Genomic DNA, 72,089 nt, shown 5'->3' with positions numbered 1-72,089 from the left:
TACTCGATACCCTCGTTGTAGGGGAGCAGCACAGTAGTGGGGGTGGGAATGTTCTGAGTACAAGCTCTAGAATCAGACTGAGTTTCACATTTGGGTTCTTCTGCTTCCAAGATGAGTAACCTTGGGCAAGCCATTGAACCTCTCTGCACCTTCGTTTCCCAACGTGTGAAGCAGGAATAAGATAGAACTAACCCCAGAGAGTTGCTGAGAGCATTAGATACAGCAGTGCACACTAAGGGCCTGGCACGGGGTGAGAGTGCCAGGAGAAGGCCCTGCACTGGGGCGGCTCTTCTCTAAGCCCTCTCATAACCCAGACCAGTGACGGAGGGACAGAATTGTCCTGCCTCTTCTCTGAAGTAAAAACAAGGAGAGTGAAAAAAAACAACAACAACAACCCTGAGATCATCGCCTTTGCAACTGAAGAGATTCTGACCCAGTCCTCAGGAAAATGAATAAATAAATAATAAGATTCTTAAAAAGTCCCTTTGAAAATATAGACTTGGGTAAGGATTACCTAAAGGTGTGTGTGCATGAAACTTTACTCAAATAAACCATAATGGAAAAGAATATGAAAAGGGATATATATACATATATATATATATATATGTATACTGAATCGATTTCTATACACCAGAAACTAACACAACATTGTAAATCAACTGTTTCACTAAAAAATAAAAATGAAACTCCACAGAAGGATTTCAAGTGGTTCTCAAGCTCAGAGGTGTCAACCTCATATAGAGAGGTTGCAGAAAGAATTCACAAACCACGTGAACCTTCCTGAAGGCAGGGCTGGCACTGTGGGGGTTCAGGGGACTCTTAACCTGTAAATGGCAGCCCACTCTAGTATTCTTGCCTGGAAAATCCCAGGGACAGAGGAGCCTGTTGGGCTGCCGTCTATGGGGTCACACAGAGTCGGACACGACTGACGCGACTTAGCAGCAGCAGCAACCTGTATCACTGTGGATCTCTACATCGCCCTCCATCAGTCTCTTATTTAACGCCTAAGTGTCAGTACTGAAGTGCCATACAAATTTTTTGGAAACTTTTACTCTAAAAAGGAGAACAAAAGACTGCCCAAAGCTCCTAAGCATTTTCAAGGGAAATTTGAACTGATGCAAAAAAAGAAAAAAATTCATCAAATACAAATGCATTTCTGTTACAGATTAGAATCAGCATTGTTGAAAAGATTCTTTTGGAAGTATTTTTCAAAAAGCTTTTGGCTACAGGAACAGTTATTTGTTCAAAAACTATTTCCAAATGGGTTATTTGGCACTGCCTGGCAGGGGTGTGTAGGTTAGGAAGTGATCCTCAGGCTGTGTCCTCTTGAGAAGTGCTTGACCCACTGGGAAATGTGTTTCTCACTCAGCAAGTGCTTATTCTGCAGCCTGAGAGGCAGAGAGAGGTGATAAGGGCCAGATATCAGGAGCAGTCTTTCTTCTTTGAAGGTTGCCTACGTTTATAGGAGCAACTATCTATGAGCCTTTAACAAAATTTTGTAGGATTCAGTTAAATTCAGATAAAAACTTGCTATAAAATTAATCATTTTTACAGCTAAAATCCTTTTTTTTTCTGCTGTGTTTTGGGGGCACAAGTAGAAAACAGTTCACACAAATTATTGTGATCTGTCTTGTTCATATACAAGCCCATTAAATCTTTCTTTCTTATTTTTTTCTTTTTAGTTTGCTGATGTCTCCACATTGTGACAACTTCAAATGATGCCTGTTTTGCCACCTGCTGACAGAGCAGAGCTAGAGTCTCTAGGCTGAAGTTCAGGAAAGCACATTTTGCCTTAATACACAGAGGTAATTACTCACACTGAGAGCTGTCTATTCCCTGAATTTGTTTGGCTTTGCCCAACAGTGAATTCCCATCACAGAGAGCAGGAGAAGTCATCATGAGAAATGCTGCAGGACGGTTTCTGAGTTGGCTGTGGGATTAAAACACAAGATCCTAGGCCTTTTCTAAGCTTAAGATTCTATGATCTCATCTTCTAAAAATAATATTTGCATAGGACTTCAAAGTGTTTAATAAACCTCACATGATCTCACTGATTTAGTTTTATTTTATTTTTATTTTTTGGTACAAAACTGTTTCAGTCTTTCGGCTGAGAGGCATGTGGGCTCCTGGTTCCCAGACCAGGATGGAACCTGCACCCCCTGCCCTGGAAGGTGAAATCTCAGCCACTGGACTGCCAGGGAAGCCCCATCATTGATTTATTTTTAAGCAATGGAGATCACTTCTTTCTGACTTTATAATAAGTGTCAGTAAATAGAAATAATACAAACTTCTGAAGAAAGAAGGCAGAATGAAGACAAAATATTCTCCTCCCTTAATATATAGTATATGAACAAAAATAATAAAAACCAGTAAGAAAAGGAAATCAGCAAGGGCAAGCAAACAAGGAAATGGGTACAAACAAGGAAGTGAAGTAATGTCAAGTGAAATGAAGTGAAGTACTTAAAAAAGAGGAGGACAAGGGAAGACATGGGAACTTTTAGAAGAGTGTAGATTCCAACCCTGTGCTCTGCCTAGAGGCTTTGAATTATCAAAAATCTTGAGCATTTTCATCAAAAGCTCCACATCTGGGAAGAAGAGAACTAGCTGAGTATATGAGGTTATAAAACAGGTTAATAATAATATGAATTCAACATACTGAGGCCCAAAGGGAAAAATAATAAGAGAATGATCTTTTTTTTAAATGGAGATTTAAGGTCTATTGAAAGAAATTAAAGACCAAAACATTATCATGAAACTAATAAATAAAATAGCAAAAAGCTGAATAGACACAGCTCAAAATAAAATTACAGACAGAAAAAAATGCTTGAGATAAACAGTAAATATGAAAAGCGCAAAGCAATTTAAACCTGTTTGTTATTCTTAAAATAGCGAATCCACAAATAGGACAGACTAAATATGCAAAGATATAAAATAAGAAAATTGCCCTGACACCTGATGAAATGAAGCAAAGACTGAAAGAGCACAGCAGGATCCAGGAAAGGAAAAACTGAATGCTCAGCACTGAGACACAGCCTCTTTAACTTATTGAACATCAAGGACTTGAAGGGAAAACAAAAAAAAAATCCTTTGGCGTACTGACATTAAAAGTGAGGGAATTTAATTAGGTCTGCACTTAACTGTGATAATCAGTACTCAATGCCAGAATAGAATGGAGCACCGTCTAGAACTTCTACGGGAGAGTGTGACTCAAGAATTGTTTACTCACCCAAGATGATTTCTAGCATAAAAATCTCAGACAAATATTGGGACATAGGAAGGGACTCACAGAAGACACACCTATAATCTTTCTTGAAAAAATTATTCAGTGATTAAACTTAGTCAATTTAGAGATGAAGCAAAACAAAGTATCTGGAAAGGGACAGGATGGGGAAAAAAGGATGGGTCATGAACATAACATTTTCTTGAATACCGAACTGATGATATGAAACCATTATGGGAGTCATGTTTCCACAACAGAATGTGAATGTTACAAATGATGATACTGTAAAAAACAGTAACAGAGTCAGCACAGGGAGGTGAGGGGTGGGGAGATGGGAGGAAGTGCAAGACAAAAGGTTTACTCATCTTTCATATCCTGAGTCATTCAATACTCTCTAAAATTGAAACCAATTCTTAAAAAGTAATGATTCCAACATCTTAAAATCTTTCATAATTTCTTTTCTTAACCTTATTTCCCCAATAGGGAATTTTAAGGAAATAATAGCCTTTGTGGTGAAGATACATTTAACAGAAGGGCAGCAATTCCTTCAGTTTTAATTTAGTTTTGCTTTTCCATTAAATTCAAGTCATATTAAATCTATTATTTTATTAAAAATAGCATGTGTAGTATTCTCACATTTCTGTAAAAAGATTTCTTCCTCTCTAGGTCTGTGTCATCTTGTCTCTTTTAAGCATACCTTCTTCTCTCCTGTCTTCTCCCCTCTAAACAGTGCCCTGATTTTCATTTAGCTATCTCCACCAGATAATATATGTCGTACATGCGTGTGTGCTAAGTCGCTTCAGTCACGTCTGACTCTCTGCGACCCTATGTACTGTAGCCTGCCAGGCTCATCTGTCCATGAAATTCTCCAGGTAAGAATACTGGAGTGGGTTGCCATTTCCTCCTCCAGGGGATCTTCCTGACCCAGGGACTGAACCCGCACAGGGGACTCTGAACCCAGCTCTATCTCTGCAGTGTAGTGACTCATCCCAGGATAATCCCATTTCTCCTTAACCCAGGGAACTCAGGCAAAGCCAACCAGAGTGTGGTATAGTCCTGCCTCAGGATCTAGGCTTGTGACCCAGCTGAGTAAGGCCAGCATAGCTTGAGGGAAGGTTTGCTGGGGACTTCTGGGAAAAGAGGTATTCTAGCTTTTACAATACACACACCACACTCACCAGGGGAGGCTCCTTCTCTCCCTCTGGACTTGGTATGGAAAAGTGCAAAGCCCAGAGTGGCTACAGCCATTTTTACCACAAATGAAGCCAGCCTGAGGCCCCCACACACAGAGGGTAGAGCCACAGAAAAATGAAGTGGATCAGACTGCTGTCTTTGAACATCAATTATGGCAATCAACACATTTCCATATGAGTTAAACCCATTTGAATCAGATTTTATACACATCTTTTTGGAGCTAAAAACATTGTAATTGATTCATCTGCTTAGAAAGATGTGAAATATCATTCACTTAATGATAATCATTTGGGGTTATTATAAAGCATGGACATTTCTCCATTGCTTAAATACTTTACAATGAGAATGTTTCATTTTTACAAACACAGAATAGTCATCCTTCTTCAATATTAAATTGTTAAACATAAAAGTCATATATATTCATTACCAAAAAAAAATCTAAACATTTTCTCTACCAAGTGCCCCAAATAGAATTAGGGGAAAAAAACAAAGAATATTCTTTGGTCAGAAAATATAATAAATATCATTTTTAAAGCTATTAAATCTTTATTATGCTAAGCACTTTATATGTATTACCTCATTTAATTTTCACAACACATCTATGAAGCAGGTAACAATATTGTATCCATTTTATAGAGAAATATCTTTTTCACCTTTCTGTGACTTCCTGAAATTCCTTGGAAAAGAAAGTCTTTAACAGCATGATTAAACATCAAAGGTTTATAATATCCATGGGATGGAGAAAAGTAATATATACACATGAATAATGCTACTCAAAATGCAAATAGAGGTAATAGATCTTTTCCTGGTTTGGTAGACACAGGGTAGATTGGCAGTCTCTAGGCTTTTGGAAGTTGAAGGTGGCAGGGTTTTCTCAATCTTGTAAAAAGGAAGTCCCAGAACTCAGAGAGCTGCTACCTCCTAAAACTGGACCTCTGGCATTTTTAATACTCTACCTTATTCAATGTTGTCTCTCTAGTACCCATCACAGTAGCTGGTACATAGTGGGTCCTCAGTGAATCCTTGGAGGAAAGTCGAGAATGGGAAGAAGGGAGAGGGCGAAGGAGGGAAAGTAGAAGGAGGGAAGAAGGAAAGGAAGGAAGGAAGGGAGAAAGAAAAGCAGGAGGAAGGGAAGTGGGGAGAGAGGAAGGAAGAAAAAAGCAGAGAAGGAAAAAAGGAGGGAGGAATTATCTTCAATTTCACTTCTGATCCACCCACCTATACCTTTCTCCAAGTCCACCGTGCCAAGGGATGAACAGGTTTTGCACTTTCTCCTTTTACTCTTTCCGCTGGTGGCAAGACGCATGATGGTAGGAGCTCAAACAGCCATCTCAGACCATGAGAGCATGAAAGGAAAGCTACATTTTGAGGATGGCAAAGTAACAAAATAGAATACTAGCTAAGCCACTGTTCCAGCTTGGATTGCTTCCCAGATTTCAGTATGGGGGAATAAAAAAGTTATCTTGTTTAAGTTGTTGCATCTTGGTGTCTGTTAGAAATAGCAGCCTGATTCTTGACTACTATGAGTCAAGTATGGACACATTCTAATAGAAACCATGGTTACCAGAATGGTGAAATCTCTGACATTTCCAATGGTTCTTTATTTTTAAAAATATTAGATTTCTAGAAACCAGTTTGAGGGAATTTATTGGGTCATATGATTAAAAACTCCAGGGCATTTTGGGGCCCAGATATAGTTAGATTCAAGGATTAAACAATGACTGTAGAACTTAATCCTTTTCTCCCTCTCTTGGCTCTGCATTTCTCTGTATTAAATTGATTCCTAGGGAGGGCTTTTCTATGAGGTGAAGGCTGAAACTCCTGGCTCACAGTATCCTTAGAGATCGCAGTTATGGTGGGGGAAAACAAAACAAAAACTCTTATCCCCAGAGTTCCCATAAAATCCTCAAGGCTCACTCTCATTGAACTCACGTAGATCATGTGCCCATCTCTGAACCAATCACTGTGGGTCATGGTTCAGGCCTGGGACATGTGCCCACCCCCGGAGCGGGGGATAATTCACCTTTATAGTTCACACTCAGGCACACTGGGAATGAGAAAGATGAGGTTTCCCAGAAAAGCTCCAGGTGCTCTTACCAGGAAGAAAGGAAAGAGTGCAGGCAGGCAATAACCGCAGATGTCTACTGTAATTTATTCCTTGATTTTAATAAATAGTTATTGAGCACCAAGAATGTACCTGACCTTGTCTTAGGCAATGGGCATGCAGACTGAATAAAGCAGACAAAAATCCCTTCTCTCCCAGAAAGGTCCACACATTCAAGAATGATGAAGCAATTTCTTGCGACCTCTTAAAAAGCTTATGTGTACCTTCTTCTGGGAATATTACCAAACACACCAGGGGCTAGAGAATAATCTTTAGGTCCACAAAGAAGCAAGTGGGGCTTTTAAATCATAGAGAAGGGATATGCAAAGGCTGCATGGAGTTTTCCTGGTGAAGATGAGAGAGGCTAAGAGAAGAGCCATGAAACAATCAAGGAACTATCCCAACAGTTTATAGGTGAAATCTGGGCATTTTTCAGGTGATGTCATCTCATTCCAAGGAGAACTCAATTATTCTTTTTCCCCCATTCTAATCTTGCGGCAGAGTTTAAAGGGCTGGAAAAAATATTAGTCTCATATATGGGCACCAATTAGGCTTTTACAGGACTGGGGAATAAAGTACTAACTTCTATAAGTTGTTTTGAGTGAAAATTACAAAGCAATTTGTCTCCTGGAGAAGTACGGCAGCACTTGCCGTGGTTTCCTGTTTTGCACACTGTCTCTCTCCATGCCAGCTTGTTGTCTCGACAAATTTATTTTCAATGGCGGTAGGACATATGCTTATAATTTCAGGAGTGGAGCCACTTGAGATAAGGTGGAACTTGTCACTGGAAAATGAGCTCCAGGGAAGTTGTTTCCTGGCCCCGTATTTCAAGATAGGCTTGTTATTCTGCTAAAAGCGCCCGAATCAACAAAATTGATTCAGAGCGTTGTGCAAATGTCTGACACAGGCACAGACCATATTTCAAATGACACATAAGCATTTGCTCTGTACCCTGTCTGCTCAGTGCTGGTCCTCTTCTCCCCCACCCAGCCGCCAAAACTTGGCAGATACTGCTAACCATAAGGTTTTTATTTCTTTGAACAAATATCTGGTGAAGAAAGAAAATGGAAATAATCAAATGTTGGTGGCGGTTGAGGAGTGGGGGTGGGGGAAGAGTCGAGAAAAGATCAGTAATGAATTTCGTTCTCCTCCAGTAGTTACTGGGGTGTTTTGGATGACTTGTTATGTACTTGCCAAAAGCAAAAGAAAGGGGCAGCCTTGACTAAGGTGAGTCAAGTTTTGTGGCTACTCTTTAACTCAACTTCTTAAAACTAAAGGATCTCTTATAGATGAACTTACTCGCTCTCTCTAAGTCTCAGGTTTCCTCATCTGTGAAATGTGCTTAATAACACATAGCCCCTAGGTTATGGTCCCATGTAAAGCACCAAGGAGGCTGGCGGGCACAGAGGGAGTGCTTAGTACCAGGTAGTCACACACACACACACACACTCACACAATGTCATGTTTATGGAGTCATTTATGTCACATTTAGAGAGCTGGCAGTAAAGCCTGGGGCTACAGTCTTCATATACAGGTGACTCAACCAACAATGTCTCTAGATGCAACTCAGGAGCCACCAGGGCATTTGAGTGACAGGCTCACTCAGAGAAACCAACTTCAAACCTGGACAAAAGCAGCTCTCCTTGAGGCCTGAAGCATCCGCTTCTCCTCCCCCAAGGGGCCTTTTAGATAACAGAGGCAAGTCTGAGATGAGAAATGGCTGATGGCAGCCCCGAAATAGAACAGACCTGAGGTGGGATAAAGCGCTCTGTTACCCATCAGTGTCAGCAGCACCTCAGTGTGAAAGGTGCTGCAAGCTTCCCATATAAGGCGGGAGATGGTCTCCAGGAGACAAGGGCAGGGTCTGGAAAACTACTGACCTGCAGTAGGTCACTCCTGGGGCCATCAATATGACACAAACCCTGGGAAAACCTTCCCGGTGGTCACATTTCCCAACTGAGGCTCCCAGAGGTCGAGTAAACTACCCGAGATCATTTCTTTAGAGGGAGGCAAAGCTGCCTCTCAACCTGCCAGTGCCTTCTCCATGTCTCCTGGGGTCCTCTTACCCAGGTGGAGCTGGAGAGGGATCCCTCTGGGAAACATCCAGGCTGGAGGAGAGGAAAGTCTCTCTGAGGCAGGGAGCACTAAAGAAGAAAGAGAAAGGAAAGTTCTTTTTTTTTTTTTTGGAAAGTTCTTTAAAAAAAAAAAAAAAAGAGAGTGAGAAAAAGAGAAAGGAATGCATTTTAAAATATAAAATTGATATATGCTCACAAAAATGACAACTGTATAACATAAAAAGTAAAAATCTCACACTGCTTATCAAGTACAACCTCCCCCATCCCGCCCCCCCCCCCCGAGGTAAAAACTATAAAGTTCTAGTGTGTCCTTCAGACTTTTTCTATGTATTAGTCCAGTCACTCAATCATCTCTGACTCTTTGTGACGCCACGAACTGCAGCATGTCAGGCCTCCCTGTCCATCACCAACTCCCGGAGTTTACTCAAACTCATGTCCATTGAGTCAGTGATGCCATCCAACCATCTCATCCTCTGTCAACCCCTTCTCCTCCCGCCTTCAATCTTTCCCAGCATCAGGGTCTTTTCAAATAAGTCAGTACTTCGCATCAGGTGGCCAAAGTACTGGAGTTTCAGCTTCAACATCAGTCCTTCCAATGAATATTCAGGACTGATTTCCTTTAGGATGGACTGGTTGGATCTCCTTGCAGTCCAAGGGACTCTCAAGAGTCTCCTCCAACACCACAGTTATAAAGCATCAATTCTTCAATGCTCAGCTTTCTTTATAGTCCAACTCTCACATCCATACATAACTACTGGAAAAACCAAAGCTTTCACTAGATGGACCTTTGCTGGCAAAGTAATGTCTCTGCTTTTTAATATGCTGTCTGCTGCTCCTGCTGTTGCTGCTAAGTTGCTTCAGTCATGTCCGACTCTGTGTGACCCCATAGACGACAGCTCCCCAGGCTCCCCCGTCCCTGGGATTCTCTAGGCAAGAATACTGGAGTGGGTTGCCATTTCCTTCTCCAGTGCATGAAATTGAAAAGTGAAAGTGAAGTCGCTTATTTGTGTCCGACTCCTAGCGACCCCATAGACTGTAGCCTACCAGGCTCCTCCATCCATGGGATTTTCCAGGTAAGAGTACTGGAGTGGGGTGCCATTGCCTTATCCTAATATGCTGTCTAGGGTGGTTACAACTTCTCTTGCAAGGAGCAAGTGTCTTTTAATTTCATGCAGTCACCATCTGCAGTGATTTTGGAGCCCCCCAGAATAGTCTGTCACTGTTTCCATTGTATCCCCATCTATTTGCCATGAAGTGATGGGACCAGATGCCATGATCTTAGTTTTCTGAATGTTGAATTTTAAGCCAACTTTTTCACTCTCCTCTTTTACTTTCATCAAGAGGCTCTTTAGTTCTTCTTCGCTTTCTGCCATAAGTGTAGTGTCATCTGCCTATCCGAGTTTATTGATGTTTCTCCCGGCAATCTTGATTCCCGCTTGTGCTTCATCCAGCCCAGTGTTTCTCATGATGTACTTTGAATATAAGTTGAATGAGCAGGATGACAATATACAGCCTTGACGTACTCCTTTTCCTACTTGGAACCAGTCTGTTGTTCCATGTCCAGTTCTAACTGTTGCTTCTTGACCTGCATACAGATTTCTCAAGAGGCAGATCAGGTGGTCTGGTACTCCCATCTCTTTCAGAATTTTCCACAGTTTATTATGATCCACACAGTCAAAGGCTTTGGCATAGTCAAGAAAGCTGAAGTAGATGTATTTCTGGAACTCTCTTGCTTTTTGGATGATTCGACGGATGCTGGCAATTTGATCTCTGGTTCCTCTACCTTGCTTGACATCTGGAAGTTCATAGTTCACATACTGTTGAAGCCTGGCTTGGAGAATTTTGAGCATTACTTTACTGGTGTGTGAGGTGAGTGCAATTATGCAGTAGTTTGAGCATTCTTTGGCATTGCCTTTCTTTGGGATTGGAATGAAAACTGACCTTTTCCAGTCCTGTGGCCACTGCTGAGTTTTCCAAATTTGCTGGCATATTGAGTGCAGCACTTTCACAGCATCATCTTTTAGGATTTGAAATAGCTCAACTGGAATTCTATCACCTCCACTAGCCTTGTTTGTAGTGATGCTTCTTAGGCCCACTTGACTTTGCATTCCAGGATGTCTGGCTCTAGGTGAGTGATCACACTATCATAATTATCTGGGTTGTGAAGAACTTTTTTGTATAGTTCTTCTGTGTATTCTTGCCACCTCTTCTTAATATCTTCTGCTTCTGTAGGTCCATACCATTTCTTTCCTTTATTGTGCCCATCTTTGCATGAAAATTTCCCTTTGTATCTCTAATTTTCTTGAAGAGATCTCTAGTCTTTTCCATTCTATTGTTTTCCTCTATTTCTTTGCACTGACCAATGAGGAAGTGTGTTATCTCTCCTTGCTATTCTTTGGAACTCTGTATTCAGATGGGTATATCTTTCCTTTCCTCCTTTGTCTTTCACTTCTCTTCTTTTCACAGCTATTTGTAAGGCCTCTTCAGACAACTATTTTGCCTTTTTGCATTTCTTTTTCTTGGGGATGGTCTTAATTACTGCCTCATGTACAATGTCATGAACCTCTGTCCATAGTTCATCAGGCACTCTGTCTATCAAATCTAATCCCTTGAATCTTTTTGTCACTTCCATTGTATAATCATAAGGGATTTGATTTAGGTCATAGCTGAATGGTCTAGTGGTTTTCCTTACTTTATTCAGTTTAAGTCTGAATTTGGCAATAAGGAGTTCATGATCTGAGCCACAGTCAGGTCTTGGTCTTGTTTTTGCTGACTGTATAGAGCTTCTCTGTCTTTGGCTGCAAAGAATATAATCAATCTGATTTCAGTATTGACCATCTGGTGGTGTCCATGTGTAGAGTCTTCTCTTGTGTTGTTGGAAGAAGGTGTTTGCTATGATGAGTGTGTTCTCTTGGCAAAACTCTGATAGCCTGTGCCCTGCTTCATTCTGTACTCCAAGGCCAAATTTGCCTGTTACTCCAGGTATTTCTTGACTTCCTACTTGTGCATTCCAGTCCCCTATAATGAAAAGGACATCTTTTTTGGGTGTTAGTTCTAGAAGATCTTGTAATTCTTCATAGAAGCATTCAACTTCAGCTTCTTCAGCCTTACTGGTTGGGGCTTAGACTTGGATTACTGTGATATTGAATGGTTTGCCTTGGAAACGAACAGAGATCATTCTGTCGTTTTTGAGATTGCATCCAAGATTGCATTTTGGATTCTATTGTTGACTATGATGGCTACTCCATTTCTTCTAAGGCATTCTTGCTCACAGAGGTAGATACAATGGTCATCTGAGTTAAATTCACCCATTCCAGTACATTTTAGTTTGCTGATTCCTAGAATGTTGACGTTCACTCTTGCCATCTCCTGTTTGACCACTTCCAGTTTGCCTTGATTCATGGACCTAACATTCCAGGTTCCTATGCAATAATATTCCTTACAACATCGGACTTTGCTTTCACCACCAGTCACATCCACAACTGGGTGTTGTTTATGCTTTGGCTCTATCTCTTCCTTCTTTCTGGAGTTATTTTTCCACTCTTCTCCAGAAGCATATTGGGCACCTACTGGCCTGGGGAGTTCATCTTTCAGTGTCCTATCTTTTTGTTTTTTCATACTGTTCATGGGGTTCTCAAGGCAAGAATACTGATGTGGTTTACATTCCCTTCTCTAGTGTTTCTACATATTAATATGTATATTTTTGGTTGACCATAGATGAGATTATAAAATAAATACCATTCAGGAAATTTACTTTTTGACATAATAATATATTCAATTCCATGTTGTTACTTCTATTGAATGGATCTACCTCATTGCTTTATGGAGAAGGAAATGGCAACCCACTCCAGTATTCTTGCCTAGGAAATCCCATGGATAAAATCTGACCCTGGTGGGCTATAGTCTATGGGGTCACAAAGAGTTGGACACTAGCTGCTCAGCACATAGTTTTTTGTTTGTTTTTTTTTTAGTTTTCTTTTTTTTTTAACTTTTATTTTATTTTTAAACTTTACAATATTGTATTAGTTTTGCCAAATATCGAAATGAATCTGCCACAGGTATACCCGCGTTCCCCATCCTGAACCCTCCTCCCTCCTCCCTCCCCTACCCTCCCTCTGGGTCGTCCCAGTGCACCAGCCCCCAGCATCCAGTACCGTGCATCGAACCTGGACTGGCGACTCGTTTCATACATGATATTATACATGTTTCAATGCTATTCTCCCAAATCTCCCCACAGTGTCATATTATTGGTGTAAGGTGATTTACTTAATGAGCTCTCTAATAATGGGCATTCTAATTGCATCCAACATTTTTCTCACTAATACAAACAAGCCAGCAATGAGCATCTTCTTCAAATACCCCATCCACCTGTGTGAGCATATCTCTCAGAAATATTTTAGAACTGGATCAAACAACATACTCATTTTGAATTTTGATAGATTTGCCTAACTGTGCTTTCAAAGACTGAATCAATTTGTATATCCATCAAGTGTGCTGCATGCTAGGTCACTTTAGTCATGTCCATTTTTTTGCAGTCCTATGGATTGTAGGCTGCCAGGCTGCTCTGTCCATGGGATTCGCCAGGCAAACTCACTGGAGTGAGCTGTCATGCCTTCTTCCAGGGGATCTTCCCGACCCAGGGATTGAACCCATGCCTCTTTTGTCTCCAGCCTAGGCAGGCTGGTTCTTTATCACTAGCACCACCTGCGAAGCCCCAATTCCATCAAGAGTATAGGCCAATTCCCCTTTTTCTCACCTAGACTTCCCTGATGTCTCAGACAGTAAAGAATCTGCCTGCAATGTGGGAGATCTGGGTCAATTCCTGGGTTGGGAAGATCCCCTGGAAAAGGACGTGGCAAACCACTCCAGTATACTTGCCTGGAGAAGCCCCATGGACAGAGGAGCCTGGCCGGCTGCAGTCCACGGGGTCACAAAGAACTGGACACTACCAAGCACAGCACATCTTTCTGCTGTTTTCCTTGTGCTGTTTTAATGCATATTCTTGACTCAGCAAAATTGAACATCCATTTGTAAGGTGAATAGCTTTTTAAAATTATTTTTGTGTGATCTGCTTGTTTTTGTCTCCCCACCCCCATTTTTCCATTTGTTTTTCACCCTTTTCTTATTGGATTATAGCATTTTGTTGTAAATTAAATAAATGAATCTTTGGTATATGGGTGGTAGCTATATTTTCCCATTTGTTGTTTGCCTCTTGGCTATGTGTATTTGTTTTCCTATTTAAAACATTTGTATGGTCAACTTTACAAATCTGTTCTTTATACCTCCTGCGTCTTATTTCATGCTTTGAGAGATTTTCACTGTTCCAGAGAATAAAATTCGATCTCTATTCTAAATCTTTTATGGATTTTCTCTCTGTTGCAAATAACAGACAAAAAATGGAATTTATTTTAGGCAAGCAATAATGTAGGCCTCAGTTTCCTCTTTCCCCCTTTTTCTCTCTTTCTGTCTCTTTTTTTCTCTTCCTTTTTCCCCCCCAGATCACTAGCTAATTGTCTCAATGCTATTGATTGATTGATTGGCTTGCTCTTTGATCAGTTATATGAAATGTCATTGTTTCCATAAATCAAGTTACTTTTCATACTTAGGCATTTCACTGGGTTCTATTTTATTTCACTGATCATTCTGTTCATTTATATACTAGTATCATTCTTTTTCAAGTACTATAGCTTTATAATGTATTCTATAAACATTAATCTCCCCATAACTCTTCCATAAAATGAAGTTTGTTTTTCTTTAAAAAAAAAAAAAAAAGACTCTTGATTATGTCCCAAAGAAAAGACATAGCATTTTATTTTAAAAATCCACTACCATACATGTTCTTCAGGTTTAGGTATCAGTGAAATCTTATAGTGTGTATATGTTCTTTCCTCCTCCTAGGTTCTGGACCCCTGGGTATACCGAAATTTGATCCTAGTTACTGTTTTAATAACCTCAGATATGCAGATGACAGCACCCTTATGGAAGAAATCAAAGAAGAACTAAAGAGCCTCTTGATGAGAGTGAAAGAGGAGAGTGAAAAAGTTGGCTTAAAACTGAACATTCAGAAAACTAAGATAATGGCATCTGGTCCCATTACTTCATGGCAAATAGATGGGGAAACAATGGAAACAGTGACAGACTTTATTTTTTTGGCTCCAAAATCACTGCAGATGGTGACTGCATCTATGAATTAAAAGATACTTGCTCCTTGGACAGAGAGTTATGACCAACCTAGATAGCATATTAAAAAGCAGAGACATTACTTTGCCAACAAAGGTCCATCTAGTCAAGGCTATGGTTTTTCCAATGGTCATGTATGGATGTAAGAGTTGGACTATAAAGAAAGCTGAGCACTGAAGAATTGATGCTTTTGAAGCATGGTGTTGGAGAAGACTCTTGAGAGTCCCTTGGACTGCAAGGAGATCAAATCAGTCAATCCTAAAGGATATCAGTCCTGAATATTCATTGGAAGGACTGATGTGGAAGCTGAAACTCCAATACTTTGGCCATTTGATGTGAAGAACTGACTCATTGGAAAAGACCCTGATGCTGGAAAAGATTGAAGGGGACAACAGAGGATGAGATGGTTGGATGGCATCACTGACTCAATGGACATGAGTTTGAGTATGCTCCAGGAGTTGGTGATGGACAGGGAAGCTGCAGTCCATGGGGTCACAAGGAGTCGGACATGACTGAGCAATTGAACTGAACTGAACTGTTTTAATGACATCAAGGGGTAACTGGTGGGTCTTTAGGAGAATGAAACACCCGTTGCAAGGTTTCTGTCCTGAGTGAGGTCAGGACAGAAACCTTGAGAGAAAGAGAAATTGATTATGAGGAATTGGCTCATGGGATTATAGAGGCAGAGAAGTCCCAAGATTGTCCATAAGCTGGAGACCCAGGAAAGCAATAAGATAGGGAAAAGGGAACAGAATCCGTCTTCCTCCACCTTTTGTTCTATGCAGGTCCTCAGTGGATTGGATGATGCCTACCCACATTAGGAAGGGCAATCTACTTCACTGAGTCCAACTGTTCAAATGCTAACTCAACCAGAAACAACTTCACAGACACACCCAGAAATAATGTAGAATCAGGGCACTCACTGTGGCCCAGTCAAGATGACATATAAAAGTAACCATCACCCCTTCAACCTGGTGCTTGATTTTCTTCACATTTTGGCATTTGAAATCTACAACATCAGCATCTCTGATGCTCAGATTCATGGCTCCTTTGCAAGGAAAGCTTCTGAAATAAATGGCCTCTTTGTAGAAAAAGAAAGAATAAAAGAATATAAATCTAAACCAGAGCATGAGATGTAGGTGATAGCACTGCTAACACAAAACTACTAGCTTGTAAATGAGACTGAAGTCAGAAGGTCTCTGGAACATCATGAGTGGAATGATGAACATATGTTCCCCTTTGTTCCTATGATGAGAAATAGCTCTTAGTTAAGAGTCTATAGCAAAACTCAAGATATCAACCAAAGGGTTATGCCTATTCAAAGAATAAAGCAATGCCTACCACTAATAAAATAGATCTCAAAATACGGCTCCAGATCATCCATCAGTTTCAGCATCACCTGGGAACTTATTAGAAATGCAAAGTCTTAGGCCCCATCCTAGACTTATTAAACCAGAGACTCTGGGTATGGGGCCCAGCAATATATGTTTTAACAAGCCCCCAGGGGATCTAGAGGTTTTCTGGTAGCTCAGACAGTATAATGAATCTGCCTGCAATGCAGGAGACCTGAGTCAGGACAATCCCCTGGAGAACCCACTCCAGTGTTCCTGCCTGGAGAATTCCATGGACAGAGGATCCTGGCGGGTTATAGTCCATGAGGTTGCAGAGAGTTGGACATGACTGAGTGACTAACCAACTGATGATCAGATGCATATTAATGTTTGAGAATTCCAAGTTTACACAGACCTGAATTCAAACCCTGGCTTTTCCACTTATAATCAGTGTGACATCGGCAAGATTTTTAATTTAAGCCTCAGTTTTGCCATCTGTGTCAGCTGGACCTTGACAGTAGCTACTTGATAGGATTGTTATGAAAATTAAATGATAAAATAAGTGTACAGAGCTTAGCAAAGAGTCAGTCACAGAGGATTCAGAAACTGTGGGGTGTGGGGAACCATCTGTGAGGGCTGTTATGAAGATTAAAAGGGACCATGTTTTTGAAGTTTAATATAGTAAACACTGAGCACACAATACACAGTATATGTTCAATAATGCTGGCTAGTAGTAGTATTAATGATGGTAGTAGTAGCAATAATGCCGAACACCTATATTGCATTTATTAGGTGTGTTTGGCATTTTTGTTAGGTGTGTTTGTAAACCCTGTGCATACTGCATTTTAATACTTAAAATGACCCTAAGAAGCATAATTATCACCACTTTCTAAATGAGGACATCACAGTACAGAGGGTTAACTTTCTTCATCCAGATGACAGTAGAGCTATGAAGTTATGGAACAAGGATCCACAACCAGGTTTTCTCATTCCAGAGTCTATGCACTGAAGTACTAATCTAGGAAAGATATGGAAGAAATGCTGGGGATGGGAGGGAGTGAATGAGAGGGGACAGATGTAAGAAAGGAGCGGGATGGGGAGGAGAGAGAAGATGCCATTTTCTGTTTATTCCATTTTCTTTTTTTGAAAATGGAATGCATCTTCTTGCACAATTTGCAGCCAAAGAAATGATGAATAGTGTTGCCTCCAGCCTGAGGTTCCAAGGAAGGAAGGGAAGAAAAATGTTGAGCAGGACCCCCAGGGGCCAGGGGTTGGCCAGCTCCGGGTTTACATCTTTTTCATTGGTAATGATCTGGGAAACAGAAAAAACATTACCTGTCAGTGTCATTGGGGTTGTGCTATTACGAAGAGTCCCACAGGACACACGGAAGGATCTAATAGAGGGAATTCAGAAATCCTGGCCAACTTGAGCCAAGACAGCTGTAAAAAAATAATCCTGGTCAGGACTTGAGGGAGGAGGCAGGGAGAGGCAGGTGAAGGCACAGGGCTTTCAGTCCACTGTTCTGCTGGGACGGAAAAGCCACACTCCCCCAAAGAGCCAAGACCACAGTTGGAGAAATTGAAGAGGTGGTGCCCCAAACATGGAGAATGGGGAACCCCCCTCTCCTCCTTCCCTTGCAGCCTGCAAGGGCACCCCTGGAAGATGATCTTTTGTAGTCCAGGGAGACCTCAAAAATAACTCCAGTTTCTAAAGATACTCAAGAGCAACCACAAAATACTGAGGAATAGAAGAAAGGAATTCTCAGATATGAAAAATTTAATTAAGTTGTAATGACTAGGGGCAGTGAGATTCTCATTTGTTAGTGCATGAAAAGGAGAGTTTGAATTCAGTTGTTCTGGCATTTATTACATCCCTACTATTTTTTACTTACTGTCTATGTTCTGGTGAAGTGGAGACCAATGAAACCCAGTCCTGCCCTGGGGAGCTCCCAGTTCAATCAATTCAGGAGAGAATTGTAAATAGATAATTACATGCGATGTTTTTTTTTTTAAAGGACCATTAAAAGGATATCCCGAGAACACAGAGTAGGGGTATATAACTCAGCCCAGGCGTAGAAGGGAGCAGGTATCAGAGAAGACTTCCTGGAAGAGGTAGTGCTTGAGTTGAGTCTTTAAAGATAAGGAATATGTTAGCTGGGTTGCCTTTGGCTGCATGTAACAACAAATCTAAACTCAATTGCCTCACATGATAGGGGAACTCATTATACCACATAATATAGAGTCTGGAGACTGTGAAGGACTCAGATTCTTTCCATGTCTCCCTTTTGCCCTCCTCAACATGTTAGCTGTGTTCTCAAACACCAAGGATCCCTCATGGTCACAAGATGGCTACAGAAATTCCAGATATTTCATGTGGATATACCCATGCCAGGAAGAAAGAGGGGTCCTCCTCTTTCGGTCTTTCTCTGAAGGAGGTAAATCCTTCACAGAACCTTACCCTACACAGCATTGTTCATTGTTCAGCTGCCCAGTCGTGTCCGACTCTTTTAACCCCATGGACTGCAGGACACCAGTCCTCCTGCCCTCACCATCTCCTGAAGTTTGCCCAAGTTCATGTCCATTGCATCAGCGATGCTATCCAGATAGCTCATCCTCTGACACCCTCTTCTCTTTCTGCACTACACTTTCCCTTGTCCCTTGTATTTCATTGTGCAGAATGGCTATTTATTCCCACACCTAATTCAATCCCTTTGAGGGACAAAGGGATTTAAAAAAACACCGTAATAAACCTAGACCACTAGGGATCCACCACACAAGAGAAGTTTCCTAAACAAAGGCAATTAAGGCCCAGGTTGTGGAGGATGCTGTATGGGCTGCATTTAATAGGGCAGATGTTGACAACAACCCCAGTTTTTCTCTAAAAGCTGTATTTTGGTATAACTGACATATTTACATTTTCACATATTTGAAGTATAACAATTTGATATGGTTTGACATATGTATGCACTTTTGAAAGGGCAACATAGCGAACATAACTAGTCCTCTTACAAATTTTCTCCCTCAGGGCCCTTCCTACCCACCCTTTGCCCCTAGGCACCATTAATTGATTTTCTATCCCTGTAGATTAGCTCCTATTTTCTAGAATTTTCTATAGTTTTCAATAATCATACAAAGTATACTCTTTTTTCCTGGTTGCTTCCAATCAGCAAAATTATTTTGAAATTTGCCCATGATTTTTGTGTGTATCGTGTTCATTCCTTTTATTGTTTAGTAGTATTCCATTGTGTGGATATACTGAAATTTGTTTATCCATTCATCTGTTGATGGATATTTGGTTGGATTATTTCTAGTTTGGACTATGCAAGTAAAACTGCTATGAACATTTGTGTAGAAGTCTTCTTATGAACAAATGCTTTTACTTCTTTTGAGGAAATCTCTAGGAAGATAATGACTGATCATATGGTAGGTGCATGTTTAACTTTTTAAGAAACTAACATACTGTTTCCCACAATGGCTGTATCATTTTATATTCTTACTAGTGCTGTTTGAGAATCCCAACTATCCACATCTTCACCAGCACTCAATATGGTCAGTCTTTCTGATGTCACAGAAGTCAACAACTCCTTTCTATAATGAATACATTGTAACACCCCTTCTATTATTCAGAAATAAAATTTGTTATTATACCTACCCATATTGGGGGCTTCCCTGGTGGCTCAGATGGTAAAGAATCTGCTTGCAGTGAAGGAGACTCAGGTTCAATCCCTGGGTCGGGAAGATTCCCTGAAGAAGGGAATGGCTACGCACTCCAGTATTCTTGCCCAGGAAATCCCATGGACATAGGAGACTTGTGGGCTACAGTCCATGCGGTCCCAAAGAGTCAGACATGACTGAGACATTAACATTATTCATAATGAATAATTACAGAAAGTCAACACAATGCCCTAACTGTAAGTGAAAGAGAAATAGAAAATTTCTAATAAAATAATGTGTATTTCAGTATGTAAATAAGTGGGCATCATAAACTGGAAGCCATAGTTAAGTGGTCAAATGCTCACACTTGCGTGTGGAGTCCCTGTGAGGCCTCCTATGACAAATACAGATCAATAGAGGTGGGTCATTTTGGCAATCCAAACCCCACAAGTGGCATGCCATCAGTGATGTGATTTATCAAAATGGCAGACAACTTTACCTAAACTTTCAGGCAAAACAAAGTGTATTCTTTGTTTTGTTACCCAGGAAATGCATTTGTATAAAATTTAATATTTATTAAAACTATGGAAAAATTTTTTATGCTTATTTATAAAGTTAGATTCTGGGCTCAGAAACAAAGAGATTTAATTTGTTATGTACCTAAATGTCCAGTGGGTATTAGGAAGCCCTGTTGAGAAAATTTTTGATTATATTATGGATTTTTTAAAACATCTAGAGAGAATATTTTTGGTACAACTTGGGAAATTTATAAATATGGGCTATTTATAAACTATTAATGTGACATGGAATTGTATAAGTGTTAGATTGCCTGAGTATATAATCTGTAGTTATGTAAGAGAATGTCCTTGTAATTAGAAAAAACAAGGTGAATTATTTAGGGGTAAAGTATCAGGATGTCTGAAAGTAAAGTCTGATGCTATAAAGAACAATATTGCATGGGAACCTGGAATGTTAGGTCCATGAATCAAGGTAAATTGGACGTGGTCAAACAGAAGACAGCAAGAGTGAACATCGACATTCCAGGAATCAGTGAACTAAAATGGATGGGAGTGGGCGAATTTAATTCAGATAACCATTATATCTACTACTGTGGGCAAGAATCCCTTAGAAGAAATGGAGTAGGCCTCACAGTCAATAACAGAGTCTGAAATGCAATACTTGGGTGAAATCTCAAAATTGACAGAATGATCTCGGTTTGTTTCCAAGGCAAAACATTCAGTAAACAGAGTAATCCAAGTCTATGCCCTGACCAGTAAGGCTGAAGAAGCTGAATTTGAACGGTTCTATGAAAACCTACAAGATATTCTAGAACTAACACCAAAAAAAGATGTCCTTTTCATCATAGGGGACTGGAATGCAAAAGTAGGAAGTCAAGAGATACCTGGAGACAAGGCAAGTTTGGCCTGAGAGTGCAAAATAAAGCAGGACAAAGGCTAATAGTTTTGACAAGAGAACGCACTGATCACAGCAAACACCCTCTTCCAACAACACAAGAAATGACTCTACACATGGACATCACAAGACGGTCAATACTGAAATCAGATTGATTATATTCTTTGCAGCCAAAGATAGAAAAGCTCTATACAGTCAGCAAAAACAAGACTGGGACCTCACTGTGGCTCAGAGCATGAACTCCTTATTGCCAAATTCAGACTTAAATTGCAGAAAGTAGTGAAAACCACTAGGCCACTCAGGTATGACCTAAATTAAAACCCTTACAATTATACAGTGGAAGTGACAAATAGATTCAAGGGATTAGATCTGATAGAGTGCCTGAAGATCTATGGACAGATGTTCATAACACTGTACAGAAGACAGTAATGAAAACCATCCCCAAGTAAAAGAAATGCAAAAAGGTAAAATGGTTGTCTGAGGACGCCTTACAAATAGCTGAGAAAAGAAGAGAAGCAAAAGGCAAAGGAAAAAAGGAAAGGTAAACCCATTTGAATGCAGAGTTCCAAAGAATAGCAAGGAGAGATAAGAAAGCCTTCCTCAGTGATCAGTGCAAAGAAATAGAGGAGGACAATAGAATGGGAAAGATTAGAGATCTCTTCAAGAAAATTAGAGATACCAAGGGACAATTTCATGCAAAAATAGGCACAATAAAGGACAGAAATTGTATGGACCTAACAGAGCAGAAGATATTAAGAAGAGGTGGCAAGAACACACGGAAGAACTATGCAAAAAAGATCCTAATGACTCAGATAACCATGATAGCGTGATCACTCACCTAAAGTCAGACATCCTGGAGTGCGAAGTCAAGTGGGCCTTAGGAAGCATCACTCCAAACAAAGTTATTGGAGGTGATAGAATTCCAGCTGAGCTATTTCAAATCCTAAAATATGATGCCATGAAAGTGCTGCACTCACTATGTCAGCAAGTTTGTAAAACTCAGCAGTGACCATAGGACTGGAAAAGGTCAGTTTTCATTCCAATCCCAAAGAGGACAATGCCAAAGACTGTTCAGACTTCCACACAAATTCACTCATTTGTCACGCTAGCAAAGACAGAAAGAAAAAAAGAAAGTGAAGTCGCTCAGTCGTGTCTGACTCTTTGCGACCCCGTGGACTGTAGCCCACCAGGCTCCTCCATCCATGGGATTCTCCAGGCAAGAATACTGGAGTGCGTTGCCATTTCCTTCTCCAGGGGATCTTCCCAACCCAGGGATCGAACCCAGGTCTCCTGAATTGCAGGCAGACGCTTTAACCTCTGAGCCACCAGGGAAGCCCTTAACACGCTAGCAAGGTCATGCTCAAAATCCAAGCTAGGCTTCAACAGCATGTGAACCAAGAACTTGCAAATGTACAAGCTGGATTTAGAAAAGGCAGAGGAACCAGAGATCAAATTGCCAACATTCGTTTGATCATAGAAAAAGCTAGCAAATTCCAGAAAAACATCTGCTTCACTCACTATGCTTGCTAAAGCCTTTGACTGTGTGGATCACAACAAACAGGAACATTCTTAAAGAGATGAGAATACCAGACCACCTTATCTGCCTTCTGAGAAACCTGTATGCAGATCAAGAAGCAACAGTTAGAACTGGACATTGAACAACTGACTGGTTCCAAATTGGAAAAGGAATATATCAAGGCTATATATTGTCACCCTGCTTATTTAACTTATATGTAGAGCACATCCTGAAAAGTGTTGGGCTGGATGAAGCACAAGCTGAATCAAGATTGCAGGGAGAAATATCAATAACCTCAGATATACAAATGACACCACACTTATGGCAGAAAGTGAAGAGAAACTAAAGAGCCTGTTAATGAACATGAAAAAGAAGAGTGAAAAAGCTGGCTTAAAACTCAACATTCAAAAAACTAAGATAATAGTATCCAGTCCCATCACATCATGGCAAATAGATGAGGAAACAATGGAAACGGTGACATACTTTATTTTCTTGGGCTCCAAAATTACTGCAGATGGTGACTGCGGTCATGAAATCAAAAGATGCTTGCTCCTTGGAAGAAAAGCTATAACAAATCTAGACAACATATTGAAAAGCAGAGACATTAGTTTACAAACAAAGGTTCATCTAGTCAAAGCTATGGTTTTTTCCAGTAGTCATGTACAGATGTGAGAGTTGGACCATAAAGAAGGCTGAGCACCAGAGAATTAAGCCCTTTGAACTGTGGTGTTGGAGAAGACTCTTGAGAGTCCCTTGGACTGCAAGAAGATCAAACTAGTCAATCCTAAAGGAAATCAACCCTGAATATCCATTGGAAGGGCTGATGCTGAAGTTGAAGCCCCTATACTTTGGCCATCTGATGGGAAGAGCCAACTCATTGGAAAAGACCCTGATGCTGGGAAAGATTGAAAGCAAAAGCAGAAGGAGGCGACAGAGAATGAAATGGTTGGATGGCATCACTATCAACGGACATGAGTTTGAACAAGCTCTGGGACATGGTGAATGTCAGGGAAGCCTGGTGTGCTGCTGTCCCTGGGATCACAAAGAATTGGACACAACTGAGAAACTGAATGACAACATTAGGATATCTGCAATGAAATGTCACATGATTCAGACAAGGAGACAGGAAGAGATTTTCTTATATACATACAGTAACAATAATAAAGCAAATGTGCCAAAATATTACCAGTTGTAGAATATAAGTGGAAGGCACCCAAGTGTTTTTTGAGCTACTCCTGCACCTTTTCTGTAGGTGTGCATACAGTTGTGTGTGTGTGCCTGCTCAATCATGCCCAACTGTTTGCAACCCTGGACTGTAGCCCAGCAGGCTCCTCTGTCCATGGGATTTCCCAGGCAAGAGTACTGGAGTGGGTTGCCATTTCCTCCTCCAAGGGAACTTCCCAACCCAGGGATCAAACTGCTTCTCTTGCATCTCCTGCACTGTCAGGCAGATTCTTTACCACTAGCGCCATCTGGGAAGCCTGTGAGTACAGTCAGCCCACGGGTTCCACACCCGTGAACTCAACAAACCATGGATCAAAATTATTGGGGAAAAAATTCTAAAAATTTCCAAAAAAGTAACACTTGAATTTTCATAGCCCTAGTGACTGTTTACCTAGGATTTATATTGTATCAGGTATTACATTATAGAAAATTTAAAGTATACTGGAGGATTGTGTAGATTGTATGCAAATACTACATGATTTTATATAAGGGACTTGAGCAATCATGGATTTTGGTATCCATGGGGTTCCTACAATCAGTGCCCCATGGATACTGAGGGACATCTGTATTTTCCAAAATAAAAAGTTGAATGTGGGAGAAAACTTTTTGCTGGCTACGCATTCACGCTGCCGCTTCAGTCATGTCCAACTCTGTGACCCCATGGACGGTAGCCCACCAGGCTTCTCTGTCCATCAGATTCTTCAGGCAAGAATACAGGAGTGGGTTGCCATACCCTCTTCCAGGGGCTCTTTCTGACCCAGAGATTGAATCTGTGTCTTGGGTTCTTTACTGTTAGTGCCACCTGGGAAGTGGCTATTGAGTTTAAGAAAGGGAAATTATGCAGGATATGGGATAACTCTTTGCCACTTGAGGCAGTTCTGTGCTTTGCAGAGCATCTAGCTTTGCCTGAGCTTGAAACTACTAAACGCTGATATCTCCCTTGAAGGCGTCCAAAAGTGCTCCCACGCATTTCCATTAAGAGTGAAAGAGACAGAGACAGAGAGCCAGTGCTTGGCACCTCCCATCACTGTTGGGGACCCTGGGTAGTGATGGGTCCTGAGCTGGGGGTCAGAAGACTTCATAGGCTTTTAGAATTAAACAAAGATGATCTCATTTCTCAAAGTGGGGTCCATGGACCAGCAGTATCAGCTTACCCTGGCAGGGGTGGGGGTGGGGGGTTGATTGAAATGCAGAATCTCAACTCTGATCCCACGTCTCCCTCTCCACCCTCGAAGTGATGAGTCAGAATCTGTTTGAACAAGAGCTAGGTGATAACGCAGGTTGAAATTTGAGGAGCACTGCTTTAAACTTTGGATTTAAGCCATGGTCTCAGCACATCCCTGAGGTGGGGTGGGCATGAGGAAGGAGGGGTCACCTTCATTTCTGTTGCAACCACAGGCTCAGTTCCTTTGGCTTCTACTTAAACTTTGGGTTGAAGAAAATGGTAGAGAGCTAAAAAAAATTTGAAAATCATCGTCTAACTTGTATTTTACCAATGAAGAAACACAGGCCACAAGAGGCGATGGGACTAGCTAACACTCACAGGATACATTTATGAGAGTCAGGACTAAGATCCAGCCTCCCTGACCCTGAACACAGCACTCTTCCCACAGTGCTCTGAACCTGTTTGCCTCAAATAAGTCCAGTAAGAGGCTGAACTGGGTGACTGTGGCTGTCAGAGAGCGCTGCAGACCACAGCCCAGCCCACTCCCTGCTGGAGGCTGGGCCACAGACCCCTGCCGCCAAACCCACCCCCTGGCTTAACGGACTGATCACATTTATTTTTCCCAGTGCCCACTTATAGACGTCTGGGCCATCAGCAAATACTAGGCATGTTGACCCAGATCACTAAGGTGTCTTTTGGAGATCCTCTGATACCACCACCAAATAGCCCCCCATCCCTGCCCAAAGTTGAAGTGAAGTGAAAGTTGCTCAGTGATGTCTGACTCTTTGTGACCCCATGGACTATAGTCCATGGAATTCTCCAGGCCAGATCTTCCTGACCCAGGAATCGAACCAGGTCTCCTGCATTGCAGACAGATTCTTTACCAACTGAGCTGTCAGGGCACCCCCTGCCCAAGTTCAGTTCAGTTCAGTCGCTCAGTCGTATCCGACACTTTGAGACCCCATGGACTGCAGCACGCCAGGCTTCCCTGTCCATCATCAACTCCTGGAGCTTACTCAAACTTGTGTCCATCAAACTGGTGCCCAAAATTGGTACAGGTCAAAAGTTTCTTTCCAATCTAAACTGAATGAGTTCTGTGATCTGAGATTTGTTTGTTGCATTTCTTACAGTAAAAGTGAGTGCTGTCACGGTGGATGTTCTTTCCAATTGTCTTACATCCTAATGGCTGTGCAGGACATGCTGCCTGTCCAGGCCTCTCAGGCAAAGCTGTCTTTATTAACTCATTATCTGAGGCATTATTAACTTACTACTTTGCTTTGTGTGGTGACTTGACTTGAAAAGCCAGCAATTAATCACATCTTCCTGCTCCAAGAGTCTCAGTTTAACTTCCTTTTTATGTCTCTGCACTCATACATGAGTTTGAAACAGTGATACGATGCCAAAGCATATATGAAACCTCAAATTGGCATTTTGCATGTTCAAAAAGTGGAGCAAAATCCATTTAAAAGGACATATTTTCCTCAAATTGGAAAAGATTATGACCAAGTTTTATTTATGCAAACACAGTCTCTCCTAGGCAGAATTGAAAGTATGCCCCCGAGGAAGGCACATTAACCAGCCCCTCAGACTAAGTCAATCAATGGACTGGTCCAGTTTTCCAGTTCCAGCTGACTGATTAACACAAAGTAAACAAAAGCCTGAAAGCTAAAGAGCAAAGTGGGAACGGACTGTTCTTTGCTTCTTTTCATTCTCTGCTATTGTTTACTAATTTGCGGCAGAGAGACAAGTGAAAAGTCCACTCCTCTTTCTATCTTAAATGAGTTTTAAAAGTGTGTACTTTTCAGACTGGCTCTAGATGGATCAATGATCAATCTTGAGATTACCCAAATTAGCACAAGTAAAAATTGTGCTCTGACCAGCTGCTACTGCCTGGTAATAGGGACTAAGAATTTCACTGTTGGGTCACAACATGTACATTTACTTTTCATATGAGTCCTTTGTCTGAGATTCATACATGGAGGCTGAAAGCCCAAGAGACACCCATGTTTGGGCTTCATTTCTCAATGAAATCCTTGCTACCCAGTGTGATGGTTGAATTATGTTCTCCTCAAGTTCATACATCAAAGCAAGCCCCAGTACTTCAGAATGTGACTGGATTTGGAGATATGGTCTTCAAAGAGGTAATTAAACTGAGATTGTTAAGGTGGTTCCTAATCCAAGATGACCGTTATCCTTATTGCTGTTGTTGTTTAGTCACTAAGTCATGTCCATCTCTTTGCATCCCCATGGACTGCAACATTCCAGGCTTCCCTGTCCTTCACTGTCTCCCCAAGTTTGCCCAAAGTCATATTCATTGAGTCGGTGATGCTATCCAACCATCTCATTCTCTGTTGTCCCCTTCTCCTCCTGCCTTCAATCTTTCCCAGCCTTAGGGTCTTTTCCAATGAGTCGGCTCTTCCCATCGAGTGGTCAAAGTATTGGAGCTTCAGCTTCAGCATCAGCTCTTCTCATGAATATTCAGGGTTGATTTCCTTTAGGACTGACTGGTTTGATCTCGTTTGATCTCCTTGCAGTCCAAGGCACTCTCAAGAGTCTTCTCCAACACCACAGTTTGAAAGTGTCAATTCTTCAGCGCTCAGCCTTCTTTATGGTCCAACTCTCACACCCGTACATGACTACTGTCTTTATTAAAAGGAAAATTGGACATAGCCACGTACAGAAGGAAAACCATGTGAAGATACAAGGAGAAGACGGCCATCTACAAGCCAAAGAGAGAGGCCTCAGAAGAAGCTACTCCTGCGACACCCTGGTCTTAGGTTTCCAGCCTCCAGAACTGTCAGAACATAAATTTCTGTTGTTTAAACAGCCACTCAATTTGTGGTACTTTTTTATGGAAGCTAAAACACTCAACTTTCATTCAGGTCTTAAATTTACTACTTAGGCTAAAAACTAATACATGGAACTTTAAAAGTTACATATGCTAGTTGTTACATATGCTTAGAGATCATTTAAGAAGAGAATTTGGAAATCTTGGCAAACACATAGCCATCAGGTAGGCAGATTCTTCCCAGGAACTTGGTAACTGACTGGTTGGAACTCATACTCTTAAACTGAGCTTCTCCTCTTACAGGTCAGGAGGGGACCAATTATGCATGAGCTGGAGGCTTCTCTGAATTTCCTACCCCAGGAAGCTGAGATAACTCTATGCACATGGGGTGCTGGTAAATGCAATGAGGTTTGATCATATGAATGTAAGGACATATGTATCTCAATCACTAGGTTAATTAATATAATGTAAATATATTGTACATAAATGTAAATAATGTAAACTATCCACAGACAGAGCTTCCTTGTTGGCTAAATGGTAAACAACCAAGTTCAATCCCTGGGTTGGGAAGATGCCCTGAAGAAGGAGATGGCAAGCCACTCCAATATTCTTACCTGGGAAATCTCATGGACTGAAGTACCCGGAGGTTACAGTCCAAGGGGTCGTGAAAAAGTCAGACACAACTTAGCAACTAAATAGCAACCCACAAACAATCCTCAAAGCCTTAGATAAGTCTTTACAATAAAAATTGATGTGGCTCAGCAGGAGTTCTCCTCCAAGTGGTGACTCAGGGATCAAGGATCCCTCTATCCTGTGATGCTGCCATGGTAACATGAGGCTTTCAAGACAAATACTGTATGTTATCACTTCTATGTGGCAGCAAACTAGTGAATATAACATAAAAGAAGCAGAAACTAGTGGTGACCAGTTGGGTAGGGAACAAAGAGGGGCAATACAACATGGAGGGAATTAATACAAAGTATCAAGTATAAAATAAAGTGCAATTATATACTGTATAACATGGGGAATAGAGCCAATATTTTGTAATAACAATGATCACTCACATGCACCTAGAGCCAGACATCCTGGAATGTGACGTCAAGTGGGCTTTAGGAAGCATCACTACAAACAAAGCTAGTGGAAGTGATAGAATTCCAGTTGAGCTATTTCAAATCCTAAAAGATGATGCTGTGAAAGTGCTGCACTCAATATGCCAGCAAATTTGGAAAATTCAGCAGTGGCTACAGGACTGGAAAAGGTCAGTTTTCATTCCAGTCCCAAAGAAAGGCAATGCCAAAGAATGCTCAAACTACCACACAATTGCACTCATCTCACACGTTAGTAAAATAATGCTCAAAATTCTCCAAGCCAGGCTTCAGCAATATGTGAACCATGAAATTCCATATGTTCAAGCTGGTTTTAGAAAAGGCAGAGGAACCAGAGATCAAATTGCCAACATCCGCTGGATCATGGAAAAAGCAAGAGAGTTCCAGAAAGACATCTATTTCTGCTTTATTGACTATGCCAAAGCCTTTGACTGTGTGGATCACAATAAACTGTGGGAAATTCTGAAAGAGATGGGAATACCAGACCACCTGACCTGCCTCTTGAGAAACCTGTATGCAGGTCAGGAAGCAACAGTTAGAACTGGACATGGAACAACAGACTGGTTCCAAATAGGAAAAGGAGTACGTCAAGGCTGTATATTGTCACCCTGCTTATTTAACTTATATGCAGAGTACATCAAGAGAAACACTGGGCTGGAGGAAGTACAGTGGTCCCATCACTTCATGGGAAATAGATGGGGAAACTCTGGAATTAAGATTGCCGGGAGAAATATCAATAACCTCAGATATGCAGATGACACCACCCTTATAGCAGAAAGTGAAGAAGAACTAAAGAGCCTCTTGATGAAAGTGAAAGAGGAGAGTGAAAAAGTTGGCTTAAAGCTCAACATTCAGAAAACCAAGATCATGGCATCTGTTCCCATCACTTCATGGGAAATAGATGGGGAAACAGTGGAAATAGTGGCTGACTTTATTTTCTGGGCTCCAAAATCACTGCAGATGGTGATTGGAGCCATGAAATTAAAAGACGCTTACTCCTTGGAAGGAAAGTTATGACCAACCTAGACAGCATATTAAAAAGCAGAGACATTATTTTGTCAATAAAGTTCCATCTAATCAAGGCTATGGTTTTTCCTGTGGTCATGTATGGATGTGAGAGTTGGACTGTGAAGAAAGCTGAGTGCTGAAGAATTGATGCTTTTGAACTGGAGAAGACTCTTGAGAGTCCCTTGGACTGCAAGGAGATCCAACCAGTCCATCGTAAAGGAGATCAGTCCTGGGTGTTCATTGGAAAGACTGATGCTAAAGCTGAAACTCCAATACTTTGGCCACCTCATGCAAAGAGTTGACTCATTGGAAAAGACTCTGATGCTGGGAGGGATTGGGGGCAGGAGGAAAAGGGGATGACAGAGGATGAGATGGCTGGATGGCATCACCAACTCAATGGACGTGAGTTTGAGTGAACTCTGGGAATTGGTGATGGACAGGGAGGACTGGCGTGCTGCGATTCATGGGGTCGCAAACAGTAGGACACAACTGAGATACTGAACTGAACTTATATAATATTGTACAGGGACTGTGCTTTACTTTTAAAAATCAATTTTTAAAATGGAACTTTCAAGATCACTGTGGCAGGGGGAGAAAAAGAGCATACATATCAGCTTTTAATTGCCTAGACCCAGTGTGAAAATACGCTCATGTTCCTTTTGTTCCTACTAACATCAAGGGAAGTTGGGAAATGTAAGGGAGTGCTTAGAATATTTGCTAAACTATGAGGATCTCTGTCATTTTTTTGAACTTTCATTATGTACTAGTTACAGTGCTAAGAGCTTTACATATAGAGTTTTGCTTCATCCCGTTTTTATAAATGTGGAAACTGAAACTTAAGTGCTTATATTGCCCAAGGTCAAATAAAAGTAAATGGTAGAACCCACATGGGGATTCAGATATGTCTATTTCCAAGAGTCCAAAAGCATAGGCTATAGTGATGGAAAATTTTTCCTAAAAACCTCAGAGCCCTTACCTTTATTTTTACTTGTCTTCTGAATCACTCTGAAACCTGAGGGAAAAATGAAAGATTAAAATCCTGAAGTATGATGTTTGCACCATCCAAATTATCTGGGTGACTTGAAGATATGAAGACTTGTGTTTAAGATTGGTGATACTCTTATAGCAAGTGCAGCATTTTATTTCTAATATTAAAAAATTTCACCCAGGTAGTATTTCCTCGTGTGCTTTGTTATTTTAAAGGAAGATGTTTAGGTGTTTTGCACACTTTTGACAGATCGTTTCCAAAGTGACACAAACAAATAAAGAAGTAAGTTGATAGCACACAGCTTACAGCATTGAAATTTCATGTACACCCCCAGAAAAAGAGGCATTGCCCTGGAGATACCCTGTGACTCATAAACTAAGAACTGTGTGATGCTGTGGTCAAAAAAAAGGTCTGAAAAAATACCAGAGCAGGGAAAGGTCACTGGCCCCAAACAAATCAGGCTCACCCAAACATTGATCAGATCCATGCCTTCCTCATGGCTGGAGTGGATTCTCTCTGCCAATTTGTGCTGTGATGAATTACCATTATTAAATCACCGATCATCTTTAAAATATGGTCTTGAGTTTTGGCCCCAACCTAGTCACCTATGTGGTTTGAACACTGAAAAAACTTCAGTTACTCAGTGATTTTATTTTTTAAAAATTATTTAGAGAAACATTCATATGGTTCAAAACAATACTCTGACCTGTGAGACTTGCCCTTAGTTTGACCTTGTCTCCAAGAACCTTACTGGAGACAATAGGAAAACCTCAAATATTCAGACTAATTGTATGGTGGGGGAGGATAGAAACCAGATGAAGTTAGTGGAAAGTCTGAGTTATAAATGGTTCTAAGAAATACCATCCTATTTTTTTCCAAGCTATATTCAAAATCAAAGTGTTGTTAATAAGTGGCCAAAGGATAGATACTCCCAGTATTAATTCTTACCCTGGTGCCAGTCAATAAGTTGGGACTCTGTTTTCAGTGATTTGAAGCAAAAGGAGAAAAGCAAGAACCATGCAATGGTTTGTTCATGGGGTTATATTTATCCAGCTTTTAAATTCTAAGTTTATTTAATTCTTAATGTTTTGATTTTTAAACTATTCAAGAAAAATGGTGAAATAGGCTTTTTTTTTTTTAACAAAAGAAGAACGTGTTCATTTAGCAAAGCAAAAACTTGACACCCCTTTGACTCCCAAATATTTTAAAAATTTTACGCATCTGTAAAATCTAACAACGTTGGCCTCAATGTCTTTAGAGACCTGCCTTTCTTAATGAACAAGTTACAGGTTGGTAAATATCTGGATATCAATAGCTTTCACCACAAGGCAGTGGAGAGTAGTATTTAAAATCCTGGACTTTGCAGTCAGACCTCCATTCTAACCTTGGGTATACCACTTACAGCAGTAAGGCCTTGGGCAAGTCACATGACATCTCTAGACCACTGTGTCCTCATCTGTAAAATGGGGGTAATATTACAATATAATACATAATATTGTATAATAATATGTAATCGCAGCAGAGTACATCATGAGAAATGCTGGGCTGGAGGAAGCACAAACTAGAATCAAGATTGCCAGGAGAAATATCAATAACCTCAGATATGCAGATTACACCACCCTTATGGCAGAAAGTGAAGAGGAACTAAAAAGCCTCTTGATGAAAGTGAAACAGGAGAGTGGAAAAGTTGGCTTAAAGCTCAACATTCAGAAAATTAAGATCATGGCATCTGGTTCTATCACTTCATGGGAAATAGATGGGGAAACAGTGGAAACAGTGTCAGACTTTATTTTGGGGGGCTCCAAAATCACTGCAGATGGTGATTGCAGCCATGAAATTAAAAGATGCTTACTCCTTGGAAGGAAAGTTATGACCAACCTAGACAGCATATTAAAAAGCAGAGATATTTGCCAACAAAGGTCCGTCTAGTCAAGGCTATGGTTTTTCCAGTGGTCATGTATTGATGTGAGAGTTGGACTGTGAAGAAAGCTGAACACTGAAGAAATGGTGTTTTTGAGCTGTGGTGTTGGAGAAGACTCTTGAGAGTCCCTTGGACTGCAAGGAGATCCAACCAGTCCATCCTAAAGGAGACCAGTCCTGGGTGTTCATTGGAAGGACTGATGCTAAAGCTGAAACTCCAATATTTTGGCCACCTCATGCGAAGAGTTGACTCATTGGAAAAGACCCTGATGCTGGGATGGATTGAGGGCAGGAGGAGAAGGCGATGACAGAGGATGAGATAGCTGGATGGCATCACTGACTCAATGGACATGAGTTTGAGTGAACTCCAGGAGTTGGTGATGGACAGGGAGGCCTGGCGTGCTGCGATTCATGGGGTCGCAAAGAGTTGGACACAACTGAGTGACTGAACTGAACTGAATAACAGCACAGTATCTATTTCTTAGGGCTTCCCAGGTGGCTCAGTGGTAAAGAACCTGCCAATGCAGGAAATGTGAATTTGATCCCTGAGTTTAGAAGATCCCTTGGAGAAGGAAATGGCAACCCACTGCAGTATTCTTGCCTGGAAAATCCCATGAACAGAGGAGCCTGGCAGGCTACAGTCCATGGGGTCATGAAGTTGTACACAACTTAGTGACTAAATAACAATAATCTGTTTCTTTGGCACCCCACTCCAGTACTCATGCCTGGAAAATCCCATGGATGGAGGAGCATCGTAGGCTACAGTCCATGGGGTCGCAAAGAGTCGGACACGACTGAGCCACTTTACTTCACGTCACAGTTAATGTGAGAAATGGATGAGAAAGTGAATGTGAGGGCATGAGTGTGTGCATTCTAAGTCGCTTCAGTTGTGTCCAGCTCTTTGCGACCCTATGGACTGTAGCCCACCAGGCTCCTCTGTCCATGGGATTCTCCAGGCAAGAATACTGGAGTGGGTTGCCGTGCCCTTCTCCAGGGGATCTTCCCAACTCAGGGACTGAACCCGCGTCTCTTATATCTCCTGCATTGGCAGGCAAGTTCTTTATCACTAGCACCACCTTGGAAGCCCACGTGAGTGTATAGTAAATGCGCAATGAACACTGTCTATTATTATTATTAACATTATTAATAACTAAATAACTGCTTGAAACATGTACTCTTAGCAAGAGGTTGGACTGCACTCTTTCTTACATTATGAATTTGCCACACGAACCCTGTCTTTTGTTTCCAAAATGAATTGGTTTGGCCCCGGTTAAATGAGCCCAGCTTTCAGATTATAGCATATACAGTGTTGAAACTTTTTTGTCTGATTACCTCCCTCCAAGAACAGAGGGAAGAAAATCGTCTCTGCTCTCCCTGCCACTCCGAATCTCGGACTCCCTGGCACCAAACGCCTCGGCTACCATGCTGCCTTGCAATGTCCCTTGTGTCTCTCAGGCTCCACAGAGACACCAGGACAACCAAAGACAGACAGTGGAGACTGTCCTCTGGGCTCCTGTCACAGCCTCATGCAGACTCTCAAGGGAGCTTAGAGAAAACGTCTGTCTGTCTGTCTGTCTTTACCATTTTATCCATGAGGCAACTACAGTGGAGGATGTTGAAGTGATGGAGAAGTAAAGTTAGGGAGGTAAAGAGTCAAGGCTGAGTGTGTGTTCAAAGTCATTATTTCTTCCTGTCTAAATAACACTCTGTATGCGCACAATAACTTCCTTCACAGGATTAAAGCAGTTTTCACACATACGTGCCTGTCCACCACCAAACATCTAGGCAGAGTTCCCTTGGGGGACCTAGATGCACGAGTTGAGCATTCAGCACCATCAGCCACGCTGAGCGCCTCCCCGCCTCTTCTCTGGCCTCTCTTTCTCCCTCCTCCCAACGCCCAGTGCCCTCAGAGCATTCCATCCCAGCCCTCTGTTATCTGTTCGCATAGCACCTTGTATTTCTCTTTCCCAGATGTTATCACAATTCAAATTTTACTTCTCCCTTTTCAGACTCTAAACTCTCAGAGGGGTTCAGTCTGTTTTTGCTCAGTATCGTGTCTCAGCTTTTAGCATGATTCCTAGAACATCACAGGCCTTCAATAAATATCTGTTAGATGGAGGGATAGATGGATGAATGTATGGATGGATGGATGGACGCGGTATCCAGACTATCATCCCAAGGAACTCCAGGATTAGGCTCTCTCACTACTTCTTGTCCCATCAAAATGCATGGCTCTGTTTTCCATATTTATGTCTCTTTGCTCTTTTTAATTGATTAGACACACCTGAATAAATGTTCTCCAAAGCAAATCATGTGCATTTTAATAGGAGCCTCTGTCAAAACCAAATGCCTGAGGAGTAACTCAATAGTGAAACTCCAGGCCTTGGGGACCTGGGGAAGAGTAAGAGATTGAGTCAGAAGTCCCTTTGGTAATCTCTCAAGTCAGCAATTCCAGTAAGGAATTCACTCAAGCAAATCATGGAGTATAGAGACTGGTTAAGAACCTGACCTGAACTCTGACTCTACCGCTCAGTGACTATGACCTTGGGCACATTACTTTCTTCTCTGTATCTCAGTTTCCTGCTCTGTAAGATTGAGATGACACAATTCAACCCATGGGGTTATTATGAGAATTAAATAGAATAGTCTATCCGGAACACTTAGAACAGCTTGTCACAATAAATATCACCTATTGTTTTACATGAACTCGTGCCTTGTTTTTCCACCCCAAATAACTTAACCGTGTGGATAACATGCTTCCTCTATCTTATTTCACCATCTGTCTCAAAATCCAAGCCAAAGTTTGACTTGACACCATTGAGAAAGCTCAGAGGACTTCATCTTTGCTTGTAGGTCTGTGCAAAGCAGCATTCCACATGGAATGCTGGAGGCCCTGGTAGACAAGATAACATCCCCATGGTGTGGCGACTTTAGAGGGCAATCTCCATTTGGGAGTGTAAATTCTGAAGCAGGCTTTCTTAAAATATCATTTGTACAAGGAGGTGGGATCTGTTTAGCTGAGAATGTGCTTGGGAGCCCAGATGTAGCAGATGAGGACACACAGACCCTGTGTTCTTTCCAAGGTTCAGGTGCCGAGGCCCGTTCCCAGGGTAACAGCGGTATCACTTCTCTGTCTGATGGCCCTGCATCGGTGGTGACCTGTACCTTTGGCCTCTCCCCCTGCTGATAAGCCTCACTCAGGGCCTCTTGGTAACTTTCCCATTTCAGTGTGTTTACCTTTACGACAAAGGCACATCTCATTATTAATGGAGCCTGGGGGTGAACAAGCAGCTGTTGTTTCTCACTGTGCTTTATAGACTTCAGAAGCCTCCATTAAACTCCTTGGACAAAAGTGTCTGAGGGGCCACGGCTCACACACCACCCACCCCGTCCCCCAAGTCCTTGTTTATGTGGAAAGTGAAGGAAAATGGAGAGAAGCAAAAAAAAAAGGTGGAATCTGAGGAACCAGACACTGCTGCTTGGGTTAAAAGCTGTAAGAAACACAGAGTATCTCCTTCCCCAGTCTTACTGAAGCCTGGCTGCTGTTGGAACCTCGCGAGAGAACTTGTCATAAACTGGTGGGCCTGCAGATACAGGAAGAGACAGTGGCCATGTCCCAAACCTCCAGGGACAGGGACCTCAGACCTTTTCCAAAAGAGCTCTGTGTGAAATAAGCCAAGGGACCTCAGACCTTTTCCAAAAGAGCTCTGTGTGAAATAAGCCAATCACAAAAAGGCAAATACTGCATGACACTTCTTATATGAGGCTCAGAAAACAGTCAAATTATTGACACAGAAAGCAGAATGCGGGTTGCCGGGGGGCTGGGGAAACAGGAGTTGGGGAATGTTGTTTAAACGGGTAGAGTTTCAGTTTTACAAAATAAAAGAGTTCTAGAAATGAAAGGTGGTGATGGTCGGACAATATTATGAATGCATTTAATACCACTGAACTGCCATTAAAATAATTAAGATGGTAAATTTTTGTGTATTTTATTACAATTAAGTATTTCTATATACACACACATATATAAATATATGTAAAATATATTTATATACTTCTATATTATATATATAATATATACAATCTCTGTGTATGTGCATGTATTCTGTCCCCAGAGCACAGGTTGCATTAATTAGAGCTGTGGCCATGCTGTGCAGCAGTAGCTTCTCTTCCAGGCCCAACTTCACTTTGCCTGCACTGGCTTACAGGGCAGAAGAAGCTGACTCTGGGCTGGCCACACTGAGGAAGATTCATGAAAACCTTGCAGAGTTAACCTGCTGCAAACGTGTGGAGAAGGCAAGATTGGTCTTTCCCTCATCTCCCATTTCTTACATTTTCCTTAATTTTGTCTGACTTTTATGCTCTTGTCTGACTTTCTTTCATCACAGAGTAAGATTCACTTGAAAATAAAACTGTTTTTGGTCCTTGCACCTAGTAGACACTTGGTAAATATTAGCTGAATGAATAAACTATCCCACCCCCCCGTCCCCCGCCAATTATTTCTAAAATCTATTTACTCTTTCCAAACCTCTTTCATTTCAGTCACTTCATTTTATCCTCAAAACACCTATTTCAGGTTTGCCACCACTGGAAACCTAGCATGAGAAGCATTAGTATTGCCCTTCATCAGGGCGGTGGGGAGGGGGGGCGGGGCACAATGGAACCCAAGATACACTTGGTTAAAGTCACCTGAAAAGTATTTGGAGATGCAGGCTTAGCATCAGTGCTCCTGGCTGGTTTCTCAGTGCCCTTTGCACCCAGCTAGAATGCCTCACTTAGGAGAATAGCTAACATTTATCAAATACACCCTGTGTGCCAGGCACCATGCTGAGAGCTTTTCATATGGTACCTTCTTTAATCCCACCATAATGCTCCAAGAGTGTATATGTGTATATCAGTTCAGTTCATTCATTCAGTCGTGTCCGACTCTTTGCGACCCCATGAATCGCAGCATGCCAGGCCTCCCTGTCCATCACCAACTCCCAGAGTTCACTGAGACTCACGTCCATCGAGTCAGTGATGCCATCCAGCCATCTCATCCTCTGTCGTCCCCTTCTCCTCCTGCCCCCAATCCCTCCCAGCATCAGAGTCTTTTCCAGTGAGTCAACTCTTCTCATCAGGTGGCCAAAGTATTGGAGTTTCAGCTTTAGCATCACTCCTTCCAAAGAACACCCAGGACCGATCTCCTTTAGAATGGACTGGTTGGATCTCCTTGCAGTCCAAGGGACTCTCAAAAGTCTTCTCCAACACCACAGTTCAAAAGCATCAATTCTTCGGTGCTCAGCTTTCTTCACAGTCCAACTCTCACATCCATACATGACCACTGGAAAAACCATAGCCTTGACTAGATGGATCTTTGTTGGCAAAGTAATGTCTCTGTTTTTGAATATGCTATCTACATATATATATATATATGTATGTATATGTATATATATAATAATTATGTATATATAATTATTATTACCCCCACTTTACAGATGAGTAAAATAAGGTATGGTGTGGGAGTGGTAAAGAGAGAGGTAAAGTCACATAGCTAATAAACAGTGCAACCAAGATGGGACCCCAAGCTCTTTGGCTAAAATTAACCACTTAACTACTATAACATTACCGTCTTAAAATGAAAGTGATGTAATATTACCCTGCAAAGAAGTTTTTTTTCAAGGAAAACTAGAGAAAGAGTGAATGCTAATCAAAAGGATGACCCTCTAAAGGAGGACTTTCAGAAACATATGGGGATTTTTAAAAAAGGTCTCTTTCTATAATAACTTCTCTGCCCTGAAGTCCCTAGTCTCTGAAACTGGAATAGATTTTGTTGGAAAATTTTCAAATGCGTTCTGGTTTAGAGGGAAGTTCTAGACTCTGGCCCCAATTTTTACTGATCCCAGTTCATCTTTCATGTTGCCTAAAGTAATCATTTCAACACAGAGTCTGTTTTTATTTTCATGTCCAATGCATTTCACTAGTTGTATCTAAGTCATGTCTCTGCTCTTCTAATTCTGTTTTGACTTTGATAGAGAGGGTAATACTGATCCTTTGATCCTATTTTCCTCTCTAATGATACTACATGGCTTGCCTGGTGACTAAAGAATCCATCTGCCAATGCAGGTTCGATCCTTGGGGTAGGAAGATCCCCTGGAGAAAGAAATGGCAACCCACTCCAGTATTCTTGCCTAGGAAATTCCATGGACAGAGGAGCTTGGCAGGCTACTGTCTATGGGTTGCAAATGAGTCGGACACAACTTAGGGACTAAACAACAGCAACAATGATACTACATTCCATAGTTGGACTTACCTAAAAATAAATAAAATAGTATTCTCACTATGAGTATTTAAAGAATTGCAATTACCTTCCTTCATAATGCTGTAGGTATAATGCTTCAGTTCAGTTCAGTGCAGTTCAGTCTCTCAGTCGTGTCCTACTCTTTGCCTGGCAGCACGCCAGGCCCCCCTGTCCATCACCAACTCCAGGAGTTCCCTCAAACTCACCTCCATCGAGCCGGTGATGCCATTCAGCCATCTCATCCTCTGTGGTCCCCTTTTCCTCCTGCCCCCAATCCCTCCAAGCATCAAAGTCTTTTCCAATGAGTCAACTCTTCTCATCAGGTGGCCAAAGTATTGGAGTTTCAGCTTTAGCATCATTCCTTCCAAAGAACATCCAGGACTGATCTCCTTTAGGATGGACTGGTTGGATCTCCTAGCAGTCCATGGGACTCTCAAGAGTCTTCTCCAACACCACAGTTCAAAAGCATCAATTCTTCAGTGCTCAGCTTTCTTCACAGTCCAACTCTCACATCAATACATGACCACTGGAAAAACCATAGCCTTGACTAGACGGACCTTTGTTGGCAAAGTAATGTCTCTGCTTTTTAATAAGCTATCCAGGTTGGTCATAACTTTCCTTCCAAGGAGTAAGCGTCTTTTAATTTCATGGCTGCAATCACCATCTGTCATGATTTTGGAGCCCCCAAAAATAAATTCTGACACTGTTTCCACTGTTTCCCCATCTATTTCCCATGAAGTGATGGGACCAGATGCCACGATCTTCATTTTCTGAATGTTAAGCTTTAAGCTTATCATTATTAAAAGTAACTTTGGAGGAGGCATAATTTTAATATTTAAGAAAAAGAAAAAAGAATATTTCCTATATGTGTCAGTACTGTTAAGCACTTTCATTTCTTAACAAATTAAAAAAGCTCAAATAAAGCTATCTTAAATAATAAAGGAAATGAATTCATATAATTAGGAAATTCAGAAATCAAGAGGGCCTGAGGATCCTTTAAGTCTCAAATGATGGGATCTGCTCCCTCATTCCATCTCTGTGTCCTTCTGGTCTCTGATTTTCAGGGTATTTGGGCCTCAGTTCCTCCCATCGTGGTTGAACCTCTGCCATGAGGAGGAATGTGGCCTCATACAGCTTAAAGCATAGTTACTCTTAATGAAAATTTCCAGAAGAAACAGAGAGGTTTTCTCTCTGAGCACATATATAAACAACTCAAGGAAAAACTCTAACTGGTTGTTACTTGGTCAAATGCTTTTTCCTGGACCAGTCGCTGTGGCCACGGACAGGTTTGAGGTTGGCCAGGTAGAGAGTACATGACCATTTCTGTGGTCAAGGGCTGAGTGCTGTCATTAACTACCCTTCTCTGGGAAGAAGAACCCACAGGAGAGGGAGTGGGCCTAGTGCCCAGAGGCAGTTGAAAGCTGTGAATAGAAAGTGGCTAGTGTCATATGGCCAATCTGTGGCCCTGCTGCTACTGCTGCTGCTGCTGCTAAGTCACTTCAGTCGTGTCTGACTCTGTGCGACCCCATAGACGGCAGCCCGCCAGGCTCCCCCGTCCCTGGGATTCTCCAGGCAAGAACACTGGAGTGGGGTGCCATTGCCTTCTCCTCTGTGGCCCTGGCAGAGCAGAAACTGCAGTAAAGATCAACTTGAATGTAACCTTAATCATTTTAGCTAATTAGGGGATTTGGGCTCTAAAAATAATTTATTATGTTCCATAACTTATTTGCCCAATAATACACACAAAAAAAGTCACATACAAACACACACACAAACACCCACAGAGCACCTCCAATAGACTAGAAAGGCACACAATTTCTTATTCAGTGCAGAACAGACTATATTGATTATCAAATGTGTGAGTGGAAGAGCTACTATCCCTTCATATTTTTCTTGTCTTTAGTGAGAATAACTGTATTCCATACCTCATAGTAATATAAACATGTTAATATATGTAAAGCCATTGATATAGAGCCTGCCTGGCTCCTAATAAATGCTGTGTTATTTTTTTTTAGTATTAGTATTAATATTCATGTTATGTAACCTTGCACAAGTAGCTTCATATGTCTGTGCTTCAGATTCCTCTCTGGAAAATGGAAAAGCTACACCTATTTCAAAGTGTGAGGTGTAGGGGCTTCCTTGGTGGTTCAGCAGTAAAGCATCTGCCTGCCAGTGCAGGAGACACAGTTCCATCCCTGATCCGAGAAGATACCACATGCCGAGGAGCAACTGAGCCCATGTGCCATAACTATTGAACCTGTGCTCTCGAGCCCAGGAGCAGTAACTGCTGAAGCCCACACACCCTAGAGCCCACACTCAGCAACAACAGAAGCCACCACAACGAGAAGCATTCGCACTGCAACTAGAGAGTAGCCCTTGCTCACCACAACTAGAGCAAAACCCGCTCAGCATCAAAGACCCAGCAGAGTCAAATGTAAATAAAGAAAAAGGAAAAAATTTTTTAAAGAATAACCTAATCAAAAAATCTTACCACCTTAAAAAAAAAAAAACAAAAAAAACACTGTGAGATTTAGGTAAAAACAACACATACAGAGGACATGTGTGAGTGCTAAGTCACTTCAGTCGTGTCTGACTCTTTGCAACCCCATGGGCTGTAACCCTCCAGGCTCCTCTATGAGATTTTCTAGGTAAGAATACGGGAGTGGCTTGCCATGCCCTCTTCCAGGAGATTGAACCCACATCTCTTATGTCTCCTGCATTGGTGGGTGGGCTCTTTACCACTAGTGCCAGCTGGGAAGCCCCCCATCTAAAGCATGTGTGTTAGTCACTCAGTTCAGATCAGTTCAGTTCAGTCTCTCAGTCATGTCCAACTCTTTGCGACCCCATGAATCGCAGCACGCCAGGCCTCCCTGTCCATCACCAACTCCTGGAGTTCACCAGACTCATGTCCATCGAGTCAGTGATGCCATCCAGCCATCTCATCCTCTGTCATCCCCTTCTCCTCCTGCCCCCAATCCCTCCCAGCATCAGAGTATTTTCCAATGAGTCAACTCTTCATATGAGGTGGCCAAAGTCACTCAGTCGTGTCCAACTCTTTGCGACCCATGGACTGCAGCCCACCAGGCTCCTCTGTCCATGAAATTTTCCAGGCAAGAATACTGGAGTGGATTGCTGTTCTCTTCTCCAAGGAATCTTCCCAACCCAGGGATCAAACCCAGATCTCCTGCATTGCAGGCAGATTCTTTACTGTCTGAGCCACCAGGGAAGTTATATAGACCACAGTATATTGCAGAAAGACAAAGTTGGCCATCATCAGATGGAAAATGTTCTTGCTTCATAATTTCCAGCCCCATCCCTGGATCCTGACCATGGAAAAAGAATCAGGACCTAGTGGGAAAGAAAGCCCTGCTGTTGATTCCCTTCCAATGAATGTTATCCCATATAACTCCTGAATATTCAGTCACTGCAAGAACCCCTTTGGTTGTTCCCCATCCACAAGCAGTTTTAACATTTGATCTAAGTACAGGAGCAAATTCAGTGTGCTTTTTGGTAGTTAATGAAAAAAGGCAATTTTTTACCATTTAAATGATCATCGACTTTTCCCTGCTTATATGCTTCCTGTTCCAATCCATAGAGGCCTGTTGGAAATTTTAGCCTTGAAAATGACCAATAATCACTGCCTAAATCATAGGCCATGAGAACTGGAGAGAAGTTAGCCATATGATAACAATTAAGGTGATGCCTGAGAAAGGCCAAAAATGGTATGGACCTAACAGAAGCAGAAGATATTAAGAAGAGATGGCAAGCATACACAGAAGAACTGTACAAAAAAGATCTTCACGACCCAGATAATCACGATGGTGTGACCACTCACCTAGAGCCAGACATCCTGGAATGTGAAGTCAAGTGGGCCTTAGAAAGCATCACTATGAACAAAGCTAGTGGAGGTGATGGAATTCCAGTTGAGCTACTCCAAATCCTGAAAGATGATGCTGTGAAAGTGCTGCACTCAATATGCCAGCAAATTTGGAAAACTCAGCAGTGGCCACAGGACTGGAAAAGGTCAGTTTTCATTCCAATCCCAAAGAAAGGCAATGCCAAAGAATGCTCAAACTACCACACAATTGCACTCATCTCACACGCTAGTAAAGTAATGCTCAAATTCTCCAAGCCAGGCTTCAGCAATACGTGAACCGTGAACTTCCTGATATTCAAGCTGGTTTTAGAAAGGGCAGAGGAACCAGAGATCAAATTGCCAACATCCGCTGGATCATGGAAAAAGCAAGAGAGTTCCAGAAAGACATCTATTTCTGCTTTATTGACTATGCCAAAGCCTTTGACTGTGTGGATCACAATAAACTGTGGAAAATTCTGAAAGAGATGGGAATACCAGACCACCTGATCTGCCTCTTGAGAAATTTGTATGCAGGTTAGGAAGCAACAGTTAGAACTGGACATGGAACAACAGACTGGTTCCAATAGGAAAAGGAGTTCGTCAAAGCTGTATACTGTCACCCTGTTTATTTAACTTATATGCAGAGTACATCATGAGAAACGGTGGACTGGAAGAAACACAAGCTGGAATCAAGATTGCCGGGAGAAATATCAATAACCTCAGATATGCAGATGACACCACCCTTATGGCAGAAAGTGAAGAGGAACTAAAAAGCGTCTTGATGAAAGTGAAAGTAGAGTGAAAAAGTTGGCTTAAATTAGCTCAACATTCAGAAAATGAAGATCATGGCATCCAGTCCCATCACTTCATGGGAAATAGATGGGGAAACAATGGAAACAGTGTCAGACTTTATTTTTTTGGGCTCCAAAATCACTACAGATGGTGACTGCAGCCATGAAATTAAAAGACACTTACTCCTTGGAAGGAAAGTTATGACCAACCTAGATAGCATATTCAAAAGCAGAGACATTACTTTGCCAACAAAGGTTCGTCTAGTCAAGGCTGTGGTTTTTCCTGTGGTCATGTATGGATGTGAGAGTTGGACTGTGAAGAAGGCTGAGTGCCAAAGAATTGATGCTTTTGAACTGTGGTGTTGGAGAAGACTCTTGAGAGTCCCTTGGACTGCAAGGAGATCCAACCAGTCCATTCTGAAGGGGATCAGCCCTGGGATTTCTTTGGAAGGAATGATGCTAAAGCTGAAACTCCAGCACTTTGGCCACCTCATGCAAAGAGTTGAAAAGACTCTGATGCTGGGAGGGATTGGGGGCAAGAGGAGAAGGGGACAACAGAGGATGAGATGGCTGGATGGCATCACTGACTTGATGGGCGTGAGTCTGGGTGAACTCTGGGAGTTGGTGATGGACAGGGAGGCCTGGCGTGCTGCGATTCATGGGGTTGCAAAGAGTTGGACACAACTGAGTGACTGATGTGATCTGATCTGATCTGTTTGAGAGTGGATTCCCAGCTATCTCCAGGATACAACTTTGTTTTTCATAATTTCTGGTGGAACTTTATCACTTTGCCTTCTTTCTGATGGCAGTGACTAGTGAAGTCACTCAGTCGTGTCCAACTCTTTGCAACCCCATGGACTGTAGCCTACCAGGCTCCTCTGTCCATGGGATTTTCCAAGCAAGAGTACTGGAGTGGGTTGCCATTTCAAGTTACTCTCAAATCTCTTTTCCCCAAAACAAAATCTTGCTTTAAATACTCTTAGATTCTCAAAGTAGGCAAAATAATAATTGAATAAAATTTTAATACTTTAGAAAGTTTTGCCTAGATCAACACTATTTCTTTATGGCATTTTGTTTATTTGTTTTTTCCACTTAAACATCTATTTATTGGTAACAATGGAGAGCAATACAGCAGACTCTTGGCAGTGGAAGCAGGGAATGTTACAGTGTTTTGTTTTGTCCTTGTTTTAACAGCTTTATTGAGGCATAATTGACATAATAAACTATACACATTTAAAGTGTCAACTTCGATAAGATTTGGCATATGTACACACCTGTGAAATCATTACTACAATTAAGAATAAGATAAAAGTCACTCCCAGAATTCCTTTCCCCTTCCTCTAAAATTTGTTTCACTTTTCTAAGGTAAAGACAAACACGGTTTAAAAGCAAAGATTTTTAATACATATAGGGAAACTCGGCAGAGAAACTGGGAGTGGAGTGACACCTCCATTGCAAAGCTGACTTTCAGAACTTTAAGAGGAACTAATTACCCCATTATGGAGACGCTCTGCTTTCAGCTAGCTGCATGTCTGCTAATGATGAAAAAGGCTTTTGGAGCACAAGTGTCCTTCAGGGATTTCTAAGCACTCCATAAACTAGGCTCATCCAACCCGATGGGGCTCTCTGAGGTCTTATTGTAAACAGATGGGAAAGAAAGTATATCGACTCTCGGTGACCTTTTTGGAGTCACTTAGAAAGACGGCAGTGAAGGGGACGCTCACAAGGATGCTGTCCCCTGATTTCTGCAGCCAAATTCAACCCAGGAGACCCAACAGGTTCAGATAAAGCTCAAGATATATATTTAGAAATTAAACTAAAAGGGAAAAAAAAAAGATGAAACCAATGGAAACGCTCATTCTCTTCTGAGTCACGGCAGCTTCTGGATCCCCTAGTGAAGGGCTAAAGAATTATGAAATGTTTTGGCTGGGCTGGAGGAAGGAGTGTTCACCAGATTGTCTTGCAACGTGCTGTGCAGGAAATTATCCATCAGGTGGGAGAGGGTAACCCTGCAATTCCATCCAGATGAGGCACGATCAGAGCCATGAAGAGTCTATGTTGAAAAGTGAAACAAAACCAAATGAAATCAAAGGACATGAGGTTAAAGTGAGGGATTGGGAAGGATGGGAGCATTGGAAAACATGTCAGTTCTGTATACTCCTGGACCTTAGAAATAAGCCTATTATTCCCTCTCAGAGCTCTGATTCACATCTCTCAAATTCCTTGGAAGTCCAGGCCTATGGGAGGGGCAAAGGGAGCATCTATTGTTCAGGGGGTGGGAGGCTTAATGCGTAATTGTTGAGATGGATTCAATATGACTGAATCTAAATAAACACACAGCTTTATCAGCTAGAGATGAAAGGGTATGGCTAGCTCTGAATCTCTTTCCCTGAAAAGCATAGAGATACCCAAAGGGAATCTTATCAAGGGGTTTTAGAATCCAGAAAGAGATATAAACTAGTAGACTTAAAATATACACAAGATAGGACCTGGGGACAAATTGGACTGACTTGAATTCCCTTTGTCTTTCTTTCCACTTGCCTTTTTCTCTTGAAACAGCTGATGTATATCTGCGTGCAGTAACAGCAGGAATCCAAGAAACATTGTATTTCTTAAAGTAAAAAGAAAAATGGCCCTGGCATATGTAAAAAGCCCCTTCTCCTTTGTGTTTGCATTGTGAGCAAGACTTTGCTAAGCCTTGGAATTACTTGTCAAGGCATAAAGATCAGAAGCCCCTGGTATCAGCCAGGCTTGCTTATCCTTGCTTCAGGGGCTCCCCCAAAACCCAGGGGAGCTGGGCATAGACACCATGCCATGAAATCAGAAGCCTGTCTGAGCAGGACAGTGGGTATTTCAGATTTGTGAGGACATCCCAAAAGGAAGCAGAAGTATCTGTCCCTCTCCCGTCAAGGAGGGGGCTGCCTAAGGGTAGGTGCCTGTTCAACTAGGCAGTTTACCATTCCTCAGTCTTTCCTTTGTTTTTTAATATTACAATTTTCATTTCTGTTCACTTAAGATATATGAGAAAGTACAAATGGGCCAAAAAGAAGAAAACCACTGTTAACATTTTCTTAAATATTTTTCCAAAGCTTTCTGCAGAAAACCAAATGGAAGATAACACTAAACTTTTTTAAAATAATTTTCTCATTTCTTCCACTTACAATGAACATGTCATAATGTTTAATTAATCCCCCTGTATTGGACAGCCTGGTTATATCCAGTATTTTATCCTTATAAACAACCTAAATCTTTGTGCAAATTTCTCATTTCCTTAGGATACATTCCTAGAGGTGTCAAGCCAATATTGTGCATATTGTGAGGCTTCTTAGAATGGTTGATACTAAACTGCAACTTTCCCAACACCCACATTCCATGTCAAGTTTCATCAATCTTCACTCCCATATACTCTCCCTGTGCTAACTCCAGGTAGCATCACTCTTTTCTTCTGCTAATTTGATTGTGCAACAGTGGCATCTAATTGTTGTTTTAATTTGCATTTCTTTAATTACTAGTAAAACAAATTATTTTTCATATATGTATTGTCCATTTTTTTATTAACTAGCTATGCATTCCCTTACCTTATTTTTCGATTGTGATACATTTTTCATCTTTTTCTTCGTAAGAACCCTTTACATGTAAAAGATATTCTTTATCAGCTTTTAATATGTTACATATTTCTTTAAAGTTTGTCTTTTGTCCTTTAACTTTTTAATAGTGTTTTGCTATATGGTTTTTCCAGTAGTCATGTATGGATGTGAGAGTTGGACTATAAAGAAAGCTGAGCGATGAAAAATTGATGCTTTTGAACTATAGTGTTGGAGAAGACTCTTGAGAGTCCCTTGGACTGCAAGGAGATCAAACCAGTCAATCCTAAAAGGAAATCAGTCCTGAATATTCATTGGAAGGACTGATGCTAAAGCTGAAGCTCCAATACTTTGGCCACTTGATTCGAAGAGCTGACTCATTAGAAAAGACCCTGATGCTGGGAAAGATTGAAGACAGGAGGAGAAGGGGATGGCAGAAGATGAGATGGTTGGATGCCATTACCGATTTGATGGATGTGAGTTTGAGCAAGCTCCGGGAGTTGGTGATGGACAGGGAAATCTGGCATGCTGCAATCCATGGGGTCACAAAGAGTTGGACATGACTGAGCGACTGAACTGAACTGATATACTTAAAATTTTTTAATTAGGAAAAAAGAAGGTTTCTGCCTTGGAATCATGCTTACAAAGTTCTCCATTTTGCTCTCTGAGGAGATGTGGAGGCTTTTAGACAATGCTTCAACAAACCTCCAGGGCTATGTTTTATGCATTTTTTAGACAAAAGGAATAGAGGCAATGAAGAGACTCAGTGAGACTTAAATTACAGTGGAATAAAGTTTTATATATTTTTTCCTACTAGAGTTGGTTTGCTTTTGCTAATTTGTCACAGAACATGAAAAATCCAGTAAAGCCCCCCAATAGACCATGATGCCCAAAGGTGTGCTGCTTCTTCACTTGAATGCTCAGATTCATTTGGAACCTTGTTTCTTTGGAGGGAGTTCTGAGCAGACACACTCACCTTACCTCAAGTTTCTTTCTCACCCCTGAGCACCTTACTGTGTTAAACACTCAGTTTGCTAAATTTGTTGGAGTGACTGCCTCTAACGGAGGCCCAAGGCAAGAGTCTCTTTGTTAATGGAGTGTTTCTCAAAAGTGATCAATCCATAGGGTAGGGTCAGCATAGAGGGTAGAGTCCTCTATTCAGAATCACCATCTTTCCAAAGACTCAGAGCCGCAGAAACAATCAACTTCCCTGAATTCCGTGGGGGGGACATGTGCTTTCATGTGAGAAATTCCTTCTACCTAAGGGGATTATTTTCCACAACGGGGTAATAGCCAACGGGCAAACCTCACCAATAATATCTAGAAATCCACTCTTATTCGACATAAGAGTCTAGAGTCCATCTCAGTTTTGTGCCTGTCTAGCACCTATTTTCTCTTCTTGGGTTGATGAAACTTGAATCTTCTCCAGGGAATTTAACTGCCCTCATTCTCCAAACACACAATTTCAGGACAGAGGTGCTGAGACCACCCCCTGACACGGTATAGACATAGGAGTCAGACCTAGCCAATCAGAGCATTTCATTCCCCTTGGCTACAGTGATTGGTTCAGGGATGGGCACAGGACCCAAGCTAGACCAATAAAATTTAGTTCCAAGACTTTCACTGATATTATTAGGAAAGAGACAAGTTCTTTTCACTAGGGATGCTGAGCAGACAGGCGGTAGGCCTGGACTTTGGTCTCCTTCTTGCCTCATCATGGGAAGAGCCTATCTGAATGAAACCTACTCAGATGAAAGTGGCTGGGTCTATTAAAAAGAATGAAATAATGCCATTAGCAGCAACATGAATGGACCTTGAGTTTGTCATACTGAGTGAAGTCAGTCAGACAGAGAAGGAGAAATATCAGATGACATCCCTTATATGTGGAATCTAAAAATAAATGATACAAATGAATTTACTTACAAAACAGAAACAGATTCACAGATTTAAAGAACAAACTTATGGTTACTGGGGAGAAGAATGGGGGGAAGGGATAGTTAGGAAGTTTGGGACGGACATGTACACAGTGCTATATTTAAAATAACCAACAAGAACCTACTATATAGCACCTGGAACTCTGCTCAGTGTTACGTGGCAGCCTGGATGGGAGGGTCTTGTGGGGGAGAATGGATACACGAATACGTACAGCTGAGTCCCTTTGAAGCTCAACTGAAACTATCATAACCTTGTTAATTGGCCCTATCCCAATACAAAATAAAAATTTTTTTTAAAAAGGAAAAGAAAGTGCCTGAGTCCTAACTACAAGAGCAAGCCTGTAGACTGACCCATGCCTGAAATTGAAATATCCCCTAAACTGTTTACTGAGCCAATAAACCCTTTTATTTATTTTTTCTTTTTTTGCTCAAGTCCATGTGAGATGAAACTGGTCACCTGAGCAGTATTTCTGAAAATGGCAACTTCTTATTACCTCTGGATGCCTTAGCAATAAAGCCAAGTGTGAAAAGAGTTGATCTGAGAGTCTGGGTTGTAGCCCTAGCCCCACTAACCACTTTAAAATGCTTGGGCTTTATTTGTGTGGGCTCACTTTTCTCATCTAAAAGAGGTTGTTGGAAGAAAAAAACTCTAAATGTCTCTTCTAGGGCCATAAGTCTTGGCTCTGTGATAACACTGTGTCAACACTTCAAGCTAATCTGAAGTTCTGTCTCCAACTGCCACCTCTACACCCAATGACAAATGACACTGATTTATTTTAAAAGTTGAAAACCAAATCATAAGTACCACATACACTTTAAGGGACTAGTAGATAGAGAAAGTCTATCTCTAGAACATTACTAGGATGTAGATTCCTCCGGAAGTGTGTTAATGAAGTGAGTAATACACTAATACATTAACTGTCATAGCTATTGTATAGATTAGTAATAAATATTTTGCTTTTAAAAGGTCTACTGCTCCAGTTTTGCTGAGCTAAAGTAAACGAAGTTCCCAGCATGTCAACAGATGACACAAGTGTTCAGAAGTGATGCTGTCTGCTCCAAGCAGATGAACAGAGAAAGCAGGAAGAGAAACTGGTCACACTCCCAAGTCTCTTTAGTCACATCTCCATTATTTACTTTGATGAATTATTGATGGTCAGAACTTAGACATGGTCATGAAATGATCTTTCAAAAACACAAACCAAATCATATCATTCCTCTGCTTCGAAGCTTCATTGATTCCCCAGTGCCTTCAGGACTAAATTTAAAAATCTTGATATGGTATATAATCCCTTAGTGGTGTGACCCTTGCTGTTAATTCCATATTGCAGCATCAACTCCTGCCATTCCTCTTTACGTACCTAACCTATACCAAGTAAATAGGTTTATACATATAAAACACTTAGCACGCTTCCTACCATTTGGTAAATGCTTATAAATGTCAACTATCACTATTGCACATTAGTGAAACTCGTAGATTCCCAAAGATGCATCATCTCTGGTCCCTCGCTTCACCTGGGAATCCAAGCTCACCCTCCCCTTGCTCTGTTTTTATCCACCATGGCTGACACTTGCAGGCCACATTGTTTCAGATGGCCAGCTGGTTGGGTTAGGCCAGAGGGAGGCACTGGTGAAATAGGGAGGATAGCAAGAAGGGAGAGGGTATCTCTTTCCTTGCTGCCTCGGTGGCTTCCACATCAGTAACTATGTCTCTTCTGTAGTTCTGGCCCTTACAAAATAGGCCCAGTGTGATTTCAGCTTCTGGTCTCTTCTTTTTCCCTCTAGTTTATTGTTACTTGCTCAGTCATATCCAACTCTTTGAGATGCCATGGACTGTAGCCTGCCAGGCTCCTCTGTCCATGGGATTCTCCAGGCAAGAATACTGGAGTAGGTTGCCATTCCCTTCTCCAGGGGATCTTCCCAACCAAGGGATTGGACCTGGGTCTCATGCATTGCAGGCAGACTCTTTACCATCCGAGGTGATAATGGCTTCTTGCTGATGCCATTTTCTGCATGGACTCATCATCCCATGTTTAGCTCTCAGCATCTCTCTCTACCATACAGCCAGTCCCTTGCCTTAAATTTCCTCTGTTGTAAGTACTTGAAGAGGTGTCTGCTCTCCTGCAGAGACCCTGACTTATTCACATAACCTGCCTTCCCACCACAGGCCTTTGCTTACTCTCTTCCTTTGCCTCCTCATCCCCAAAGCCAACTCTTAGTCATCCTTTAAGACTTTATTCTCCTGTCACCTCCTCTTTGAAACTGTCCCAGTTTCCCACCCACTTCTTTCTAAAGAATTAATTGGGTACCCTCTTCTATCACATCTCTCTCATAATAATGGTTTATTCTTGGAAACCACTAAAGATTTAATTTTCTTAAGAGCAAGTACACTGTAGTATTCAATGTGGTATCACAGACTTATCCTATAGAAAACATAATATTTATTAGACAAATGGCAAAATGTGAAACTAAAAAATACTTCTTATACTAACTGAAGTCAAAGAGAAATATCATATGATTTCACTTACATGTGAAATCTAAAAATTACAAATGAACCTATTTACAAGACAGAGATGGAGTCACAGATTTATATTGGGATTGATATATACACACACTACTATATAGAAGATAGATAACTAGCAAGAACGTTCTGTATAGCACAGGGAACTCTATTCCGTACTCTGTAATGACCTAAATGGAAATAGTATCTTAAAGAAGAGTAGATATGTGTGTGTGAGAGAGTGTGTGTGTATGTGAGCGTGCTCAGTTGTGTCTGACTCTTTGTGACCCCACAGACTGTAGCCCATCATGCTTCTCTGTCCTCGGAATTTTTTAGACAAGAATACTGAAGTGGGTAGCCATCCCTTTCTCCAGGGGATCTTCTTGACCCAGGGATTGAAACTGCATCTCTTACATCTCCTACATTGGCAAGCATATCCTTTACCACTGTGCCACCTGGGACAGCCCCAGGATATATGTATATGTATAACTGATTCACTTTGCTGTACAACAGAATCTAATACAAAGTGTAAATCAACTATACTCTCATAAAAATTAATTTTAAAAAAGAAATATCTTTTAAAATCCAGATAAAAGTAATTGTACAGTATCCTTGTGGCAGATACTATAAGTTACCCACTTGATAGTCTCATCTCCTTTTTTCTTGCTAACAGAAACCTAGTTCTGTTTGGAGCAGCAGTGTTTCCAGCCTCCCTTGCAGCTCAAGGTGGTCACATGAGAGGCCTATCCAGTGAAGCAAATCAGCACTTCCAGGGAGGTTTCTGAGAAAGCTTTTCTCTCCAAAGAAAAAAAGGGAAAATTGCAAAGCCAGGCTACTATTTCAGGGTATAAGGGTTAATTCTATGTTTTCAATTTGGCTAGGCCATGCCATCCAGCTATTTTGCTGTGAATGTATTTTTTAGATAACAAAAGAGTCCGAAATGCAGTACTTGGGATGCAATCTCAAAAACAACAGAATGACCTCTGTTCGTTTCCAAGGCAAACCATTCAATATCACAGTAATCCAAGTCTATGCCTCGACCAGTAATGCTGAAGAAGCTGAAGTTGAATGGTTCTATGAAGACCTACAAGACCTTTTAGAACTAACACCCAAAAAAGATGTCCTTTTCATTATAGGGGACTGGAATGCACAAGTAGGAAGTCAAGAAATACCTGGAGTAACAGGCAAATTTGGCCTTGGAGTACAGAATGAAGCAGGGCACAGGCTATCAGAGTTTTGCCAAGAGAACACACTCATCATAGCAAACACCTTCTTCCAACAACACAAGAGAAGACTCTACACATGGACACCACCAGATGGTCAATACTGAAATCAGATTGATTATATTCTTTGCAGCCAAAGATGGAGAAGCTCTATACAGTCAGCAAAAACAAGACCAGGAGCTGACTGTGGCTCAGATCATGAACTCCTTAGTGCCAAATTCAGACTTAAATTGAAGAGAGTAGGGAAAACCACTAGACCATTCAGGTATGACCTAAATCAAATCCCTTATGATTATACAGTGGAAGTGAGAAATAGATTTAAAGGCCTAGCTCTGATAGATAGAGTGTCTGATGAACTATGGGTGGAGGTTCGTGACATTGTACAGGAGACAGGGATCAAGACCATCCCCATGGAAAAGAAATGCAAAAAAGCAAAGTGGCTGTGTGGGGAGGCCTTACTAATAGCCGTGAAAAGAAGAGAAGTGAAAAGCAAAGGAGAAAAGGAAAGATATAAGCATCTGAATGCAGAGTTCCAAAGAATAGCAAGAGGAGATAAGAAAGCCTTCCTCAGTGATCAATGCAAAGAAATAGAGGAAAAAAACAGAATGGGAAAGACTAGAGATCTCTTCAAGAAAATTAGAGATACCAAGGGAACATTTCATGCAAAGATGGGCTCGATAAAGGACAGAAATGGTATGGACCTAACAGAAGCAGAAGATATTAAGAAGAGATGGCAAGAATACACAGAAGAACTGTACAAAAAAGGTCTTCATGACCCAGATAATCATGATGGTGTGATCACTCACCTACAGCCAGACATCCTGGAATGTGAAGTCAAGTGGGCCTTAGAAAGCATCACTATGAACAAAGCTAGTGGAGATGACGGAATTCCAGTTGAGCTATTTCAAGTCCTGAAAGATGATGCTATGAAAGTGCTGCACTCAATATGCCAGCAAATTTGGAAAACTCAGCAGTGGCCACAGGACTGGAAAAGGTCAGTTTTCATTCCAATCCCAAAGGAACGCAATGCCAAAGAATGCTCAAACTACCACACAATTGCACTCATCTCACACGCTAGTAAAGTAATGCTCAAAATTCTCCAAGCCAGGCTTCAGCAATACATGAACTGTGAACTTCCTGATGTTCAAACTGGTTTTAGAAAGGGCAGAGGAACCAGAGATTAAATTGCCAACATCCGCTGGATCATGGAAAAAGCAAGAGAGTTCCAGAAAAACATCTATTTCTGCTTTATTGACTATGCCAAAGCCTTTGACTGTGTGGATCACAATAAACTGTGGAGAATTCTGAAAGAGATGGGAATACCAGACCACCTGACCTGCCTCTTGAGAAATTTGTAAGCAGGTCAGGAAGCAACAGTTAGAACTGGACATGGAACAACAGACTGGTTCCAAATAGGAAAGGAGTACGTCAAGGCTGTATATTGTCACCCTGCTTATTTAACTTATATGCAGAGTACATCATGAGAAACGGTGGACTGGAAGAAACACAAGCTGGAATCAAGATTGCCGGGAGAAATACCAATAACCTCAGATATGTAGATGACACCACCCTTATGGCAGAAAGTGAAGAAGAACTAAAGAGCGTCTTGACGAAAGTGAAAGAGAAGAATGAAAAAGTTGGTTTAAAGCTCAACATTCAGAAAACTAAGATCATGGCATCTGGTCCCATCACTTCATGGCAAATAGATGGGGAAACAGTGGAAACAGTGTCAGACTTAATTTTGGGGGGCTCCAAAATCACTACAGATGGTGACTGCAGCCATGAAATTAAAAGACGCTTACTCCTTGGAAGGAAAATTATGACCAACCTAGATAGCATATTCAAGAGCAGAGACATTACTTTGCCAACAAAGGTTCGTCTAGTCAAGGCTATGGTTTTTCCTGTGGTCATGTATAGATGTGAGAGTTGGACTGTGAAGAAGGCTGAGCGCCGAAGAATTGATGCTGTTGAACTGTGGTGTTGGAGAAGACTCTTGAGAGTCCCTTGGACTGCAAGGAGAGCCAACCATCAGCCCTGGGATTTCTTTGGAAGGAATGATGCTAAAGCTGAAACTCCAGTACTTTGGCCACCTGATGTGAAGAGTTGACTCATTGGAAAAGACTCTGATGCTGGGAGGGATTGGGGGCAGGAGGAGAAGGGGACGACAGAGGATGAGATCGATGGATGGCATCACTGACTCGATGGACACGACGAGTCTGGGTGAACTCTGGGAGTTGGTGATGGACAGGGAGGCCTGGCATGCGATTCATGGGGTTGCAAAGAGTCAGACACGACTGAGCGACTGACTGAACTGAACTGAACTGAACTGAACATTTAAATCAATAAAGTAGATTTCCTCCATAATGTGTATGAGCCTCACCCAATCAGCTGAAGGCCTTAAGAGAGAAATGCTGAAGTTTCCCAAGGATGAATTCTACCTGTACATTGCATTTGAACTTCAATGCAATATGAACTCTTTCTGGTGTTTCCAGCCTGTGGTCTACCTTATAGATTTTAGACTTGCCAGCCCCCACAATTGTGTAAGCTAATTCCTTACAATCAAGTCATCTCTCTCATATATATGTATGTATGTATGTATGTATTTATATATATATAAAACAGAACCAAACAAAACCAATATATATCATTGGTTCTTTTCCCCCAGAGACTCATACTAATACATTGGGTATACATAGAAACTCAGGTAAAGAATAAACTTTTAGTAGGAAGCAAAGATCCCTTGAAATATCCACCTCAGCAGAAACCAATAAGAACTGTCATTCCAAACTTTGTTGAGCATGTTTATAATTTTTTTTGGTCATTTTTGGATAAAGAAAAACTTGATCTATCCTACTTTCTCTTTTGATCAAAGAGTAGTCTACATTCCTTCCAGGCTGAATTTACTTAATCTACAGCATTCTTCTTTTCTTTTCTGTGCAGTCATATCCATTAGATCCTGGCCCAGTGGTCAGCATCTTCACAAGCCAGTTTTCCACCAAGTGCAGATGGGAGTCTTCTGGCCCTGCAGATTGCATCTGTGATCTCATTCTATCATCCAGGGAGTTTCTTTGTTGCTGTCAGAGTTAAAATTGTAGCCCTGTCTTCTGCTGCTTCAAATGAAAGGTCATAGGATGAGGAGAACCTATCAACAGGAGTGGATTACTTACAAAATCAGGTTTTGGCATTTTAACTTCTGAGCATTTTACTAGGTTAGATTGCTGGGAAATGACAGCACTTTTTAGTGTGGGATGTGAGCCATATTGAAGCACAGATGTTAGTCTGGTTCTCACCTGTTCCTCACTGATGGCTGCAAACTCTGAAACAGGCCTGCCTCGGGCAAAATCAGGCAGTGCCAGCATCTGCTCTGTCTTCAAGGTCTGCTTTATGTCCTTTAGTCAGTTAATCCCTTCAATGAGTCCTTCCCCTTGGGGGCCACCATTGCCATCTCCTCCTCTCTTGCTAAAGGGAGAGAAGACAGAAAACCTCTTTCTTTATCTAGATGACTAACCTCATCGGAAAACTTCGAGACTCTTTAAATCTTCATCTAGCGGGATTTGGCAAATCACGGCCCTTGGGCCAAATCCAGACTCTGTAGTCCTCTCAAGTTAAAAATAAAAAAGGAAGAATATGTGACAGAGACCACATGTAACCCACAGAGCCCAGCATATTTACTCTCTAGCTTTTAATAGTTTGCTGACCTCTCTGGATTCGATAGGAATAAAGCCTTTAGCAATGGAATTGCAGGCATGAATGGGGGGTGGAGGAATTTTGTGGTATGAGGCTTGGGCCAGCACTGTTTAACAACAAAAAAAGAGGGACTTCCCTGGCGGTCCAGTAGTTAAGACTCTGCATTTCCACTGCACGGAGTGAGGATTCGATCCTTGGTCAGGGAGTAAAGATCCCATTTGCTGTACAAGTGTGGCCATAAAAACACATAAGTAAATAAAAACAAACAATAACAACAAAAAAAATACAAAGGGAAGTCCTTGAAAAATTGTGGTTGAACAGCTTACCCACAGGAAATGGATGCCTTGCTGATGAATTTCTGTGACTGGGAGAAGCCTAGCATTTTTGATTATCATGGATTCTGAAACACTTGGTGTTTCTGTTAACACATTCTTATCTAGCACCAAGTACTGCCCAAAGCACTTTCCATGCATTTTATCTCCCTTAATCCTCACAACCAACTCCAAGAAGAAAATGTAGTTACTAGCCCCAGTTTATGGACAGGTAAGACAAATCTTACAGATCAAATTGGTCCAGGATACACAGCAGGTTAGAGGAAGAACCTCGTCTCAGATTCAAGACAGTCACCGTGCACATCACCACCAGCCTATGTTGCTTTCCAGTTCTGACAAAAGTAGTGGGTAGTGCAACCGCTTTTCCTTCCACAGCTCGTTGGAAGGTTCTAGAATCTTGAGTGTGCTTGCCCATGCTTCCTGCCCTTCTGGTTCCCATCCTCTGGCCCATCTTCTCCAGCCTACTTCCTCTCCTAACCTTGGTCCCGACGTGGGGGTGGAGGGAGGCCAGGGCAGTGCGGTCACTTAACTCTATTATGCAACCATGTAATAGATCCCAGTCCTTCAGGAAGCTTGACAAACTGGAATATGTGTTTAGATTTCTAAACTCAGAGATGTTTCAGAGCAAAGAGGATCAGGCTGCGTCCTCCAGATGGTACAAACGGTTTTCCTCTTCTGTGTACCATTGGGTCACAGCTGCCACTGGAATACAGCTGTTTAGAGTCTGTGCAGGACAGTATGCGGGGAATGTCAGAGCTGTAGGCCTGCTCCTTCCTCCCTGAGGAGGGGAGAGCAGCCAGGCTTTCATGTTTCCAATACCCATTTAGTTCAAGAATTTATTGAAGAACCGCAAAGGGTTCAAGGCTCCCACTCTACATGATATAAGCCTGGGTGCAGTAGGCCATGGGTATGTGTGAATTTCTTGTGGCTGCCATAACAAATTACCATGAACTGGATTGGTTAAAACAACAGAAATGTATTCTTTTGTGGTTCTGGAGAGAAACACAGAAGCCTCGAATCAAGGCATCAGCAGGGCCACACTCACTCTGGAGGCTCCAGGAAGCAGTCTTTTTTGCCTCTTACAGCTTCTGGTCGGAGAAGGCAATGGCACCCCACTCCAGTACTCTTGCCTGGAAAATCCCATGGGCGGAGGAGCCTGGTAGGCTGCAGTCCATGGAGTCGCTAGGAGTTGGACACGACTGAGCAACTTCACTTTCTCTTTTCACTTTCATGCATTGGAGAAGGAAATGGCAACCCACTCCAGTATTCTTGCCTGGAGAATCCCAGGGACGAGGCAGCCTGGTGGGCTGCCGTCTATGGGGTTGCACAGAGTCAGACACGACTGAAGTGACTTAGCAGCAGCAGCAGTTTCTGGTAGCTGACAGCTTTCCTTGACTCCTGGCTGCATCACTCTAATCTCTGCCTTGGTGGTCACATTGTGTTCTCGTCTGTCTTCTCTTCTGTGTGCCTCTTATAAGGACACTTGTCCAGGATCATCACCTCATCTTAAGAACTTTAACTTAATTACATCTGCAGAGATCTCTTTTTCTGAATAAGGTACCATTCACAGTTGCTGGAGATTGGGACATGGACGTTCAGCCCACTGCAGGTGTGTACTAGTATAAGAGAGAGAAAGAGAGAGAGGCAAGGGCATGGAATAAACCAGTTGCCTACCCAGGAATCTCAGCTTCCAGCCAGCTCCAGCCCCTAATCCCATTTTTTAGTCATGGGGAAATGTCATTAGTGGTGAGTATCATACATACAGTACTCAAACAGTATAGGTGTTTATCAAGTTTATGATGTATGAGATATGTTTATCACGCAATGAGGGCTTCCCTGGTGGCTCAGAGGGTAAGGTGTCTGCCTACAATGCAGAAGAGCTGAGTTCAATCCCTGGGTCGGGAAGATCCCCTGGAGAAGGAAATGGCAACCCATTCCAGTACTCTTGCCTGAAAAATCCCATGGACGGAGAAGCCTGGTAGGCTACGGTCCATGGAGTCTCAAAGAGTTGGACACGACTGGGGAAACGTCATTAGTGGTGAGTATCATACATACAGTACTCAAACAGCATAGGTGTTTATCAAGTTTATCGTGTATGAAATATGTTTATCATGCAATGAGGGTTAAGAGATAGGCAGCTTAAAACTATCATGCTGCTCTATCATTGTCTGGGGGAGAAGGAAATGGCAACCTATTCCAGTATTTTTGCTTGGAGAATCCCATGGACAGAGGAGTCTGGTGGGCTACAGAACATGGGGTCACAAAGAGTCAGACATGACTCAGTGACTAACACACAGACACACACACACACACACACACACACACACATCATTGTCTGGGACCCTTCTGCTCCTTGTCTCTCTGTCCAGCCTTAGTTTAAGGTTTCCATCCTTGGGTCACCACATGGTTCAACTAGGCTGCTGAAGCTTCAGCCGTCACATCTACATTCTAGGTAGGAAGAAGGGGGAAGATTAGGAAGGGCAAAGTGGTGTGTGTTTCCTCAGTCAACTCATTTAAAGAGCTTCATAGAGGCTACACCTAGTGCTTACATCTCTTTGGTCAGAACAGGATGGGCCATAGGTGCAAGGGAAGCAAGCAAAATAGGTGTGTGTGTGTGTGTGTGTGTGTGTGTGTTTAATCCATGTTGAACAAAATAAAGGGTCAATTACTAAGGAAGAAGGGGAGACTAGATATTGGGCGGGCAACTACTCTACCACAGGGGCCTTGTAAGCCACACGTCTTGGCACTCATATGGCTGAGGCAGAGAACACTGTCACCTCCTCTAACTTGTAATGTTTGATAATAAAAGAAGCTAACATTTGCTGAGGGCTCTCCGACACTGGACTTGGTTCCTCCTGATTCAATAAAACTGACAACAACCCTCTGAGATTGATTATATTATGGTATTCCCACTTACAGATGAGAAAACTGAGGCTCAGGAAGAGCAAGTAATTTGCCAGCGGTCCCATGGCTGGAGAGTGGCAGAGCCAAGCTTGAACCAGGTATGCCTGCCGCACAGCCCAGCCTCCATGACAATGGGGCTGCTCTAAGACTTTGAGGAGGCTGAAGGAGGGGACTGAGGTCCACAGCACAGTGACTGTGGGAGCACCGCTGAGAGCTGCCTTTTCTTGCCTGTTGCTACATTAACTAGATGTGCAATACTGACTTTGCAGTCATCTCTGTTGTATGTGGTTGTTCAGTGGTTCAGTTGTGTCCATCTCTTTGCAACCCCATGGACTTCAGTACACCAGGCTGTCCTTTGCTGTCCTTCACCTTCTCCCTGAGTTTGCTCAAACTCATGTCCATTGAGTTGATGCTGTGTTATATGTTTCTATTCCTTTAAAAATATTTTCTTAATCCTCCCACCTTCTACTTTGCCCACGGCCTCCTATATTCATATATACAATTACATGTGAATTATATATAGAGAGAGGTGTGTGAATATAAAACACTTGTCTTACCCTGCTGATTGTTGCCTGACTAACACGTGAAGCCGCAGGTGGACTCTGCCAGACACAGCTGACTCCCAGAGCACAAAGTTCTGCTCCTTCTCTGCCTGAACACTGTCCACTTGCCCACCCCTGCGCTTTTGTACCTACCAACTCTTTTGGGGGGAGAATCCTTTCCTTTCTCTCTCATCCTAAGTTTAAGCTGCTTCCTCTAAGACCCCCGATCCAGAGTCCTTTTATCACGCTGTCTGCCTTCTCTGACTGCCCTTGCTGACAGCTCTCCTCTCCTGTCTCCTCCCTTCCTGTGTTCCTTTCTCTCTCCTCACCCCCATCAGTTCTCTGGACCTCTTTTCAGTACCACCCCCTTGGCCTGGAGCTGTTTTTGAGGCCCACATCAGGTGGTACGTATTTTAAGCCATGCATTTTCAGAAGGTCGATGGCGATCTCCTGCTTTTTAGGTTCCCTGAGTCCCCCGCATCCTTTTGTGCCCACCTCTTTCCACAGCCCGTGATGCAGTCACAATGACAGCACTGGTTCAGCGGGTTACACGCTCCCTGAAAGGCTCTCACACACTCTCGCGTGTTGCGTGCACATGTTTGTGGGACAATCCTGTTTATTTAGGCAAGATACAGAGCAAAAGGACAGGGAAATGGTCACCCCAGGCAGGGGCAGGTGCGGCCTGTCTGGATGAGGTTTCTTCTTTGCTCCTGAATTCTCTTACAGGCAGCACTGCAGATGGGGCTCTGCCAGAGTTCAGGAAAGGGCCCAAGCCTTGCTCAGCCACTGTTAGCCTTAGGCTCACCCCTCCCCAGGAAGAACTTACACTAACAACCAATGGACTTGCATTTGTGGGGCTGATCACAAGCATCAGCCTGGAGAAGGAAATGGCAACCTGATCCAGTATTCTTGCCTGGGAAATCCCATGGACAGAGGAGCCTGGTGGGCTACATTCCATGCGGATGCGAAGTGTCAGACACAACAGAGCGACTGAGCACTCAGCACTCACAAGCATCAAGCTTTCCTGGATCTGACCTGGACTTAACACCAGTAAAACCACATCCTCATCCGGGAGGAGAAGGGAGGGTCAGGGTCCAGGAGATGCCAGCTGGGCAACATCTCTGCCCCAGTTCTCAGCATCCCTGATGGCCCAGTTTCCCAAACTTGCCCAGGTGGATGGGATTTCTGAATCTCATTGTCGCCTAAAGAAAGGACGCCATCCATGTGGAATTCCAGGTGCTTTAGGAAGGACGTGAGACCACTGGCAGAGCAGGGCCAAGCACACTGTGCCTCCCTGGTTTTTCTGATGCTGCCCAGGGGAAGGGAAGCTTTGCACGCACGGTGGGTTCACTGCTTCTCCTTCCCTTTGCTTTCTGCCCAGGGCTTCTGAACTGGCTTCCCCAGTCGGTATCGGCAGGCACAGGCTCTCTGTTGTGTGTCCATTGTGAAGTCGTTCTCAGGCCCCCTTAATTTACACCAGCATCAGCTGCATTGCAAGCAACTGCATTTAACAGATTTGGGGGACAACTCCAAGCCCCACCCCTACTCAGTCTTACCCAGGATAAGATGAGAGCTGCTGCTAAAACTAAACTAACAGTATTCCCTGACATGTTTGTTTATCCTCTGAAGGCTCCTGACGACTCAGCTAGAGCCAGCTAAATCAAGGTTGATACTGGACAGGATGGAGCCCATGAATTAGATGTATGGTCATGTTCCATCACTGGGATAAGTACCCAGTAGGTGGGTTAACACCTTTCTATCAGACACAGTGATGTAGGGCACACATCTAGGTTCTAGGCCTTGGGAGCACCTGAGACTCCCTCCTGTTCTTCAGATGCCCTCCAAGTCCTGTACTCAGTTGCCACTTCTTGTAGATCATGCCCTTGAAGAAGCTGTCCCTGTCTCTCCATCTCCATCATTCCCACCACTGCAGGTGAGGCATTACCTGCTCATACCTAGATGGATGAAGAAGTTAGATGCCGCAGAGCAATTTGACTTCACTCTACCTTAAAATCCCTGTCCTTACACCCTCCCAGTCTCCTAGCTTTATCTCATTCACCTCTTTGGCCCCAGTTTCTTGTCTCTCTTTCCCTATTGAGGAATAAACTCCATCAAGTGCACAAGTCTTACTTGTAGCTCACCATAATTGTCCACAGGCACACACATGTATACCCCCACCGAGTCAAGATAAGGAACATTTTCAGTCCCACACCCACTGGCTCCTTTGTGGCCCCTTCCAGCTATTATCCACCTCAAGGGTAACCACCATCCTACCTCTGTCCACCATAGACTAGTTACGCCTAATTCTAAACTTCGTATAAATGCAGTCACACAATAGGAACTCTTTGGCATCTGTACTATTTCAATTTTGTGCTTCTCAAACTCAGCACCATATCTGTGAGATTAATCTATGTTGTTCATAAAATGCCAGTATTTTATTTTTCCTTTGCTGGGTAGCATTCCATTGTCTGAATATATGCTGCAATTTCTCTAACCACTCCCCCATAGATGGGCATTAGGGTTTCCAGTTTGGGGCTCTTTCACATACAGCTGCTGTGAGCATTCTTGTCCAAATGTTTGATCATTCCTCACACCCTTCCCCATCTCTCCTCGTGTTTCTAATCCCTTCCCTTCCCATTTCTTTGCCTCATCTTGCACATGTGGCCAGAAATCTGAACACTTCTAACTTGAAAGAAAATAAAGGGGAAAAAAGGAAAAAACAAAATTCTTCTGACCAGAGATCACCTGTTCACCACTCTCCCCATCTCCTTCCTATGTTCCCCACAACTCCTCCTGGAAGTGCCCATTATCTCCATGTCTGTGGTGCCCACTCAGGGCAAAATACCTTTGGGTAGTCCTGATTTTCCTCCCCCACCTAGCCCCTCTTCCCCTCCTGCTCTTGAAAGCAGGCTTTCCTCTCCCGGAGCATTTGATAAAGTGGCATCTAGGGTGCTCCCTGTCTGCAGACCCAGTCCTGGCCTCCCAGACCAACGTCTAACATCACTAATACTACCTCCTCCATTCCCTCAGCTGGGAGTAAGGCCCACTGCCCCGCGCTCCTGCTGTTTGTCATTTGAGATTCTTTCATGGCATTTACCACTGTCTGCCTCACATTATTGTTACTTGGGAATACACCCCATTACCCGCCTGGGCCTCAAGTCTCTGCGTGTTGATCTGCATCTGTGTCATCTCTGATTTGTCCCAATACCAAGCACCATGGCTGGCACTGATATGCTATGCTATGCTAAGTCACTTCAGTCATGTCCGACTCTGTGTGACCCCATAGACGGTAGCCTACCAGGCTCCCCTGTCCCTGGGATTCTCCAGGCAAGAACACTGGAGTGGGTTGCCATTTCCTTCTCCAATGCATGAAAGTGAAAAGTGAAAGTGAAAGTGAAATCACCTAGTCGTGTCCGACTCTTAGCGACCCCATGGACTGCAGCCTACCAGCCTCCTCCATCCATGGGATTTTCCAGGCAGGAGTACTGGAGTGGGGTGCCATTAAGGCTTCCTCAAATGAACAGTATTATTTATTTATTCCTCTCCATGGGATTCTCAAGGCAAGAATATTGGAGTGGGTTCAGTTCAGTTCAGTTGCTTAGTCGTGTCCAAGTCTGCTTGGACTGCAGCTTGCCAGGCTTCCCTGTCCATCACCAACTCCCAGAGCTTGTTCAAACTCTTGCCCATCAAGTTGGTGATGCCATCCAACCATCTTATCCTCTGTCATCCCCTTCTCCTGCCTTCAATCTTTCCCAACATCAAGGTCTTTTCAAATGAGTCAGTCCTTCGCATCAGGTGGCCAAAGTATTGGAGTTTCAGCTTCAGCATCAGTCCTTCCAATGAATATTCAGGACTGGTTTCCTTTAGGATGGACTGGCTGGATCTCCTTGCAGTCCAAGGGACTCTCAAGAGTCTTCTCTAACACCACAGTTCAAAAGCATCAATTCTTCAGTGCTCAGCTTTCTTTATAGTCCAACTCTCACATCCATACATGACACATGGAAAAACCATAGCCTTGACTAGATGGCCCTTCATTGGCAAAGTAACGTCTCTGCTTTTTCATATGCTGTCTAGGTTGGTTATAGCTTTTCTTCCAAGGAGCAAGCGTCTTTTAATTTCATGGCTGCAGTCACCATCTGCAGTGATTCTGGAGCCCAAGAAAATAAAGTCTGTCACTGTTTCCATTATTTCCCCATCTATTTGCCATGAAGTGATGGGACCAGATGCCATGATCTTAGTTTTTTTTGAATGTTGAGTTTTAAGCCAGCTTTTTCACTCTCCTCTTTCACTTTCATCAAGAGATTCTTTAGTTCTTCTTCACTTTCTTCCATAAGGGTGGTGTCATCTGCATATCTGAGGCTATTGATATTTCTCCTGGCAATCTTGATCCCAGCTTGTGCTTCATCCAGCCTGGCATTTCGCACGATGTACTCTGCATATGAGTTAAATAAGCAGGGTGACAATATACAGCCTTGAGATGTTCCTTTCCCAATTTGTAACCAGTCTTTTGTTCCATGTCCAGTTATAACTGTTGCTTCTTGAGCTGCATACAGATTTCTCAGGAGGCAGGTAAGGTGATCTAGTATTCCTATCTCTTGAAGAGTTTTCCCATTTTTTGTAATCCACACAGTCAAAGGCTTTGGTGCAATCAATAAAGCAGAAATAGATGTTTTTCTGGAACTCTCTTGCTTTTTGGATGATCCAGTGGATGTTGGCAATTTGGTCTCTGGTTTCTCTGCCTTTTCTAAATCCAGCTTGAACATCTGGAAGTTCATGGTTCAGGTACTGTTGAAGCCTGGCTTAGAGAATTTTGAGAAGGATGCCTCTTCTCCAGGGCATCTTCCCAACCCAGGGATCAAACTTGGGGCTCCCGCATTGCAGGAAAATTCTTTACCATATGAGCCTCCAGGGAAACACATTCATTTACTATCTCTCATTAATAAATTATTAAGTGGTTTACTATTAAAGTACTTGCTACCTGTACCTATATTTTGAAGATTCTATCTCTGAAACACATCCAAAAAGTTTAAGACCTTCAAACTTTAAAGAATAAAACGAGGACATATATATATATATAGTGTATGTGTGCATGGTTGTCAGAATTCTCAGTCTAGGGTGGCTCTGAGTTGGTACACCCGAGTGGCTGAGTGTGCGGGGGCTATGGGGGTCACTCAGGCCATGCAAGAGCAGGCTGTTCTTGAACATTCGGTGAATTCAAAGATTCTTTGATCCCGAGTTAACCTCAATGAGGGCAAGAATACTCAGAAGAGAGCAGAAGAGAGAAATGCTCAAGGCATTCATCAGACCCCCAGTGGCTGACTGCAGCTAATTCAGCCTTGTAGAATTTCTTTGCAATGCCTCACAGTCTATTTTTTATCCCAATATTTTCACTACTTGATGACAGCTGGTTTTTCTATTTGATTTCTGTCTGTGTGTACCAGGGTGTGATCAGAAGGAAACAACTTTATCCTCCAGTTTTCCCCTTAGTCTTGAAATGCAACCAATCTAACTAAACCCGCATTTACCAAAAGTTAGGTGCGTATGACATCACTTTTGGATGCCAAACACTTCAGTTTTTCAGCATAGAGTAAGTCTGTAGGACTCTGCCCAGCTGCCTGGGGAAATGCCGTGTGGGGAACACGGCCTTCTTTGTGACGCTCATGCCAGGCACTGTTGTTCCCTCCGTGGGCTGTCCTTAAAAGACGGGCTGTGAAATTAGCCTCTCCTTTCCAATGAGCACTATCAAAAGCGCAGCATTCTCAGTTGTCCAGGAGTAACATTTCAGAAGAAATGCTAGTTAAATAACTTCTTAGGGTCATACTTTAATCCAGAAATATTATTTATCTAGCGGTCTGAATATCAACCTTGATTTTTATCCTCAAGAGGGAAAAGAGGAGATGGCAAAACTTGCTTGAGAGGCAGTCTCCATGATGAGTCTTGTAATTATGAATCACTGATTCTTTTCTGGGAAGAAAAAAAATAATTGGCTTTTTGAAAATCCACAGACCTTATTTTTCAGAGCAGTTTTAGGCTCATAAAAAAGCTACCTCCCACAGGGCTTCCCATGTGGCACGCTAGTGGTAAAGAATCCACTTGCCAATGCAGAAGACACAAGAAACATGGGTTCAATCCCTGAGTTGGGAAGATCCCCTGGAGAAGGAAATGGAAACCCACTCCAATATTCTTGCCAGGAAAATTCCATGGGCAGAGGAGACTGGTGGGCTATAGTCCATGGGTTGCAGAGTCAGACATGCCTGAACGACTTAGCACAGGACGGCGCAGGACCACCAGGGAAGTTCCCAGAGTAGTCGGTTTTGATGAGGCGGTGGTGGGTGGTGCTTGAGAAGGAAGAGTGACGTTAATAGGCTTCCCAGGTGGCTTTAATCTGCCTGCCAATGCAGGAGACACAAGAGACATAGATTCAATCCCTGGGTCTAGAAGATTCTCAGGAGGAAGAAATGGCAACCCATTCCAGTATTCTTGCCTGGAAAATTCCATGGACAGAGGAGCCTGGCGGGCTACAGTTCATGGGGTCACAAAGGGTTGGATCTGCCTGAGTGTGTACACACACACACACACACACACACTCACACACACAGTGACTTTAATGTGCAGCAAGAATTGAAAACCACAGGAGAGGCTGAGATGTTTGAAGGAGACTCAAGTGAGAGGAACTGGAAGGTATTTCTTCTAGTGGGCAGGAAACAGAATTACTTGAATTTTCTGCTTCTCTTTCTTTGTTTCTATATGTAAATAGCATCCATTCATCCAGGCCCATTCCTTACAGAGAGTGACACTGATGTAGAAAGAGTCCAGAACTGATCTTTGATGGAAAGGATTGTTCACTTTAGAGGTTCAGTGTAACCCTGAAAGCGGCACTGAAATGGAAGCTCTATGAGAACAAGGACTTTGTTCTCTTTGCTTTGTGTCTCCAGAACCTAACACTGTATCCTGAGGATGCTTGTTATAACACCTAGCCCAGCCTGACTCATCCACTCCTTGAATCTTCTGTGACAACGTCCACAATCCTCCCAGGAATAAATGAAACACATCAAGACAGTACTGTTCGCATCCACCATTCCCAGAGAGAGGAGAGAGGCTGTGACCCCGACAGCAGTCACTGGCATTAGTGGGTGGCAGGGCAGGCAAGTTCCTGCAGCCTGGCAGCAGATGCAAGTGTGGCAGTCCTGCCACTCCTAGGAGGCTGGTCTCACACCAGCTATCACCAGAGAGGAAATGAGAGCTTTCTGGTTGGCCCTGCTTAATGCAAAGTGGTTTGCAATGGGAACTATTTTAAATGGGCCATCTGGTATAAATTCACATACTAAGAAGGGATAAATATCAAATCATCTCCCGTCCTTCTCAGAAACATCAAAGCCTTGGTTGTAGCCTTTTCTTCCACCCCTAGATAATGTAAATACCAAAGCAAACTTCTTTTGTTCTCCTTCCTCAGAAATATTCAGACCAGGAGGCCTCATTATGAGTTTGAGGAAAAAAAGTAATTTTTACATGATACCTGGAAAAAAAAATTTTTTTTTCTAAATCAGTCATTCTGTTTTCCTGTAAATGGTGACCACTTGCTGAGTTAACACTCACTGGAAGTCAAATCTGATAATGTAACTAACACGCAAATGACAAGCACTTTGGAATTCTCTGGTGTCTGGGCTTGGGGTGAGTTGTCCACAGCCTGTTTTTCTACCATGTAGTAAACAGGAAATACCTCTTAAAGTTTCTGAAAAAACTCAACTATGGGGGAAAAAAAAAAACCAGCACAGGGACGCGTTGGGCAATCAAGAGTTTATTTTGCTGTTTGACCTCCATAAAGAGATGTTTGCCACTGTTGGTGTCTTTCCCCTGGGGAGCCATCTCTTAAAATCAGGAGGAAACTCAACTCCTGAAAAGACCAAGAGAGAATTCAGATGGTGTTTCATTCTATTTGAGAAAGACCAGAGTCCTTTCCAATTTGTGTAAAAGCCTTGCCCAAAACACTGAGGTTACATCTCAGTTTTTCCAGAGTAAACAGTTGCCCAAGCAGCCACCATCCTTTCTACTTTTGTTTCAAGTTTTCTACAATCCCTATAATGTGGAAGATCAAATAAAGAGAGTGTCCTTCAGTTTCTGATGAGACATAATAAGATGTTTCCCCTAACTGTGCATATTTTGATTCACAAGCTTTAGAGGCAAAGGAAGTTTGCCCCTTCCCCTAGCCTGGAAGTATCATGCAGAACTTTAGGCCATTAGAGCACAGAAGGCCTAAATAGACATCTCTCCAAAGAAGACCTGCAGATGGCCGAGAGACACATGAAAAGATGCTCAACATTACTAATTATTAGACAAAAGCAAATCAAAACTACAAAAAGGTATCACCTTACACTAATTGAAATGGCTGTCTTTAAGAAATCTACAAACAAATGCTGGAGAGGATGTGGAAGAAAAGGAACTCACCTACACTGTTGGTGGGAATGTAAATTGGTACAGCCATTATGGAGAACAGTATGGATATTTCTTTAAAAACTAAAACTAGAGCTACCGTATGATCCAGATACCCCACTCCTGGGCATATATCTGGAGAAAACCATAACTTGAAAAGATACTTGTACCCAATGTTCATTGCAGCACTATTTACAATAGCCAGGACATGGAAGCAACCTAAATGTCCATCGATGGAGGGATGGATAAAGGAGTGGTACATATATACAATGCAATATTACTCAGCCATAAAAAAGAATAAAATAATGCCACTTGCTGCAACAAGGATGGATGGACCTAGAGACTGCCATACCAAGTCAAGTCAGACAGAGAAAAATAAATATCGTATAATATCACTTATGTGTGGAATCTAAAAAAACGGTACAAATGAACCTATTTATAAAACAGAAGTAGAGCCACAGATACAGGAAACAAATTTATTGTTACCAAAGAGGAAGGGGAGGAGGAATAAATTGGAAGATTGGGATTGACATAGACACACTACTATACATAAAATAGATAATAAGAACCCTTGTATAGCACAGAATGGAGAAGGCAATGGCACCCCACTCCAGTACTCTTGCCTGGAAAATCCCATGGATGGAGGAGCCTGGTAGGCTGTAGTCCATAGGGTCTCTAAGAGTCGGACACAACTGAGTGACTTCACTTTCACTTTTCACTTTCCTGCATTGGAGAAGGAAATGGCAACCAACTCCAGTGTTCTTGCCTGGAGAATCCCAGGGGAGCCTGGTGGGCTGCCGTCTATGGGATTGCACAGAGTCGGACATGACTAAGGTGACTTAGCAGCATAGCACAGAAACTCTATTCAGTACTCCCAATGACTTATATGGGAATAGAATCTAAAAAAAAGAGTGGATATATAGCTTATATGCAGAGTACATCATGAGAAACGCTGGACTGGAAGAAACACAAGCTGGAATCAAGATTGCCGGGAGAAATATCAATAACCTCAGATATGCAGATGACACCACCCTTATGGCAGAAAGTGAAGAGGAACCCAAAAGCCTCTTGATGAAAGTGAAAGTGGAGAGTGAAAAAGTTGGCTTAAAGCTCAACATTCAGAAAACGAAGATCATGGCATCTGGTCCCATCACTTCATGGCAAATAGATGGGGAAACAGTGGAAACAGTGTCAGACTTTATTTTTCTGGGCTCCAAAATCACGGCAGATGGTGACTGCAGCCATGAAATTAAAAGACGCTTACTCCTTGGAAGGAAAGTTATGACCAACCTAGATAACATATTCAAAAGCAGAGACATTACTTTGCCAACAAGATTCGTCTAGTCAAGGCTATGGTTTTTCCTGTGGTCATGTATGGTGTGAGAGTTGGACTATGAAGAAGGCTGAGCGCCAAAGAATTGATGCTTTTGAACTGTAGTGTTGGAGAAGACTCTTGAGAGTCCCTTGGACTGCAAGGAGGTCCAACCAGTCCATTCTGAAGGAGATCAGCCCTGGGATTTCTTTGGAAGGAATGATGCTAAAGCTGAAACTCCAGTACTTTGGCCACTTCATGCGAAGAGTTGACTCATTGGAAAAGACTCTGATACTGGGAGGGATTGGGGGCAAGAGGAGAAGGGGACAACAGAGGATGAGATGGCTGGATGGCATCACCAACTCGATGGACGTGAGTCTCAGTGAACTCCAGGAGTTGGTGATGGACAGGGAGGCCTGGCGTGCTGCGATTCATGGGGTCGCAAAGAGTCGGACACGACTGAGCAACTGATCTGATCTGATCTGATATATATATATAACCGATTCACTTTGCTGTATACCAGAAACTAACACAACCTTGTAAATCAATTATACTCCAATTAAACTAATTTTTTTTAAAGAAGAACTTCAGGCAATTAGAAATTCCTCCATTGCCCAAGAATCAGTTGATGTTTTCTAATATATTTCAAGTAAATGTCAAGCTTTGCAAAGTGAATCAAAAGGCATTTAAAAGTGGCATTTGGCTGGACCATGATAGGAAGTATTAATAGTAAATAGCTTTAGAGAAGAGGCAAGGTTATCTTGGATTTATAGGTCTTGCAAATATTTACGCAAGGTGCTAAAAAGTAGCATCTCGTCTTAAAATTATTGGCCAAAGCGGGCTTATGCTTTTACTTTGTAAGTAAATATTGCTGCGACATCCTAAACAGATTTATTAGGCCTGTCACCAACAGCCAAATATTTATGCAAGATCCATGGGTTGAAACGGTAATTTAAGGAGACTGTTTTAACCACAGCATTGTAAATGTTTAAGGTAACATCCTGCCTCTTTGAAGCCGTCCCACCTAGCCATATCATCATATTTATAATAAAAAGACAACTTGTTCAAAGTGATGCATTATTTCCTGCTGTCCAGAGTGAGGCTTCTGTCCTTTTAGCACAGCCAAGCAGAAAAAAAAAAAAGATTTCAGAGAGATCCTTCTATGTAATACCTGGGAAGAAGCCACTGACTGTGTTACTAATGGGAGTTGGGAGAGAGAAACTGTAACTCTTGTAGCAGCTGTAAACACAGGCACACCTCAGAGGTATTGAGGGTTGGGTTCCAGACCACCACAATAAAGAGACTATTGCAATAAAGTATGTCACACGATTTTTTTCATTTCCCAGTACATATAAAACTTGTGTTTATACTATACTATGGGCAATAGCATTATGTCTAAAAATATGATGTACATAAAATTATTAAAGATATTTTATTGCTAAAAAAAAGCTAACCATCATCTAACAATGCAGGGTTACCACAAATATTCAATTTGTTTTAAACACACACAGTTTGTGAAAATGCAACAAAGTACTCATAAAATAAGTTTATGCCTTTGCCATGGAGTAGTTTTTTTAAATGCAATTAGACCTTGCTAAGAATACACAGACATATTTAATAGTTGTATTCATTTTTCAATCTATTTTGGTTTAAAGTACCTCAGTAACTACTGATAAGGTTTGGTCCCAAGTCTGGTCTGATTTATCAGAATAAACTTGTATCTGTGTATGACTAGCTAAGTGAATTCTGGGCTTTGCTAAGTTCTGGCCGGTTCCTTTGCTTTGGTCCTATTGGCCTCACTACCAGACTATGATATATCCCTTAGGAC

This window comes from Bos grunniens, chromosome 6 (assembly GCF_055505025.1).
Source record: "Bos grunniens cultivar Pamir isolate PY7600 chromosome 6, Bosgru_T2T1.0, whole genome shotgun sequence".
NCBI lineage: Eukaryota > Metazoa > Chordata > Mammalia > Artiodactyla > Bovidae > Bos > Bos grunniens.
This window is presented reverse-complemented; position numbering follows the sequence as displayed.